General features: G+C 38.8%; 1 long non-coding RNA gene across 1 annotated transcript; it reads left to right on the top strand.

The window, feature by feature from the left end:
* Positions 1–33,975: 33,975 nt before the first annotated feature.
* On the top strand, positions 33,976–61,286 carry LOC124272764. Its single transcript, XR_006897420.1, has 4 exons — positions 33,976–34,151; positions 48,834–48,838; positions 55,145–55,151; positions 61,275–61,286. It is a non-coding gene; the product is annotated as an uncharacterized LOC124272764 (long non-coding RNA).
* The last annotated feature ends 10,803 nt before the right edge of the window (positions 61,287–72,089 follow it).

The following is a 72,089-nucleotide window of genomic DNA, read 5'->3' as shown; positions in this document are numbered from 1 at the left end:
GCGTGTGCGAGATAGTTGTATGCAGAAGTATGTGAGTGACTGGTATAAGTATGTACGCAAGCCAAGCGGTAGAACGGTATGTAATAAACTACTAATGCGTGCCTGCACTTAATTTGTTTCCTGGGTACGCCCTTGATGTGTATGGCTGTGAAAATTATGTGAGTATAAGTATGCCCCGTTCATACCGCGCTGACCTCTCCAAATTCAGCTCAGGTACTGCTCCCCTGCATTTGGAAACCGGCAGATATACAAATGTGAATGTGAATGAGAGGGTATGTTTTCAGTGTTGTGAGAGTGTATAGGATGAAAGACACGTTCCGTTGTGTTGCCCTGAGTATGATGATTTGCGTGAAAGTTTATATGAATATGTTTGTGTTAGATATCCCAGCTTCTTAGATCTCTGTGATGATGATAAAGTAGTTTACCCGCCATGTATATTTTACTGCCCAAACCTGCTTTTATTCTTACAAAATAGAAAACATATTATATATGGATAGATTTTATATTGTATATAACTATATCAGTGTAGCAGATACATAATATTGTATTTTTGACAGTCGTGTACATATTAGTTTTCAGTCATTTAACAATTTTATGAATGTTTGTATTTTAACAGTTACACTGCAGTTGCAGGGATATCATTTCATAATTGGATATTTATGGATAATTTGTATATTAACAGTCACTTGGCGTTGTAAGTATATTATTTCTAATTTATATTAATAAATGCTTTTCCATCAACAGGTCTGGTCATTTTGAAACTGACTATACTCATCTCAGCACATGTCTATTAATAGCTATATAGTCAGTGTCATTCTAATATTTACTAATTTATATATTCACTTCACTGTCACTGCTTGCACCAACAAGACGCTTATCTTATGTTGGGATCAATTCACTTTTTAACATCACCACAGGTCAGTTTAATCTTTTATATCAATCAATCACTGTGTAAACTTTAAATGCTATACTGTTAATGTTATTAGCCTATAGTGTAAATATAGGCTGTAGCTTATGTGTAAATATCAATTGTAACTTGTGTGTAAGTGTACAATTTAGATTCAGCCAGTCACTTTGCTAAATTATGACCAAATGATGTTTTGGTGTGTAATATTTAATATGAAAGTATCCAAATAAGTTATCTAGTCAATAAAAAGTGTTTCCAGTTTTCTGTGAGTGAATGGTTGCATATTTGGACGTTTGTTTGATTGATTTTATAAATGAGAGAAATGATAGTGTATATGTGAATGTAAGTATGAATGTGATATTAGTTTGAACTGGTTATATACTCAGCAGGCAAGAAAAAACGTCAGTACGAATTCAAAATTAGATAGGCACTGTAATCAAATCATTACAGAAATGGACATAATAAGGGGATCAAAAGCATTTTTGTGTACAATATTTTGACACATCAATGAACAACTCAGCACAAATCCAGGACATTACGTGAACGTTTGCAGTCCATTCAGACTCTTGACTTCAGTATCTAGTGGGACCACCACGAGCGGCAATAACTGCAGCACAGCGTCGATGCATGGAGTGCACCAATCGATTGATGGAGGCCTTTGGCACCTTGAACCACAATCTGAGAAAGGCCTGGCGCTATAAATCGGCTGTGTTCGGCCTTGGTATGACATTATTCAGTCTCCTCTGAATTTCATCCCAAAGATGTTTAAATGGGTTTAAATCAGGACTAAGGGCTGGCCACTGCATAATGTTGACACCGTTCTGCTGTAGGAAGTCCCGTGTAGCTCTGGCAGTATGGGCCCTGGCGTTATCATGCTGGAAAATGTTGTTCCTGTGACGTGCGAAATGTGGTATGACGTGGGGTCTGAGAGCTTGGTTGATGTAGCGCACCACTGTGATGCCGCCTCCTCTCCCTGGACCAAGGTTCTGGAACACCACAGGACCCACTCTCATGTTCAGGCCTATTCCACCCCATACCATGATGCTTGCACACACATACACGCACGCACACACACACGCACGCACACACACACACGCACGCACACGCGCGCGCGCACACACACACGCCAGTCTCTTTCCATAACACACTGGCCTGAGTAACGCTGGCTACGTCGTCGCCATATTCTTGTTCTGCCATCTGCACTTGATACGCAGTACCGACTCTCATCTGTGACCAGAACAGTTCTCCATTGCCTGTATCGCCAGTTTTGGTGTTGTAGGGCAAACTGTAGACGTTCACGCCGATGACGAGGGGCGAGGATAGGTCCACGGTAAGGTCTACGGCAATGGAGGTTCCCGCTGTTAAGACGTCGGCGTACTGTATCAGTACTGATTGGTCTTCCGTGTGTTCCCACTGTCTGGCGTGCTGTTTCGGATGCCTGCATGAAGGGATTCTGTACATGCTGTCGCACAACATGGCTGTCTTGTCGTCTTGGTATGCCAGTACTGGGGCGATCATTTGTGGTGCTGGTGGCCCGTAAACGTAGCTGCAGCCTGTAGATGGTCCGAACGTTGACCTGGAAGTGATTGGCAACGGCTTGTGCAGTGTGGCCAGCTTCAAGTCTTCCTAGCGCCTGGTTCCTCTCAGCTGTCGTGAGAAGGGGCATCCTGCTGACGTTGTAATGTGAATGTTTCAACCAGGTTTGGGGGTGCATTCTATAGGGCAGGTCCTTGTGATGAGCACGTGCAGCATGAGTTGCATGAAAAACATGGAGAACACCGTACCATCTCCGAGATCAGGTTGCGTTTTTGAGATCATTTCCTGGGTTCCATTCTGAGTTTGGGAAGGAATGTCTTTGCTCAGGTAAAGTTGGAGATGTTGTTAAAAATATACAATCAAAACATTAAATGAGTTTACAGTGATCCGTTTCTGCGAAGGAAAATTCCAAACTGACGTTTCTTTTGCTGCTTAGTATATTATATCCTAGGTTTTGAAATCATAGAAGATATATATCGTTTGAGTTATCGTAGCTTTAAGGTTGATTATTGTTTACACATATTCTACGTACGCTTTAATGGCTTGGCTGGCTTGACGGCGCTGTATTCTGCACCCAAGTGAAATACACCGGGTAGGCATTACTTCGTGCTTGTTATAAATGTTTATGTGGCATTGTGTCATTCACATATTCTATCTGGGCATGTTTGTAGAATTCATATGCATCTACCTTAACTATATTTATATGTAAGTAGTAAATCAAGTAGTGATCGCCCCTTGTAGTCTACTGTATGATGATACCATTTATCTTAAAGATGTAATGACGTATTTTAAATCTTATGTACAATATAATGACTTTATATTTATTGAATCATGTGTTGTTTCAGGGTGTTGTTATTATCAGGAATAAAGCTCACAACCCGTAACCAGTGTCCTGGTTCCGATTTCTCGAAACAAACTTACGTCTGAGTTTTGACTTACCAAAAAATGAGAATGCGCAGGAAAATGCATATCCCAGATTGAACTGAAATCAATATTACACTCAAACATAGTAGACAATTTGAGTTTGGTGGATAGATTACTTAAATTGTTTAAGCCTTTCTATTCTAAAAATGCAGCTGAGTTAAGATTTCAGCTGTTTCAAATAGTCAAACTCAGTTTGACATTCGAGTAAAAAGTTTGTTTCGAGAAATCGGGGCCTGGACCCATTGACATCCAAACACTATGCGGGTTACATCAGTTCTCATTTTTAGCGTTTATAATACATTATGTCATACTAAATTATAGTTTCCCATAACCCTTAAAGGGTTGTTCACTTTTATGTTATATTTTATAAGTATGTTTAAATATGTACTTTCTGTGAGGTGATATTGAAATATAAAATCTGTCTGTCTTTATTTGAGCTATTCTTCAAATTCAACTGAAACCCGGCCCGTGTTACATGCATGATACATGCGTGAGTCACTCGTTGCACACGCCTGTGACGCGGGACGCACACGCATTGCACGAGTGCCAAAGAATTGAACTTTCAGGCAGTAGTGTACGTTTTATTCCTGCAGAGCTTACCCGGGCTGTAACCAGGGGTGATGCGTCCCACACACATTGTAAATTCTTGATGGGTAGCTTGTGTTTAGGATAAAGTTGCTTTTATAGGTTAGTTAGATGGTGTAAACTCGTTCATGTTATCAGAACATGTTATGTATAACAAAACACACCTGATAAAATGGGTTGCGTTTGAGGCTGGTCCTGTAACGTCACACTGATTGAAATTCACTTTGTTGATTTCCAGAAACAGAAATGGCTATAGAACATTTGAACGACAATTACAACGAGAGTCTACGTCTAGTAAGAGGCCGCGTTATAAGAACCACTCTTTTATAATTGAGATATCACATTCAGTGTTGCATTTGATCTAATACTTTCTTCATACGAGCAACATTTTCTCTGCTGTTAAACTTGCCAGAGGTGGTAAATCAGGATTATCTTTCCCTAGGAACCAATTCAGGTGTATTTGCTAACTAAGGTCCACTATTAACCACATTCCATACCTTGTATTTTCCTTGTGTAGTCCTCCAACAAAACATCAAAATCGACCGTCTGAAGGGAAACTGGAACATAGAATCTCATGTTAGTATCCTATAGCTTCTCATCAACAGTTGCAACTTCCCCCCCCCCCTCCCCTCTCTCCGTAGTGTTCAGTCACCGTGCCTCCTGTCAATAATAGTCTTGCAACGAAAAGGTCGTATAAACACACCTTTATGTGAAAATGTCTCCTTGTTGAATGCCTCAAATTTCCATCGTTTCGTTTCAGTCTCCAGTCTCATGCATGATTCTGCTGTTTTTCTATGAACACTTTACATCGCGATAGGGAAACAAGCTTCCTTTGAAACGTGGGTGAAGATATAATGAATATTATACCTATTGTCAATTTGCTTGAAGAATATGGAACTTTGAGCATGCAACACAGGGTCAACTTTGTAGTAAATTCAACATTTGTGTAACTATTTACCGAATGATTAAATGTATTTGAGTGTGGTGAAAATATTACATAATATACTACTCACACTTTGCTAAGGATCACAAAAATTCACAAGTTTACTTGAACGTAGATTCATAATTTGAAATTGTATCCATTTAAAACTGGATAAACAATAATATGGTAACACCTCTTTAGGCAAACAGTCACTGTAATCTAACCTTATGCACTTGATACATGAGTAACCATAAAAATGGTTTTCATGGCACCAATCAACCATTTTGCAAATCATGCAACGAGTCATTTACAAGTACGCAACAACTGTCAATAGCAGGTATGGGATCCTCAAGATGAAATGACACCCTAAAACCTAAGAACCATGCTTACAATAATCTTAGATATTTAAATCTAATTTGACCCCACATCATAGTTTTCTGTTGAATCCATGATTTGATCCTTAGAAAAATGTGAATAGCATAGCCTTTATCGCTGGTGTCCATTGTAAGAACACTTAAGCACTAGGATACACAAACGCCCCAGATGACAGTTCATGGTACGTTATCTATCGGCGATGCAGACCCACTGTCAACATCAGTGTAATATGAGGGCGAGCTTTTATTGATGCGGCTCCTGTTCCGGCTGCAGCTCCTGACCAAGATTCAGCTGAATCTTTAACCTCTGTTACTGCATGAAATCATCAAGTATTAATCATATTCCATACCTTGTATTTGCCTTGTGTAGTTCTCCAACAAAACGTCAAAATCGACCTTCTGATGGGGAACTGGAACATAGAGTCTCATATAAGTCTCTTAAAGATCTTCATTAACAGTTTCAAGTGCATATGCATGAAACTGTGTGGGTGCCTGGACGTGAACCTGAGCGTGTATGTTTGTGTATGTGAAGTTACCTTTGTGAAAGCTGCATTCACCGACAGCACATCTTTCTGTAATGAATTTTATATGACAATGGCTGCAGTTATAGTGCGTGGAAGAAGAATATACTTTACCTGGTTTTATCAGGCCCACTGGCTTTTCCAGGTGGGAAAAGTCAAAAAGTCCTTTTCCAACTGGAAGGAAACAAGTATTGTTCAGTCACCGTGCCTCCTGTTAATAATAGTCTTGCAACGACACGTTCATATAAACACAGCTTTATGTGAAAATGTCTCCTTGTTGAATGCCTCAAATTTCCATCGTTACATTTCAGTCTCCAGTCTCATGCATGATTCTGCTGGATATGTTTTCTATGGACACATTACATCGCGATAGGGGTACAAAGTTTGAAATGTGAGTGAAGATATAATGAATATAATACCCATTTCCAAACTACGAAATGTGCAGACAATTTTCAGTTTGCTTGAAGAATATTGGTCAACTTTGTAGTAAGTTCATCATTTCTGTTTCAATGGCTGTGTTACTTACAGACAAGTCTGGACAAATCAGCTGGGATCTTCGCCACGGAGAATAGAACAGTAACCGCGATGGCAAACACTGAAACATTTCAAGTGGGATTTTTTATACCATGACATTATGAGATAATATTTAGGTTGCTAAACTACATTACTCTTTGAACAACAGTTGACTTGAAGCCTTTACTGCCATAACACCGAGTTCCAAGAGACTGGGGCGGTGGGGTAGCCTAGTGGTTAAAGAGTTCGCTCGTCACGCAGAAGACCTGGGTTCGATTCCCCACATGGGTTCAATGTGTGAAGCCCATTTCTGGTGTTCCCCGCCGTAATATTGCTGGAATATTGCTAAAAGTTGCGTAAAACTAAACTCACTCACTCACTCGCTCACGCCTTGTGTAACATAGATCAGATTATTTTGGTTACATTATGAAATATCAATTCCGATGTGATGAATAATGTGAACAGTGAAAACCATTAAAGAGGTCAACGTCTTACTTAAATGATTGGTGGGAGGTTCGTGTACTGTCCTTCAAATATCTGTTACTTTCAAACTCACATGTTTTCCTCAGGCTAACCTTCCAAAGACGGACATCTAAAACTCACTCACTCACTCCAAGAGACTATTGTAAAACACTATTGCTACCATATGTAATACACCATTTGAAAGGTCTGATCCTACTGTTGATACATAAGAAGTTTATTTTTACCATATTACTGAAATAATATAACTACAACTGAAGTATGTTCATTTTAATGAAAATGCAAAGTTACACATATATCATGCCCATATAAACCACGAAGCAAGCAAAAGCTGAGAGAGATTTCTTTCCATTTTTAGTCATGATATCTTCTTCCCTATCCTTTTTTATATTTTAATTTTTACGTAATCTGAAAATTATTGTAAACAGATTTCTCAAACAATATGTTTGAACGCCTATTCCCCGAAAACAGCGGCCTTCCGCTCGGTAACATGTAATAAGACAGGGAAATACCTATTTGAAGCTTTGTATGAATAACACGCGTAAGATTCATTTGATGTTGGGTATCGTTCGAGAGCTCCTAAAATCAATAATATCACCATGACGCCAGAAGTATTTTCGCAGTTGTAAGAAGTGATTTATTGGATCAAGATTGATTTCTAATTGCCCCTTTTTTGCCACAGTCTGCCTTAAGGGTCGTGATTGGTCAATTTCATGCACGTGACCTAAGGCAGCCAATCATATTATAACAATAAATACCGTCCTCGTGAACGAAACCTTTTATATTTACACGATAGTTTGGGGTAAGATCGTGCTATTCTGAACGTGTTTAGCATGAAATCGCCACGTATACGTACAGTGTGGAACTTCGTGGACGTATCGTATTAAGCTGCGACCTGTGACAAAATTGTCTCATGCATATATTTTCGCATTGAACATCGTGTACGAGCGTGAAGATCGAGGCGACGATAGCCGAGAGGTCATTTGACTTACCCGCCGTGATGTTGCTGGAATATTGCTAAAAGCGGCGTAAAACCAAACTCAGTCAGTCAGTCATTTGACTTACATTACACGATCGTGCGAAAAGATGGAAATAGTAACTTAGATGTACGTTTGACAACTTTTATCAGTACCTTAGTTGATTATATTCATTTAATTTAGTTTTATTCTATTTATGTAAGGATTTCCTCGAAACATCGTTATTTTGCTCATATGCATCTCGAAAACGACAATTCTACAAACATGGCATCTCAAAATATTGATTCTTGGACTCAATGTCTTGTGATTGAGTGAACTGCCCACACAACTTCATCCTTTTGCCATTTCAAAAGCTGTTTCGGAATCTGTTTCGAGGTTAAGAATGCCACTCCTCTACGCAACAGTTCACTCTCAGTTCAGTATTTTCGACGACAATCTCTTAATCGATCACCACATTTGCAAACGTTGAAGTTAATGTGTCCACACACAGGACAATAAACTCTTGCCGAGGTATTATTCGAGATAGGGCTCGCTGCCTGTCTGACACGACAGAAAAAGAAATTACTGCAGAGTTAGAATATCAGGCTGTCACTGCTGTCAAACGCTTCACTGATAGGAAACAGGACAACATCGTTAACACAAATACTTATCTATTGACCTATGCACGTTCTTCTATCGAACATTCCATAATAGCAGGTTATCATAACATCGAAGTGGAGGGTCCCCAAGCCACTCCGGTGCTTCTCTTGTCAACAATCTGGACATGGCTCCAAATCATGTCCCAACTCAGTAGTTTGCTATCGCTGTGGTGGCAAATATGATTGCACCAGTTGTGTACAAAATATTATATGTGCAAACTGTGGGAATGACCATGTCACTTCAGCTTCAGTCTTGTCCTTTGTGGCAAACTGAATCTAAGATCCTAAAAGTGAGATTTGAGCAAAACATTTCATACAATGATGCTAGGCAACAATTCCCTCAACTTTGAAGTACTCCGCAGCTGTTTCCCGCCTGTCTCCACTTCTTCTATACATTGTCAGGCAGATTTGTCATGGGTTATGTGTGATCAGCCTGTGGCAGCTAAGTCTGTCGCTCAGTTAGGGCCATCCGACTCTCAGCACTCTGCCACGGTAAGCCTTTGTACAGCAGAAACCCAGACCGTGTGACAGACCCAGCCCTTAAAAGTTTCACCCTATCCAAATGGAATGACAAAGGAAAACAAAATATACAAACTGCTAAAAATCCCTCTCCATCAGAGATACCACTTCACAGCTCCTTTGAGGCCCTTGACATGGAGATATCCTCCTCAACAGAGGCCAGAAAGAGTTCTTCTTCATCATGCCCACGTGAAAGACCACCAAATGAGCCACAGTGACTCAAAACATCAAAACTAATATAATGGAACTACTAATTCAAGAAGTCAAACCATTTTCAATATGTTTACAGGAAACATACTATAAGGCAGCTGACACATTTCATGTAAGAGGATATATCGCCAACAATGTTTTTCACCTCCAGGTGCTAAAGACACTGGAGGTTATTCGATCCTATTGAAACGTTGCGTCATCCACAGTCCTGTTCACCTTACTACCCTTCAAGCTGTTGCAGGAAGTAACACTTAACACATCGTTTTACATCATGCTCGCTGAATATCCCGCCACAAGGAATTCTTACTCAGTGCGATTTTTGTGAGAAGACAAAGAATTCCTTCCTACAGCCCTACAGGACAGGACATTGAGAGGCCAACTGCTTATTTTCCAGGATTTCTGACAGACACTTTCATAAAAGATTGGAAACAGACACTGGTGAATTCCCTGATATCAAGATATACATTGAAATCATAAATGTCTGGGAAGTGAACTGAAATCAATTGTGCTTGATGTCCTAAGGTCTATAGTATTGCCTGTTTGAGTCCATCAAACTGTTCAGATGAAAAATGTTTCCAAATTGCAGCAACCACAGATGTTATTGGAGGACAATGTTGTTTTCTTAAATGTCCGTGAATCCATCCAGTTCATATACACGGAAGTCCTTGCCTTCGTGACATTGATGTAAACACTGTATCCAATTGCACATGTTGTATAATAAGCATATTGCCCCTATTGCTTTGTGCTAGTTATTTCTTGATTTTATTGCCGATTGAACACACAAATTGTCTTTTTCACTTGCCTGACTGTTCTTCGTTAGATATTTACACAGATTATGTTTACTTTTTTATGGAATTTTCACAGTCACGATATGGTTGAAATACTGCCGCTATGACTTTGAATTTTAGCCCACTTACTCACTAACCACTTGCCTGACTGTTAAACAGAATGTCAGATGCAAAACAATGATAGGATATATGTCTGTTATATAAAGCTGCCTCATTTATTTATATATTTTTATCAGTTAACATTACAATAACTTTTCTTTATCAGCTTACATTTTCTGTAAGTGCGGATTAAAGAACTAAATAAAACCCCAAACAACAAAAAACAAAACATTTTATGCATATTTTGCAGATTTATATGAGTGAGTGAGTGAGTTTAGGTTTACGCCGCTTTTAACAATATTCGAGCAATATCACGGCGGGGGACACCAGAAATGGGTTTCACACATTGTACCCATGTGGGGAATCGAACCCTGGCCTTCGGCGTGACGAGCGAACGCTTAACCACTAGGCTTGCCCCACCGCCCCGCAGATTTATATGACAAGGCATGACAACACATAACCGATCCTTTACACGTCAGTTGAAATTGTAATAAACAGAGGTTCGATGCACTATACCACAGACGATGTAACGACTTCTTCGACAGCATGCACTAACACAAAAATGGGGTAGATTTTTATTGCATGTGGATTTCATGGAAAAGATTAGCACCATACTGGAATCATTATGGAAAAAATTCACCAAAAGACGCGTTCTATCGCTATTCGCGTTCTATCGACGAAGCTAAAAGTTAATAAAATCATGAACCTGGAATGTATCTTTTTTCAGTGTTTACCTTGCCATACAGGTGTGCACACCTGAATGATGACTCAACACACTGATCGAACATAGTCGTAATAATAACTGTAAATTTTTCCGTGACAGCTGAAACAATAATTCCGCATCAAATCGGTTTTCCATGAACATATGATAGGCCAATTACTTGCATACCAGTCTGCAGTAGGCCTATTCAAAACATCGTCGGGATCGGGATCGTCACTATTTCTTGTAAACTGCTGGAATCCTCGACAATATTCCTGTCGGCCTTGCCGCTAGGAATACTTTCAAATTGAACAGGTTGTACATGTACGTATGCAATACGTCTTCTCAGCGTCGAACCATATTTAACCAGTGAACTGCTACCAAATCAACGTAAAACCATAACTCTGTGCTGTAACTTCAGACTCGCAGTGGAATGTGGCCGTCATATAAACACCCCGTATAATGAAGTATCTGCCCCTTTTGTCATGATGTTGGCCTTGATGGCATCCAAGATGAACTCCAAATTTTATTAATTTGTCCAAGATATACCCCAAAGAACTTTTCCAAATCATATGATTTCCAAATCATATGACTCAACCACCGACAACTGAAACCTTCAGCCAACTGATGTCATCGGACAATATCCATATTTTAAAATCATTGAGTACATATTTTTCACAATTTCATCACATAAGGAATGAGTAAATATGACATTAATCAATACTAAACTATAGCTTTATTCAGCATGTAGATTTATCTACTTTTGCAAAATGTATGTATTATAGGCCTAAGACCTAAATTACAGAATAAATATGTCATGATGAGATTAATAACATTAGCGAAAAGGACTTGCCTGCCAGTTTCCAGCCACGAACGATGCAGGATTTCCTCATGTTGGTAAAGCAAGTTTAAGTCTTCACCAGGTGATGATTCTATCTCAACGTAACGAATATATAGAGCTTAATGAACGAGGCACTGAAATGGAGCTCGAACTACACCAACGTGTTCTTCCGATACCAGCTTGCCCTGTTTAAATCATATTCCAGTAATATGTATCCAGCTGCAATAAGCGTTCTTTCGAATGAGACCTATGTTACAGCTGGTTTCGTCACCAAGCAGTCACATGGCAACTCGCATGTCTCGGGATGGCCTAAAAGTCGGGCCAAGAACAGTCGGGCCGGGCCGGGCCACCGGGTAATACTAAAAATGGATTGCAGAATATTAAAACGAAACCTGCACATTTGGGTCGATACACTTCCCGCCTTCACAAATGCATAGTTTGATTGAAAATGTATAGTTAATGGGGAAAAGACCAACACAACAACAAAATCTACATACCGAGATTCCCGTAGAAAAGACACCGTCTTGTTATGTGTTTTCCTTGATATGTCTATGAGGGAAGGCTGCTTACTTCTCTTAGCGTGTGACATCCTGGGGTCCTGGGCAGGAAGTGACAGTGTTTTGACTGCTTTTCTTTCCTTAATTAAGATATTAGGGTTCCCTAATTAACCTTTATTGTCTCAGGCTGAATCAGCACAGGATGTTTATGTTAAAGAGACGTGGATATGGGCGAATGTCAACCGGCAAATATGACATGATTATGTATATTAAAAGAAATATTTGAAATCACAAACTTTTGTAACATGTTATAAAGGATCAAACAAAGTATGCATTCACAAACACAAAAATTCTTATGTGTTTTCATTGTAAACAATACCAGCCCAAATCCGATAGCCAGCGCGTATGCATATGCTTACATTTACTAATACACATGAAACACAAAATAGTATTATATCTACCTAAATACCACTTCATCAAGTAAAGTTAAAGTGAAGCCCCTTTCTCTCTCCATTCCCAACGATTTAGGAAAATAATGTCCTCGGAAAACAAAATCCGCAGTCAAAAGTGTTTAGTCTCTGTTCGGCCCGACTTGGCCCGTGATGTCAAAAACAACTTAAACCTCACACGTGTATCTTGAAATGTGTTTATATCCATAGATTAGTAATATATCTACCTAAATATCACTTCACAGAGTCTCAAAGCGTAGTATTTGAAGCAAAAACGTTGCTGAAAGTGAAGCTCTATTTTCTACATATTCTCAACAAACAGTATCACAAGCGTTCGGTACGCCTTGGCCCGGGCTCTCAAAAACAACTTAAACCCAACACATGTATTCTGATTTGTGTTGAAATTCTTAGATTAGTATTATATCTACCTAAATATCAATGTGTGATGTTACTACCAATATAAATATCAATGTGTGATGTTACAAAATGCCACATGTAAAGATAACTGCTCCGTTAAAGTGAAGCCCTTTTCTCTCTCTCCATTCACAATATAGTCTCAATCAAAAGTGTTGAGTCTCTGTTCAGCCCGACTTGGCCCGTGCTGTCAAAAACACCTTAAAACTCACACATGTATCTTGAAATGTGTTTATATCCTTAGATTAGTATTATATCTACCTAAATATCAATGTGTGATGTTACAAAATGCCACATGTAAAGATAACTGGTTCATTAAAGTGAAGCCCTTTCCTCTCTAATTTCACAATATAGCCTCAATCAAAAGTGTTTAGTCTCTGTTCAGCCCGACTTGGCCCGTGCTGTCAAAAACACCTTAAACCTCACACATGTATCTTGAAATGTGTTTATATCCATAGATTAGTATTATATCTACCTAAATATCAATGTGTGATGTTACAAAATGCCACATGTAAAGATAACTACTCCGTTAAAGTGAAGCCCTTGTCTCTCATTTTTCAACATAGTCTCAATCAAAAGTGTTTGGTCTCTGTTTGGCCCGACTTGGCCCGTGCTCTCAAAAACAAACTAAACCTCACAGATGTATCTTGAAATGTGTTTATATCCATAGATTAGTATTATATTTACCTAAATATCTATGTGTGATGTTACAAAATGCCACATGTAAAGATAACTGCTCCGTTAAAGTGAAGCCCTTGTCTCTCATTTTTCAACATAGTCTCAATCAAAAGTGTTTGGTCTCTGTTTGGCCCGACTTGGCCCGTGCTCTCAAAAACAACTTAAACATCACACATGTATCTTGAAATGTGTTTAAATCCATAGATTAGTATTATATCTACCTACATATCACTTCACAGAGTCTAGAAGCGTAGTATTTGAAGCAAATACCTTGCTCAAAGTGAAGCCCTATTTTCTATATATTCTCAACAAAGACACAGTATCACAAGTCTTCGGTCCGGCTTGGCCCGGGCGCTCAAACGCACCTTATACCTCACAGATGTATCCTGATTTGTGTTTAAATCCATAGATTAGTATTATATCTACCTAAATATCAATGTGTGATGTTACAAAATGCCACATGTAAAGATAACTGGTTCGTTAAAGTGAAGCCCTTTCCTCTCTCTATTGACAATATAGCCTCAATCAAAAGTGTTTAGTCTCTGTTCAGCCCGACTTGGCCCGTGCTGTCAAAAACACCTTAAACCTCACACATGTATCCTGATTTCTGTCTATATCTCTAGAATAGAGTTATATCTACCTAAGTACGTCTTTGTAGAGTCTCAAAGCGTTGTATTTGAAGCAAACACGTTGCTTAAAGTGAAGCCATATTTTTCTATACATTCTCAACAACCACACAGTATCACAGTCATGCTTTCGGTCCGGTTTGGCCCGGGTTCTCAAAAACAAATTAAACCCCACACATATGTCCTGATTTGTGTTTAATTCCATAGATTAGTATTATATCTACCTAAATATCAATATGTGATGTTACAAAATGCTACATGTAAAGATAACTAGTGAAGCCCTTTTCTCTCTCCATTCACAATATACTTGGCTAATGTTTATCATAGATATTCTACATAACTATGTCCTCAATGACTGAATGTAATCTCATTCGCAACTACCAAATTTGCAGACATATGACTTGCTGTGAAATAGCTATGGTAACAGATGTTTGCAAAAACGTGATCAAAGTCTGTCTCACCACAGGTATCTATAACAAACTAATCAAACGAATAAAATCGATAACATATGGTTCACACAAAAGCCAAAAGGGAAACCATAGTACACTGAAAATAGGCCAAATCATCCGCTACTTCTGTGGTTGTTGCAAACTATATTTGATTTGCACTGCTTAAATAGCTTTTAAATGTACCATCAAATCTCTTATAAATTTAAGTTTTCCGTAAGTTTACCAAACAAAACGTAAATAATCTTCAGGTTCCATATTCTTTCAATTAGGTTTCCGTTTTCCTGAAATTAATTTTATTTTATGTGACAATATCTTTTATTTGAATTCTGATGTACAGAAACACTGACATCACGAAACTAAACCCTATATAATACATAGGCAGTTTAACGTAGGTTAATGTAGGTTTCTGGATATATGCATATGGAGTCAAATATATTTTTCTACGATCGTTTCATTCAAGTTCTCACTAATAGAAACCATCAATGATGGTTTCCAGTTGCTTTATGCAATGGAAACTAACAATGATACATTACTGTCAGTTTCCATTTCTGGAAACTAACCTTGTTTGTTTCCGACAGTTTTCAGTCGCTGAAACTAACCGTGTTAGTTTAAGCAACAGGAAACTGCCGGAAACAAACAATCATAGTTTCCGTGAGCGGAAATTTCTGGCATTACCCAGTTTCATGTGAGCGGAAATCTACATGATTCTGGCATTACCCAGTTTCATGTAGGTTTCCGGAAATCTGGAAACCCTGTTATTTTTGCTGTGTATAGTCTCAATCAAAAGTGTTTAGTCTCTGTTCAGTCCGACTTGGCCCGTGCTGTGCAAAACAACCTAAACCTCACACATGTATCTTGAAATGTGTTTATATCTATAGATTTGTATTATATCTACCTAAAAACGTCTTTATAGAGTCTCAAATCGTTGTATTTGAAGCAAACACGTTGCTTAAAGTGAAGTCCTATTTTCTATACATTCTCAACAAAGACACAGTATCACAAGCTTTCGGTCCGGCTTGGCCCGCGCTCTCAAACGCACCTTAAACCTCACAGATGTATCTTGAAATGTGTTTAAATCCATAGATTGGTATTATATCTACCTAAATACCTCTTTATTGAAGCTCAAAGCTTTGTACATGTATTTGAATCTAACACGTTGCTTTAAGTGAAGCCCAGTGTTCAATCTGGCTCTGTGCGGGCTAATGAAATTAATACACCTGTTAATTACACCTGTATTCAGCTTGCTTAATTGCCTCTTGTCTAATTGCAATCAGCTAGGTGTTGTGATTCAATTAACATACTCCATTGTTGCCCTTAATTACCGTTCAGGGGCCTTCAGTGTTATTGATTACTCCACCGTTTCTTCATTACGTTTATCACAGATGTATATATAATATATAATAGATATATATAAAATTATTTATGCTTCCACTCGTGTTATATGATGCGTATGGGATGTTCTCCGTACATGTTTCAGAGTATAAACATTAATGAATACTAGTACCGATACAGATGGCAGGCTTTACACATATAATTAACTTAATAAATATCAGAAGATATTACACCCAATTATATGACATGAAATGCTTGAAAGAGGTGGGTTTTTTAGTGGTTCAGAATACAGGATGTTCTCCGTACAGTTTCCACAGTATAAACATCAATTCATACTAGTACAGATATAGATAGCCGGCTGAAGCTATTCATGACATGATTTGAACATATCAGTAATTTAATAAATATCAGAGGGTATCAGCTAAAATGACTTGCCGTATGAGATGTTATGGTTATATAATTTGAACATACGAAAGTATGAAAACACATCCACGGCAATGACACTGTGTTGCCCAGCTCAGGCTCGGGAGAACATTGTTTTCACTGTGAGAGCTTTGCCAAAGGTTACTCGGAGATGCCGTTTCCGGATGTTGTAAACTTCAAACGTTTCTGATAATCCTGTTTTCCTGATAATCCGGTTTTGACGAGGCTCACTTACAGCGAGTTCGGGATGAAATGGACAACGGTCACGGGGCGAGTGATCGGACGTTTGATACCAGTGACCTAGATAAACCTGTAACATTGGCGGAGGTTGAGTACGCGGTTGCCCGTGCTAAACGTGGTAAGGCTGCCGGTCCAGACTGTATACCTGCTGAAGCTCTAAAAGTAAAACATGTATTGATCTTTTATTTAGACTGTTTACATTTTGTTTTGAAAACAATAAGTGCCCGGATATTTGGCGTACTAGTTTTATAAATCCTATCAAGAAGCCCGAGGGTGACCCACGTGATCAATTGGGTTATCGCGGTATTTCACTGCTTTCAGTCCCATGTAAAATATACTCAGATATCCTTAATACTAGACTTACAAAGTGGTTAGAATTACATGATATATTGGTTGAGGAACAAAATGGCTTCCGATCCAAGCGTAGTACTCAAGAACATATTTACAGTCTATATTCAGTAATTAATAACAGAAAGCTAACTGGGAAACCTACTTTTGTGTGCTTCATCGATGCAATGAAAGCGTTTGATAACGTAGATAGAAATTGTCTATGGTTTAAACTGTTAAAACTTGGAATCAAAGGGAAATTCCTTTATGCTGTTCAATCTATGTACAATAACTCTAACGCCCGTGTACGTATAAACAACTGTTTCACTGATTTATTTAATGTAAATTCCGGTGTTAGGCAGGGTTGTGTAATGTCACCGACTTTGTTTTCTATTTACATTAATGACCTAGCAGAAGAAATCAACGCTCTCAATTGTGGTGTAAACATTGACGGAGTTATGTTGAGTACACTACTGTACGCTGATGACATTGCTTTGATAGCAGGAGACGAGTTGTCCCTACAGCGGATGTTAGATTGCGTTGATAATTGGTGTAAACGTTGGCGTTTAACTATTAATACATGTAATAAGAAAACTAAACCGACCCTGTTGTTTCAATAGATCACAAGTTGTATTCAAAATTGGTGATGTTACTATTGACTATACCAGTGCGTATAAATATCTGGGCGTTTGGTTGCAGGAAAACATTGATATGAACTTTACAGCTAAAGAAATCGCTAAATCTGCTAGTCGAGTACTTGGTGTTATCATGTGTAAATTCAGATCTTGTGGTGGTTTGGCTTATAATGTCTTTAATACTTTATACAATAACCTTGTCCAGCCGATCTTATCCTATGGGTCAGCCATATGGGGCACAAAACAATTCAATTGTATAAATGCAGTACAAAACAAGGCCTGTAGATTCTTCCTGGGCGTTGGCAGTAAGACTCCAAATCTAGCGGTCCGGGGAGAGATGGGTTGGACAACTCCATTTTCTAAACAAAAAATTGAAATTGTGCGGTTCTGGAGTAAGCTGTGTTCTACTGAGCAGCCGAGAATACCTAGTGCTGTATGCAGATGGTCTAATACTTTTCCAAAATCCTGGAATAAAATTGTTGTAAATATTCTTAACAAATTGGATCTCCCCGTGGTTGACCTATATAATATGTCTAAAATGGAATTTTATTACGCCTCACTGTGGATACGATCATTAGATTGTCAGGACTGGAATAAAGAACTTTGGAACGACCGAGGGAAACCTAACGGGAATAAACTCCGTACTTACAGAAAGTTTAAGAAACTATTAACAGCTGAACCATATGTCACTGAACTTCTGCCTAGATCTCATCGCAGTACACTTAGCAATGTACGATGTGGCACCTTACCCCTTGAAATAGAGGTCGGTAGATTTACACGCCCTAAAACACCTTTAGACGATAGAATTTGTAAATGCTGTGATGGCAATACGATTGAGGACGAAGTTCACTTTTTGGTCAGCTGCCCACTATATTCGGATTTACGATATGATTTGTGGGAAAATGTACTTAATATTAACCCTTTTTTTTCTCTCTTGCCACCTTCCGACCAGGCCAAATATATGCTAGGTAATGTTAAATTAATAAAACCCTCAGCTGCATTAGTTACTAAAATGTTTAATAGACGTAAACGCACTTTGTAGTCATGTAATTAAATATACCACACTCCACTGTTGCTTAGAGAATTGTGAGATTCTATTCTGTTTTAGGTAGAATATAGTGGCTTGTGTCTCACAGGCCAGATGTTATATTAAGAGTCTTATGGTACAACATGTTAAACACAAATTATAACACTCTTTCTTCTTGGTAACCATTTGTAAACGCAGTTTGTAGTCATGTAATTAAATATACCACACTCCACTGTTGCTTAGAGAATTGTGAGATTCTATTCTGTTTTAGGTAGAATGTAGTGGCTTGTGTCTCACAGGCCAGATGTTATATTAAGAGTCTTATGGTACAACATGTTAAACACAAATTATAACACTCTTTCTTCTTGGTAACCATTTGTAAACGCAGTTCGTAGTCATGTAATTAAATATATATACCACACTCCAATGTTGCTTACAAAGCTGTGATATTTTATTTACTACTATACTGTTTTAGATATAATATAGTGCCTTGTGTCTCATAGGCCATATGGCCGGATGTTATATTTTATTGAATGTTTTAAAGTTTATGTATGTTTTATATATAACATGTGACACAAAAATATAAATATTTTCTTCTTCTTCTTCTTCTTCTTCTTCTTCTTCTGATAATCCTGTTTTCCTGAACACGCATACAGACAATAGAAGTATTAGCGAGAGAAGTGGGAGAAGTATGTTTTCATTAAATCCACAGTGTCTCGCCTAACTGGCCGAGCTGGGCAGTAGCAGCCTATTTTCAAATCATCTGATCTTTACATGTTGCATTTGATAACATTACAAGGTGATATTTAGGTAGATATAATACCAATCTATGGATTTTAACACATTTCAAGATACATCTGTGAGGTATAAGGTGCGTTTGAGCGCCCGGGCCAAGCTGGACCGAAAGCTTACGATACTGTGTCTTTGTTGAGAATGTATAGAAAATAGGACTTCACTTTAAGCAACGTGTTTGCTTCAAATACAACGATTTGAGACTCTATAAAGACGTTTTAGGTAGGTAGATATAAAGCTTGTGATATTGTGTCTTTGTTGAGAATGTATACAAAAATAGGGCTTCACTTTGAGCAAGGCGTTTGCTTCAAATACTACGCTTTGAGACTCTGTGAAGTGAAATGTAGGTAGATATAATACTAATCTATGGATTTAAACACATTTCAAGATACATGTGTGAGGTTTAAGTTGTTTTTGACAGCACGGGCCAAGTCGGGCTGAACAGAGACTAAACACTTTTGATTGAGACTATATTGTGAATGGAGAGAGAAAAGGGCTTCACTTTAACGGAGCAGTTATCTTTACATGTGACATTTTGTAACATCACACATTGATATTTAGGTAGATATAATACTAATCTAAGGATTTAAACACAAATCAAAATACATTTGTGGGGTTTAAGTTGTTTTTGAGAGCCCGGGCCAAGGCGTACCGAACGCTTGTGATACTGTTTGTTGAGAATATGTAGAAAAGAGCTTCACTTTCAGCAACGTTTTTATTTCAAATACTACGCCTTGAGACTCTGTGAAGTGATATGTAGGTAGATATAACACTAATCTATGGATATATACACATTTCAAGATACATGTGTGAGGTTTAAGGTGTTTTGACATCACGGGCCAAGTCGGGCTGAACAGAGACTAAACACTTTTGATTGAGGCTATGTTGAGAATGGAGAGAGAAAGGGCTAACTTTAACGAACCAGTTATCTTTACATGTAGCATTTGATAACATTACAAAGTGATATTTAGGTAGATATAATACCAATCTATGGATTTAAACACATTTGAAGATACATCTGTGAGGTATAAGGTGCGTTTGAGCGCCCGGGCCAAGCCGGACCGAAAGCTTGTGATACTGTGTCTTTGTTGAGAATGTATAGAAAATAGGGCTTCACTTTGAGCAAGGTGTTTGCTTCAAATACTACGCTTCTAGACTCTGTGAAGTGAAATGTAGGTAGATATAACACTAATCTATGGATTTAAACATATTTCAAGATACATGTGCGAGGTTTAAGGTGTTTTTGACAGCACGGGCCAAGTCGGGCTGAACAGAGACTAAACACTTTTGATTGAGGCTATGTTGAGAATGGAGCGAGAAAAGGGCTAACTTTAACGAACCAGTTATCTTTACATGTAGCATTTGATAACATAACAAAGTGATATTTAGGTAGATATAATACCAATCTATGGAATTAAACACAAATCAGAATACATGTGTAGGGTATAAGGTTCGTTTGAGCGCCCGGGCCAAGCCGGACCGAAAGCTTTTGATACTGTGTCTTTGTTGAGAATGTATAGAAAATAGGGCTTCACTTTGAGCTAGGTGTTTGCTTCAAATACTACGCTTTGAGACTCTGTGAAGTGAAATGTAGGTAGATATAACACTAATCTATTGATATAAACACAAATCAGAATACATGTGTGAGGTTTAAGGTGTTTTGACAGCACGGGCCAAGTCGGGCTGAACAGAGACTAAACACTTTTGATTGAGACTATATTGTGAATGGAGAGAGAAAAGGGCTTCACTTTAACGGAGCAGTTATCTTTACATGTGGCATTTTGTAACATCACACATTGATATTTAGGTAGATATAATACTAATCTATGGATTTAAACACATTTCAAGATACATCTGTGAGGTATAAGGTGCATTTGAGCGCCCGGGCCAAGCCGGACCGAAAGCTTTGATACTGTGTCTTTGTTGAGAATGTATAGAAATAGGGCTTCACTTTGAGCAAGGTGTTTGCTTCAAATACTACGCTTTGAGACTCTGTGAAGTGAAATGTAGGTAGATATAATACTAATCTATGGATTTAAACACAAATCAGAATACATGTGTGGGGTTTAAGTTGTTTTTGAGAGCCCGGGCCAAGGCGTACCGAACGCTTGTGATACTGTTTGTTGAGAATATGTAGAAAAGAGAGCTTCACTTTCAGCAACGTTTTTATTTCAAATACTACGCTTTGAGACTCTGTGAAGTGATATGTAGGTAGATATAACACTAATCTATGGATATATACACATTTCAAGATACATGTGTGAGGTTTAAGGTGTTTTGACATCACGGGCCAAGTCAGGCTGAACAGAGACTAAACACTTTTGATTGAGGCTATGTTGAGAATGGAGAGAGAAAAGGGCTAACTTTAACGAACCAGTTATCTTTACATGTAGCATTTGATAACATTACAAAGTGATATTTAGGTAGATATAATACCAATCTATGGATTTAAACACATTTCAAGATACATCTGTGAGGTATAAGGTGCGTTTGAGCGCCCGGGCCAAGCCGGACCGAAAGCTTGTGATACTGTGTCTTTGTTGAGAATGTACAGAAAATAGGGCTTCACTTTGAGCAAGGTGTTTGCTTCAAATACTACGCTTTGAGACTCTGTGAAGTGAAATGTAGGTAGATATAACACTAATCTATGGATATAAACACATTTCAAGATACATGTGTGAGGTTTAAGTTGTTTTTGACATCACGGGCCAAGTCGGGCTGAACAGAGACTAAACACTTTTGATTGAGGCTATATTGTGAATGGAGAGAGGAAAGGGCTTCAATTTAATGAACCAGTTATCTTTACATGTGGCATTTTGTAACATCACACATTGATATTTAGGTAGATATAATACTAATCTATGGATTTAAACACATTTGAAGATACATCTGTGAGGTATAAGGTGCGTTTGAGCGCCCGGGCCAAGCCGGACCGAAAGCTTGTGATACTGTGTCTTTGTTGAGAATGTATAGAAAATAGGGCTTCACTTTGAGCAAGGTGTTTGCTTCAAATACTACGCTTCTAGACTCTGTGAAGTGAAATGTAGGTAGATATAATACTAATCTATGGATTTAAACATATTTCAAGATACATGTGCGAGGTTTAAGGTGTTTTTGACAGCACGGGCCAAGTCGGGCTGAAGAGAGACTAAACACTTTTGATTGAGGCTATGTTGAGAATGGAGCGAGAAAAGGGCTAACTTTAACGAACCAGTTATCTTTACATGTAGCATTTGATAACATAACAAAGTGATATTTAGGTAGATATAATACCAATCTATGGAATTAAACACAAATCAGAATACATGTGTAGGGTATAAGGTTCGTTTGAGCGCCCGGGCCAAGCCGGACCGAAAGCTTTTGATACTGTGTCTTTGTTGAGAATGTATAGAAAATAGGGCTTCACTTTGAGCTAGGTGTTTGCTTCAAATACTACGCTTTGAGACTCTGTGAAGTGAAATGTAGGTAGATATAACACTAATCTATGGATATAAACACAAATCAGAATACATGTGTGAGGTTTTAAGGTGTTTTTGACAGCACGGGCCAAGTCGGGCTGAACAGAGACTAAACACTTTTGATTGAGACTATATTGTGAATGGAGAGAGAAAAGGGCTTCACTTTAACGGAGCAGTTATCTTTACATGTGGCATTTTGTAACATCACACATTGATATTTAGGTAGATATAATACTAATCTATGGATTTAAACACATTTCAAGATACATCTGTGAGGTATAAGGTGCATTTGAGCGCCCGGGCCAAGCCGGACCGAAAGCTTTTGATACTGTGTCTTTGTTGAGAATGTATAGAAATAGGGCTTCACTTTGAGCAAGGTGTTTGCTTCAAATACTACGCTTTGAGACTCTGTGAAGTGAAATGTAGGTAGATATAATACTAATCTATGGATTTAAACACAAATCAGAATACATGTGTGGGGTTTAAGTTGTTTTTGAGAGCCCGGGCCAAGGCGTACCGAACGCTTGTGATACTGTTTGTTGAGAATATGTAGAAAAGAGCTTCACTTTCAGCAACGTTTTTATTTCAAATGCTACGCTTTGAGACTCTGTGAAGTGATATGTAGGTAGATATAACACTAATCTATGGATATATACACATTTCAAGATACATGTGTGAGGTTTAAGGTGTTTTGACATCACGGGCCAAGTCAGGCTGAACAGAGACTAAACACTTTTGATTGAGGCTATGTTGAGAATGGAGAGAGAAAAGGGCTAACTTTAACGAACCAGTTATCTTTACATGTAGCATTTGATAACATTACAAAGTGATATTTAGGTAGATATAATACCAATCTATGGATTTAAACACATTTGAAGATACATCTGTGAGGTATAAGGTGCGTTTGAGCGCCCGGGCCAAGCCGGACCGAAAGCTTGTGATACTGTGTCTTTGTTGAGAATGTACAGAAAATAGGGCTTCACTTTGAGCAAGGTGTTTGCTTCAAATACTACGCTTTGAGACTCTGTGAAGTGAAATGTAGGTAGATATAACACTAATCTATGGATATAAACACATTTCAAGATACATGTGTGAGGTTTAAGGTGTTTTTGACATCACGGGCCAAGTCGGGCTGAACAGAGACTAAACACTTTTGATTGAGGCTATATTGTGAATGGAGAGAGGAAAGGGCTTCAATTTAATGAACCAGTTATCTTTACATGTGGCATTATGTAACATCACACATTGATATTTAGGTAGATATAATACTAATCTATGGATTTAAACACATTTGAAGATACATCTGTGAGGTATAAGGTGCGTTTGAGCGCCCGGGCCAAGCCGGACCGAAAGCTTGTGATACTGTGTCTTTGTTGAGAATGTATAGAAAATAGGGCTTCACTTTGAGCAAGGTGTTTGCTTAAATACTACGCTTCTAGACTCTGTGAAGTGAAATGTAGGTAGATATAATACTAATCTATGGATTTAAACATATTTCAAGATACATGTGTGAGGTTTAAGGTGTTTTTGACAGCACGGGCCAAGTCGGGCTGAAGAGAGACTAAACACTTTTGATTGAGGCTATGTTGAGAATGGAGAGAGAAAAGGGCTAACTTTAACGAACCAGTTATCTTTACATGTAGCATTTGATAACATAACAAAGTGATATTTAGGTAGATATAATACCAATCTATGGAATTAAACACAAATCAGAATACATGTGTGGGGTATAAGGTTCGTTTGAGCGCCCGGGCCAAGCCGGACCGAAAGCTTGTGATAGTGTGTCTTTGTTGAGAATGTACAGAAAATAGGGCTTCACTTTGAGCAAGGTGCTTGCTTCAAATACTACGCTTCTAGACTCTGTGAAGTGATATGTAGGTAGATATAACACTAATCTATGGATATAAACACAAATCAGGATACATGTAGGGGGATTTCATTTGTGTTTGAAAGCACGGGCCAAGTCTGTCTGAACAGAGACCAAACACTTTTGATTGAGGCTATGTTGAAAAATGTGAGACAAGGGCTTCACTTTAACGGAGCAGTTTTCTTTACATGTGGCATTTTATAATATTACAAAGCGATATTTAGGTAGATATCATACCAGTCTATGGAATTAAACACATTTCAAGATACGTGTGTTACGTTTAAGATGCTTTTGACGGCTCGAGCCAAGCCGGGCGGAAAATTGTGGCCGAGATAATGTTGAGAGTGTGGGGAAGAGATCGTATCATTTAAATGTGGACATGCTTTAAATACGATGAATAGTGAATTTATGGGGTGGTATGTGATTGGATATAGATGTAAAATCATTTTCCGGCCGACGGAAATGTGTATCGGAATTGGCTGAAGTAATTATACGTATTAAATCCCGTTTCGTTTAACGATTCCACTTTTATACGTAACCTCGGTCAGCCAGTTCACAGGCTTCTCGTCTTCCTGGGTTTTAGCCGATTTACTCGTAATAAAGTTATTATGGTACGCGTTTGTGGCTTCCGATTGATCATTATTATCATGAGTGTATGTTGCATTGATTAATTGTAGGCATGGTTTTTGTTAATGGGTTTATTAGCCAATAATAGATTTGGCCCGCCTTGGCCCGGCCCGGCCCGACTTTTAGGCCATCCCCTTTCAGATTGTTCAATGCTATTCTGAATTTATAGAATGCACGTACCAAAGACTTGTCTTGGAGACAAGTAATATATGTTTCTGTGTTAAAATCAGTTTTATATCCAGAGTATAATGACAGATAACTTGAGGTAGAAATAGACAAATGCCAATCCTGGATAAAGATATCCTGTAACCTTTGTCTGGAAGTGCTGATAAATAACTTCTCGTCACCAACTTGTTGTGATAACCAAGTCCATGCGAAACCTGTTGAAAAGAGCAGAGATCTAACCTCTGACACCCAGTTATGTCTTCCATTATCGTCTAAAGATTTGAGAAGAAGATAGCTCTGCCTTGGATATCTAGAGGAGTTCATTCGTAGTAGTTTCAACCAGTATTTGATTACTCTCATTCTGGTATACACAAACACACTGCAGCGACCTGTTTCACCCAATATTGCTTTGTTTGATGCAAATTTCCCAACAGATATAAATCGTTTAAGGAAAGAGGTATGGACCTTTTCAATTGTTTCATTGTATAATGTTCCCCATATCTCGGAGCCATAAAGAAGGATTGGTAAAATCTTGCAGTCGAAGATAGTCATTGCTGTAGAGAACGTAACTGCTTGGTTACGTTTAAATAGCTGGTATACTGGCCTTAATGCTTTCGATGCCTGTGATGCGAGATTGCTACATGCAGCTGACCATTTTAGCCTAGATGAGAATAGTAGACCAAAATACTTGTAGTATGTTGTACACTTCAATTGTTCACCCGCATAGAACCACTCCTCCTTCTTGCGTTCGATATCTCGCGATGTCATTATCGCGATAATGCACCGAGGAGATCATCAAAGGAGTGGATTGCAACCATGCAACATGCAACCAAAAAATCAAACATAATTAAAACACAGTTATCACTTATTTATGACATATAATATACAATGCTGATTATGAAAAAAACATAAAAACAAAATTAAAAGCGTACAATCGCAAATCAAAAGTGCAATATTTTGTACTTGGGTTTACTTCCCTAGAAACGAAGCAGCCGGGATACCGAACCCAGTCAGAGCGGGTGGATGTGCACTCAAGTGTAACGACTGGTTCATTGTGTGTGTATATATAGAGATGTTAGGTTTTGTAAATACGGTGTCGTACCGGGAAGGCTAAAATTTATTTTTCAGATGTCCCGGGAAGGCTAAAATGTATATTTCGGATTTCCCGGGAGAGCTAATTAGGGGAGTACCGCCAAAGCTAAAGACACGGTGCCGGGAAGCATAATCCATGCCGGGAGTAGATACAATAGTAGGTTATATCACATAGTGCTATTTCGAGTTGACCAGACGTGTTATCAATAGCGTGCATAAGTTGAACGGCCTCACCGCTCGTTACACCCGGAAGCGTAATGTACATATTTATATATTATATAATAATATGTATAAAACCCGAAGTACGTTACCCAAAAAACGACAACATAAAGGCTTATGACTTCACACACATGAAAATAGTGGTTGACACGGCTGGTTCGTACTTCAAAACCCAGTTTATAGACGTGTTTAAAAATTATAGGTTTTCGGTCACTAATGTTAAAACGGTTCACGATTGGTTTCACAACCCTATGCAGTTCTGGCAGAATCAATTCAATTTTGCCGTGTGGTGTGCGACAACTGGATGTGGTTTGACATTAACCGACACTAGGCGTAATGAGCTAAGTAAATCTGTTTTCACTTTCCACGTGTATTACCAGGTAAGGCGTATCCTCAAAGAAATCAGCGCCCCAGTCCCACAGGACAAGGCATGGGATGCAGTAAACAATCCGTACGATCGACGTGCGTATGAACGGATTTGTAATGAATTCGAACTAAACCCAAAGACGGATTGGCGTTTGACGGGCCCAAACCATGGGTTGGGTATCCCTATCGTTCACAATATGCCCCTCGTGGAAGCCAGCAAAATGCTAAAAGAATGGGGTGGTAAAACATATGTGAATGCTTACGTCACGAGTAACGAGTGGAGAGATGATCTCATGTCTTTCGACGGCAGCAAGGATTACCGAGTATGGAGGTTCGAGCAGGGTCCGGATGACTGGAAAATATTTATGCTGGACACGTCGAAGGGTTTTACTCGTGCTGGTGTTATCAGATTGAACGATTCGATTCGAACGTACGTGTGGGCTGGTCTAGGGTCTCAATCACAGACTCATTCTAATATTATAGGTAAGGGAACGGCTTACGATTCTCAAAAAACAGTTCGTGGCTAATATTGAGGACGCTATCGCATCACCAGTAGATTTACCTAGTGCTATAAAACGATATCAGGATACGTTGTAATACGTCAGGTCAAAAGTCGACTACGTGTTCGGTGTTGGATTGTACATGGCTCCGAGTGATATGCGTCTGAGAATCAATAAAATAACAGGCTACAACAATGAAATAATCATCGCCACAGCCGACCAAACATTGGGTGTTAACGCCGACGTCAACGTCTCCCATGTACCACCACGCACGCATACTGGTGAAACGGGTATAGTGGCATCACCACCAGAGTCTAGGGTTAAGTCCACAACCACCACAACCCAAACCACCACACGCACAGGTGTCTAATCAGCAGCACATCGACCGTAAAACAGTGCTGGTGGTTGTTGGGATCGCGGTTGGCTTGGGTTTCATCTGGTTAAAAATTCCTTAGCGACCACGTACACCAACCCGGCAACAGCGACGATGAACGCCCACAGGTTTTGACCTAGCCACGTGACTGTTTTCGAGAGAGTGCTAAGCAACCACGAGACGATGCTACCCAGGATACCTGGCAGGGCTTTGGCGGCTTTACCGGCGAGTTTAGCCAGAGCTTCCCCTAGTGATTTCAGATGTTTTTTTATCCAGTCTCTGACGTCACCACCACTCGGTGGTTTTGGTGGTGTTGGTGTTCCTCCACCACCCGTCAGCGATACGACTAGGGTCGATATGATGAAGCCAAATGCTGTTATAACGCTTGCAATGGTGATGCCTTGCTCTCGGAACAATAATTGGATCCTTTCAGCCAACGTGGTATCCTCGTTCAGTACTCGATCGATGGTTTCCCGCACGCGGCTGATCTGAGATCGAAGCTGTTCTCGATTAGAGGAAGCGGATTCCAATCGGGTCTGTCTCTCATCTTGTAAATTACGTAGTCGTTCTATGATACAACGCTTAATATCATCGTCTTCAGTTTCGGTGAGTTTGGTTTTTTCACTTGCGATGTGCTCGTCGAGTTCGTTCAGTTTACCCATGTTGTTCACGAGTTCTCCACGTACATGTTTCAAGGCTTCATCTAAGCCATACAGTTCCCTCATTGGAAATTTAAAACCAGGTAACGGTTTGTCCCAGTACGCTCCCAACAGTTTTTCGATGCTGTCCGACGCTTCTGTAGCACGCTGTGTAATGTCACCACCACTACTGAGTTCGGACCTGGTAGCTTGCAGATCTTGAACTACCTTCGGAGGAATCTTAGGCTTTGCACCACCATAATCCTGCATGTTTAGTTTATTACGGATAAATTCGGTACCATGGCAACTGGTTAGCGTTGACAAGGCAAGTGGTTTTCTAGTGCGCGTGTTCATGATATCAACCTCCGGGTTATCCTTAAGGCGTAGAATACCCTTATCATCTATATAAAACTTCGAATAGTCTTTGTACTGAGGCTCGACGTAGTTTCTATCGTTTTTTAATCCATCGTAATAATCGTCTACTGTTGTTTTAAGTAGTTGGCTGCTCAATGATGAGTTAGTAAACGAAATGTCTTCATCGTAATCAACATCATCAGAGGCCATAGCTCCAAAATCATCCATCGGAATATCATCCATATTTTTGAAATTATATTCATATAAATATATAACAATGTCATATGGTAGAAAACTAAATCCTTTTCGAAGATTAAGAGAACCACTAGGCGTCAAAGCCGTGCGTCAGTCGGTGACTATTACAAACAACCCCAGCAAGATAGACCAGAACCAAGTAGATTCCCCAACTTGGGGGAGAACGACGTAATAGTACCAGGTACGGTACGATTGGCATTTAACATCACGTTGAAATCAGACAACGACAAACGTGAGCTAGTGAATAATGTGGGTCGTGCTATAGTCAAGAGGACCTCCATAAAAATTAGTGGTAACGAGGTGCTTAGCATAGATGACAGCGATGTATATAACTGTTACAGAGACCTATGGAAAAGTGAGGGAGAACGCGCCAACGACGTGTACCAGGGAATCAGTAAATCGACTAGGTTACGTATAGGGTATGCCTTCACACAAGAAGAGACAGCCAAACTATCGAAAAGTGAAAAAGCCATCGCCGAAGCGTATGGATACAGGTTCTGTATCCCGCTAGACTTTGAGTTGCTAACGGGGCACGCACCATTTTACCAAGCCGCATTAGGTGACAGGTTGGAATATGAACTCAAGGTTCAATGATTACAGCAAAGTCGTGTATACACCGAACGGTGAAGAGGGTAGTTATGAGATCGATAACATCTCGTTGGAGTTCGACATGGTGACTAATCCTGATCTCGCCCGGCAGATTCGAAATCAGTACTCTGGGAAAATGACCATCCTGTACGATAGGATACTGCGACATAGAATGATATTACGTGATAAGAGCGACACGGTATGGAATATCAACATGAACGTGCCGGCGCGATCGATGAAAGGTATATTAATCATACCCGTGGAGGAATACGATCCATTCGAAAGAGACAGCGATAAATTTTTCAACCCAGGGATCACCAAAGTGGAAGTGACCATAGAGGGAGTACCTAATCAGCTATTTAGCCATGGAATGAAGGCATATCAGCAGTGGGATGAAATAATGAAGCTACCGGCTATCAAACGAAACTCAATTGTCAACAACGTAGTCAATGACCTGGATCTATCCTCCGTGCATATCGGGGATTACCTAACCACCAAGTACGCATTGTGGTTGGATATGAGATCTACAGATGACGACACTCAACACGGAAGTGGTCGTCGAATCGACAACGGAAGCGAGGGTATAACCATTCAAATAATGAAGAAGGCTCAACCAACTGGTAAATTGAAATTATATTTATATGTAATTATGGACGCGCAACTTAATATAGAGAATGGGAGATTTGTGCAAGCCATCTATTAATTTACCACGAGATCCGCACTGCGCCATAGTATGTGGGCAGACTGGTTGTGGTAAGACAGTTTTCGTACTGGATTTGTTGGAGGGGTACTATAAAGACGTATTTGACAATATCATTATCTTATGTCCTACTATAAATATGAACAAGACTTACACGGACAGATCTTGGGTGATGAAGGATCCCGATGTATATAAAATCGATCCGGGAACACACCTGCAGGACTATTTGAAAGTTTATCACAACAAATTTAAAGGGAAGCCGACGCTGTTCATCCTGGATGACTGCAGCGCTAATAGAGAGATAACGAAAAAGAGAGATATGCTGTCCTACCTAGCGTTTTCAGGTCGGCACGCAGAACATAGCGTCTGGGTGTTGACACAAAAATTCAACTCTGTGTTAAAGGATTTACGTGAACAGACGCTATGGGTAGCTCTATTTCACTGCAAGGACAGGGATTCGTTCGAGGAATGCTTGAGAGAGAACGATGTGATGAGTAAACTAGACCGGGAACGGGTTAAGAAACAGCTCGCCCAAACAAAACATGCTAAGCTCGTGTTGAAAACAGACCAACCAGTGGATTACCAAGTAATAGTTTAGTAATTTTTAGTAAATTTTAGTAATGTTTTAGTAATGTTTAGTAAATTTTAGTAATGTTTTAGTAATTTTTAGTAAATTTTAGTAATGTTTTAGTCATTTTAGTAAGTTTTAGTATAAATGTCGGTTTTTGAAGTTATAGTCGTGTGTAACCTAACCTTTATCTCTCTGTATTTAGTGTGGGTTGGTTATTATTTAAAAAAAATTAAAACTAGATTACTATATTATAAAATGGATTGTGATGAATTACTAGAACAGATATTAGTTTCAGATGAACAAAAGGACGACAAGCAGCGAGACAGACTGGTAACACTAGTTGTGGGTGGTAAGGCAAAACAATATTTAGGAGATAATATAACTACTGATAAAATTCAGAAAATGTCAGATGAGGAAATAAATAAATTATACGCCAGGTATGAGTCAAAACTCGGGGCTGAGATGACAAAATTTATAGGTTCTACTATTACCCAGATTTACACAGGTATAGCGTCATTATTTTTACCCATACCACCGGAACGTAGACTCTATTTGTGGGAGGACCTAGAGAAAGACCCGTTTATTGAACACGCTTTGAGCTCTATCAGCTGCGTGTTGTACCACAAATACGGGATGTTTTTAGCCCCGGTGACGGCGGCGATTATCACAGCAAAGCATTGTCAATTTAAAGAGGAAAAAAAAAATAATAATAATATACAAGATAGATACTACCCAGGAAGAAATAACCAAGATTCCAGAGGAGGAAACACCGAAGACGGAGCCAGTGACGCATGCCACAAAGAAGAAGAACAAAAAAAGAGTTGAAGCTGGTAGAAAAAAACGCCTTAGCCAGGCACCATAAAAATAATTACACATTGTGGTTTACCGTAGGTGGTGTAGTAGTCACTGCTGTTGTTTCATTATTTATGTTATTTAAACCAAAACAAACACAACCACAGCCATCACCAACACCTCCAGAGGAGATCAACCCTCATATTATGTTATAATTAAAATTATATTTCTATTAATATATATTATGTCTGAGGGAAAAAACATTCGTTAATGATGCATACCACGCCTTAGTGGTTTCCGGATAAGCAGTAGGATACGCTCGGTTGACTAAAATGATTATAAAACAACCGACTATAAAACTCGACTTCGACCTGCAGGATATTGCTATGCTTACTATGAATATTGGTATGGCGATGGCCACCAAGGACGTTCTGATAAAACAAGGTATTATACCGGAAAATATTTTAAAGTAATATATATAATATGGCCACGATAGCAATGATGGTTGGTGGAGCTCTTGTGAATGCCCTAGCATTTTCCGGGAGTAATTATCTATTTTCTAAATTACGAGAGTCAAACGCGGCTGAGGTAGAAGCGGAGAGACTGACTGACTGACTGAGTTTGGTTTTACGCCGCTTTTAGCAATATTCCAGCAACATCACGGCGGGGGACACCAGAAATGGGCTTCACACATTGTGCCCATGTGGGGATTCGAACCCGGGACTTCGGCGGGACGAGCCAACGCTTTAACCATTAGGCTACCCCACCGCCCCAGAAGCGGAGAGAAAACGACACGATATAGCTGTAGAAAAACTGCAGACCGCACAGGCTGAATACGCTAAGAGACGCATGAAGAGATTAGATTTTATCAATAATCAACTACAACAGGAAAATCATTCTGTTAGAACTTTCAAGGACGTCCACGAAGCTATGAAAGAATACTACGTGCTAACAGGTAAACAACTAGAACCATTAGGCAATGCACCAAGGATTTCTCAGTATTACACTCCTTCCCATGGGCAAAAAGATCGTGAGTTGGTATTCGTGGGACTGGGTTTAGCATCGATAGTGTTAATTGTGAAACAATTAGACTAATCACACAAATTATTATATCAAAAAATGAGATACGCACCATATCTTTGTCAATGGGTTCTTATGGGGAAAACTGAAATTTGTGGTAATAAAAGCCACATTGAGGGTTATTGTTGTTTTCACCGTAAAGGAGTTAAAGTTCATTACCGATTATGTAAAGACCACGGCGCGGATAAATTACGATTTAAACTTATTTATGATAAGAAAAAAGACTACATCTTCGAAGTTAAACGTTTGTTAAAGATAATGGTATAAGTATATATTTTTTTATCCCTGTGGTATGATTTGTAATTCCTCACGTACGAATCCTCTACGTGGTCCATCTTTCAAGAAGTATAAGTTAGGTTCCCCGTCTTTGATATCCACTCGACTGATATTGTACGTTTTCATAGACCATATAGGATCTGTAGCACGTTTACGGGTGTCTCCCTCGTATTCACCTGGTTGATATAAATATCTAACAAGCGCGCAATCTGGAATTTTTTTTCCCTTTTTACGACCGGGTGCTGCTGCCTCTGATACAACGGATTTCATACGGATTGCTTCGACTGGTCTCTTATCAAGTAGTCTTGTTATTTCATGATTCACGAAGTCAACCACCCATGGAAGTCGTTCTACCCATTCAGTGTTTCTGTTATTAGGATCCGCTAAATCACGTGAATATTGGTGTGAAAACAAACGTTCAGCTATGGAGCGATTGAATCTCTCTACTATAGCTTGACTTCGATGGGCACCCACCTCACCGCGTCTAACTTCTACGTTATGCTTGGTTAGCAGTTTCGACACTGATCCCATGAATTCCCGGCCTGGATCGACTTGCAATAAATCAGGCCATGTAATCCGACTACGCTTGTATATTCTCTTAAATGCTTGTGCTACTTGATCCGAGTCTTTCGTGGTTAATGGTTCAGCTTCCTTGTAGCGGCTGGCTACGTCTACAACTGCCAGGGCGTACTTATAGGTTTTACCTCTAACCCTGTCGTGTGGAAGAAACAACAGGTCGGCCTGGTGAACTTGATTTGGTGTATGTATACCGAATTTTCTCCTCGGTATATATTTTGGTGCTGGTAAGTATATTTGCCATATAGCTTGTTTTTGTAACCAGGCTTTGGCTTTTTCTTCCGAAACACGTGCGGCTTTAGATAATTTTGTAATAGCGTCTACCCCCTTTCCAATATCCTCGCGGGCTGTAGTAAATTTTCTCCATTATATATATAAATTTAAATTTTTTTATGACCGTAAGCAAAGGTTTTGACACCATCTGAAGCTATCCATCGTTTTGTATCCATTGGTGATAGAGATGTTTTATTTATAGTCATCCCGTATATCTTGTGCCAGTCACTACGAAGTATGTTCATCTGGTGTTTGAACGTTTTCTTCTCGAACAGGGTCTGTTTGTAGAGAGTATGTTTAATATGTCGTTTCACCACGTTCTTTTTCACACCTTTAGCCTTTCTTATTTCAGCATCATCTGCTTTTTTAATAGAATACATCTTAGGTCTCAATCCAACGTATTCGGTGATTGGTGTGCCAGCACATTCATCCTTCATCTTACCTAACACCTTTTTTGTTGACTTGGCTATGCATAGGGTGGTCTTTTGGGTAATCGCTGGTATCGTATAGGTGTATATTGTTTTTAATATCCTCGTACACGTCCTCGGTTTGAATTTCCATGAGTAATGAATCCATATCCGTGTACAACACCTCACACCCTTCACTGTATTGTTTCTTGAGCTCGTTATAGTAGAAGTCATACATGAGATGTTTTGATAGGTCTAGAATGCTCATACCAACATAAACCGGTCGATTAAGTATAATGTGGCTCTTTTTCATATGTATCGCTGCCAAGTCATCATCGAATATAATACTTCTATTGTACGCCGGGCTGGATATCAATTTCCTGAGTTTGTTTTCCTCACTCGACCGGACTAGCTTCACGTTAACGCGTTTTCGTAAATTCTCCATCGTTTTACCAAATACAGAGTTGTTCATGAGTTTGTACAGGTTTTTCTCGAAGTCGCTTGTGGCTATCTTACGTAAATCCGTGTTCATTCTGATGTACGGTTCCATGCACTTACTTTGATTGAATTTTAGTACCCTATGTATTTTAGTCAGCTTCATACCCAGCGACAGATATAGTTGTAAATTGCGATAGTGAATGATGTACTTGGTTTTTCAACGTTTACCACCCGTCCTGTAGGACCCAGCAAATTTCGTTGGTAGTCAGACATCCATTCCATATTCACCTTCAAACGCTCTGGAGCCAGGGGATAACTGTTGTGTGAGGTGTGTAAATCCTCCGGATATTCTAAATCCACTTCGAGTATATAACCCTTGTTAGAATCCGATGCGATGCTCATAACATCATCGATCTCAGATGTCCACTCGAAACCACAGGTAGGTAGATACTGGCTCATGGCCCAGCCGTACAGGTTGTTGGCATCGAGGTATAGTAGATAGTTTAGGGTTGTAGCCTTTCACATACTCGTTGTTAGCTTTGGCATAACGTTTTGATACCATAGAAATACCACCGCGTAACCCTTTCTCTATAAACAGATGCATATCGTAATCGGCGAATAATCCTAATTTAACACCGGTTTTCTTCAGTAGGGCATCCCACGAGAGCCCAGGACTTGAATAATACCATGCCGGGTCCAACCCGTATTGCTTCGAACACGTTTTTCTCAATATCTCGAAAACATCAGCCAGCAATAACACATCTGTTTTCAAATACAAATCGTGATAATCACCTAGATTATGACAACCCAGTTTTCCCATACTTTTTTCGCGTGTTCGTAATCGTCTTGTGTGATAGACGCGTCAGACAGCTTGCTATAGAAGCGGTCAATAGGAGGTAACTGTGTCTCATTAAACTTAGACCAGTCATCCATGTATTCATATGGGTAGATACCCTTACGTAACAGCAAAGCTCGAGTTTCCTCTTCTGTGTAACGATTAGTTACAGCTAAGTCATTCGGGTTATTAGCCTTGACCAAGCTGTCTAGAGACGACAACAGAAACTGAACACTATCTATGAATCTCAACCCATTTAGCGAAAAGGATATATATCTTTCCATATTGTTTGGGATACAGGATATGTTGCCTTTTACCTTTGCAATAGCTTGCATAATCAAGTGTGAATCATACCCGCGAAGATTGTGAAACACCACTGGTATATGAATAAGTTTAGGATTTATTCTTAGCTTCAAGTTACATTCATTGTGAGCCGCACCTCTGTATTTACCAGTAATGTGACAGTGATCTCTAACTGAATCACCATTCAGAGGTTTACAGCACACATGACAATGTGTGCTTTTGTTGTGGGCTTCCCGGTCTGCTTGGGTCATACGCATTGGTGTTTTGTTACATAGTTTTTTAATAATCATTTTCTCTTCGTGTTGTAAACGCTTTAGAAATTCTTCAGCCGCGTCTGGTCCTCTATAAATAACTGGAGGGTTAGTTTGACCATCACAACGAACGACCACATACCCGAACCCACACGCTTCATGCTCTTGTACTTTTTGTGTGAAACTTTGATTAGTGGATTGAGCTACTGTATCTATTGGTTTAATGATAGCTTCGAAGTCGGCGTAGATAATATATGGTACTGGCATTTGATTTTTGTGGTTGATAAATTTCAAGATGTTGGTTTTTTCTCTCGGCATATCTATTCATACGGCTGTCTCCCCCACACCTAGGCAATCAACCCTGTGTGAATCAAGCAGATCAGCCCTAGAAAACCCGTGAAGGCACCTTTCACAAAAGTGTTTCTTTTCCCTGTGTTTCGATTGATTGTACAACAGTCGGTTGAAATTCTTTATCCATGTGTAGTGATATTTTTCACCTTGTTGGATCATAAATATATTGATCATTTTACGACAATCCTTATACAATAAAGGACTTATCCTGTGTACTATTACGTTTTTACCTTCGTGTCCGAAAACGTTCTATGGCTAAGTCTTGATTCTGTTGTTCTATTTTTTGGATCTGAGAGATGGGGGTGGGTTCGTCTATACCTTCCCAATTGATTCCGTCATCTTCTGGATAACTGGAAAGTCTATCGGAATGTTTTTCAACTGGAAATTTAGCAGATCTTATCGCTATCCTCATACAATTGTTGTCTCGGTTTTTTACGTTAACCATAGCTTGTTTTTTCTTGAAATACTCAGAAAGGGGTAAGTACGATCCACCTTTCAACGGTATATAGTTTGCTATATCCAGGTAGACCATATTAATCTTGTCAACAACCCAACCAGAACCCATATTAGTGTAACGTTCTAGTGTTTCTCGCATTTTTTTCTAATGATCTGTCTATAGAAGAGTTGATAGTGTCTGGTTGCGTTGTAACTTCTTGATTACCTCTGAAGTAAACATTGGTGTATTCAGTTGTTTCATTCGACTGTTGTTTCTCTAGTGTCATGTTTAACGTGAGTTGAAATTTAATACCTCTTAAATCTTTAAGTTCTTCGTTTACTTTGTCAAATACCAATGGTTTTATGTCTTCAACATCTATGTTTCTTTGAACTTCCATCATCCAACCTCTCAAATATTTACCTACAGCATGCTCAGTAGGTGTGAATTGTAATTCTATAGGTTTTTGTTCTTTCAGTAATTCAGTTAGCTCAGATTTCCTCATACGAGAATAACCTTGCATTCCACCTTAACGAGCTTGCTTTGTTAGTTCTTTCACAGTAGGTGTTTTTTGATATTTAAAACCTAATAAATCTAGTAATTCATGTTTTCTCATACGAGAATAACCTCGAAGTCCACGGTCTCGTGCTTGCTTTTTCAATTCATGTACTGTAAACATATCATAAAGTTACAAACACAGCAGTGTTGATATTATATGTGAAAACAATTCTCTAAATAGACAAACATCCTTCATGTTAAACATAAGATGATGTAATAGATATAGGATTGTGTAATCTTACCCGTAACATACACCTTTCATACATCGAGGGACTTGATACGATTTGACTTCATTAAATGTGACACTCTAATGGTGATAGAAAAAATTTAATAGATACTTATTGATTGCTTGCCTTATATAGGATGACCCCATACTCCATAGTCTTACTCTTTCGAGTAAGACTATGGTTACTTTTTATCTCCCCTGTAAAAGTATCCATAGTCTTACTCTTTCGAGTAAGACTATGGTTACTTTTTACAGGTCAGATAAAAAGTATTTTTGTATGGGTTTATGGTCCTGTACCACATAGTCTTTCGAGTAAGACTATGACTACTTTTTTACATGGGAGATGAAAAGTAGTTGTGTTATGGTTTTTAAAAATTAATATGAGTTAGGAATAGATACTTATTGATTCCTTGCCTTATATAGGCTGGTCCCGTACCCCCATTGTTTATACTACTCATCACAAGATGAAACATATCATGTGAAATATATCTCAACTATCATTTGGAGGGCCTTTTCAACGATCTTCTTAAATCTGCCATGCCAACACCCCAAGTAATAATAAGATACATAATTTTCAAATCATGTATGACCTATTTCAACTTATTACTGACCCTACGAAGGTCACCCAAAACTCTAGCACTTTGTTAGATATTAGTAGATTAGTAGATTAATCAATAACTTTGGCGAGACGTAGAACGTATCATCCCCGTAGACGTTGAGTGAACACATGAATCAGTATCATTATAATCTCAGTGAGCTAAACTCAGTAAATTAACTCAGTAAATTCGATCATATTTCAAAACAAGTTCAGAATTTTATAGCACCCAGTGTCTTAATCCCGTATAACAACACCGACGCAACATGAACGAGATTATACTGTAATAACAAAATCCTACTTCACGGGAATCCATTACGCAATGGCACGGGTTCACTTTTATGGCATGTAATACACTCAGTCAATCAGTATGTCTGGTACACTGTTATATAGTCCATATAGCGTAGGTGTATGGAATTTGTATTCATACGAACATTGAGAAAGGTAAAAAAATAAATATATTTGCGCTTTTGTGGATAACAACTAAAACATACACTTGAAACTGACTTTTGAAAATGCTCGCAATACTAGCGGTAAATAGAACAGTCAATATAAATTTTTGACACATAGAACAAGAAGAATGCAGATGAGTGAAGTTAAACTAATATATAGAATTGGTTCCTAGTTGGTCGCATAGGACGGCGAATAGTAAACACTTACTCTAAACATAATCCCAACTTTAAAAAAAGTATCACTTCACGCGTGCATTGATATCACGCACAAAGGGATAATATGAAAATATGGCTTATTCCTGCAGTTTTCATGAATAAATATGTCACATGCAAGATACATTATGTATGGTGTCCTATAATTGCCATCGCGTGGCGCGTAAAAAAAGAACTACGTCGTGGGCGACGTCGCCCACGACGTCGCATAAAAAAGACGACATCTTGCGCGACGTCGCTTTGTAAAATATATTTTGGCTACAAAAATAACGGGCGACGTCGTGAGCGACGTCGTGGGCGACGTCGTGAACGACGTCATGGTCGACGTCGTAAGCGACGTCGTGAGCGACGTCGTGGGCGACGTCGCGGGCGACGTCTGACTATATCGAGTGGTTATCGGCCTCTGAACATGGCTGACCAAGGTTACGTCTAAAAGAAGAATCGTTAAACGAAACAGGATTTAAAACGCAAAAATGCTTCAGTCACTCCCAGTAAACATTTCTGTCGACCCGAAAATGTTTTTACACCTTTATCCAATCAAATACCACCCTACAAGATCACTGTTCATTGTATGTAAGGCATGCCCATCTGCAAATGAAACGATCTCTTCCCCACACTCTAAACATAATCACCGCCACTATTGTTCGGTCCGGCATACCTCGGGCCGTCAAAAGCAGCTTAAACCTCACACATGTATCTTGAATTGCGTTTTAATTCACAGATTAGTATTATATCTACCTATATATCACTTTTCCAGTCCTTTTCTCTCTCCATTTTCACCCGTGAAGGTCCAGATTAGAAAGTGCCTTCAGTAACCCATGCTTGTCGTAAGAGGCGACTAACGGGAGCGGGTGGTCAGGCTCGCTGACTTGGTTGACATATGTCATCCGTTCCGAAATGCGCAGATCGATGTTCATGCTGTTGATCACTGGATTGTCTGGTTCAGACTCGATTATTTACAGACCGCCGCCATATAGCTGGAATATTGCTGAGTGCGGCGTAAAACTAAACTCACTTACTCTCCTTTTTCAACATAGCCTCAATCAAAAGTGTTAAGTCTCTGTTGGCCCCACTTGGCCCGGGCTGTCAAAAGCAACTTAAACCTCACACATGTATCTTGAAGTCTCACAGATGAATCCTAGATTCTGTTTACATCCAATGAATTGTAGTTATATCTATCTAAATACCGCTTTATATACCCAGTTTTCTTTGTAACATCACAATGTGGCATTTAGGTAGATATAATACTGATCTATGGATTTAAACACATTTCAAGATACATGTGTGAGGTTTAAGTTGCTTTTGACAGCCCGGGCCAAGTCAGGCCGAACACACTGAACACTTTTGATTGCGGCTATTTTGAGGGTGGGCAGACAAGGGCTTCACTTTAACGGACCAGTTACCTTTACATTTGGCATTTTGTAACATTTCAATGTGATATGTAGGTAGATATAATACTAATCTATGGATTTAAGCACAATTAAAGATACACCTTTGAGGTTAGGTGCTTTTCACGACACGAGCCAAGCCGGACCGAACGCTTGTGACACAGTGTGTTTGTTGAGAATATATAGAAAAGAAGGCTTCACTTCGAGCAACGTGTTTGCTTAAAATTCTACGCTTTGCGACTCTATAAAGAAGTATTTAGGTAGATATAATACCATTTTGCCTTTCATGTGTACTAACAAATTTAGGCATATGCATACGCACTGGCTATCGGATTTGGGCTGGTGTTGTTTACTGTTTAGAATACAATGAAACACATAAAAAAATTGTGTGTGTAAATGTATACTTTCTTTGATCCTTTATAACATATTTCAAAATGTTGTGATTTAATATATTTCTTTTAACATATCTAATCATGTCATAATTTCCCATATAATATGGGGAGCAAATTATTTCGAAGCCATTGAAAATGTCCATGCATCCTATTTTAAAAGATTTCTTACAGTAGGTACATTTGCTTCCAATAAAGCCATACTTGGCGAAACAGGACGCTATAACATGTATATTGAGAGTCAAATGAGAGTTATTAGATACTGCATTAAACTTATAAGAATGCCTGATTATCGCTACCCCCATCAAAGCTATCAAATATTGTTATCACTGGATAAATGTGGAAAGTATTCATGGGCTTCAGATGTGAGAAATATGTTATTTTCAAGCGAGTTTTCTTATGTTTGGTTTAAGCAAGATGTTGGTGATATAAAAATGTTTTGTCAACATTTAAACAACGAAAAAAAGATTATATATATATATATATTCAGAATTGGTACACATCAGTCAATTCATCCAGTTTTCACAATGTAAATCGATGTTCGGACCTGCAAAATATATCAGTGTTCTTAGTCCCTTTTAAGAATCTTTTTTGTAAATTTACAATCTTTCAACATGCCTTAAAAATACAACGTTTTAGAAAAGATAATAATACATTGGAAGATTTATCATGTTCTTATTGTTCTTCTGGTAAAACTGAAGACGAACGTCACTTATTATTAGTCTGTAAGACTTTCTCTGCTTGCCGAAAGAAGTATTTAAAATGCACTAATGATGCCCCACAAACGATATTCAATGTATTTAATTCTAATAATGCTGATGTTATTAAATCTGTTGCCATTTTCATAAAACATTTGATGTCCATCCGTAAATCACATGTAAAACCATAATTTCATGTCACGTGACCAATAGTTGTAATTGAGCAACTTCAATTGTACTCTGGGCCACTGGGCCTTAACTACTGAATAAAACCTGTCTGTCTGTCTGTCTGTGTCTGTGTGTGTGTCTGTCTGTATGTCTGTGTGTGTGTCTGTGTGTGTGTGTGTCTGTCTGTCATTGTCCAGGCACTCCATCAATGTCAGGTGGTTATTTGCAAGTCTGAACTTCAAGGTATCTAGTCGTTCCTCCAAATCTCTGTACTTCTTTTTGGGGACAGTCTTTAGCCGGCATTGTACTGAAGCATCTTTGCCTCGTTCAGTCCTTGTTCATCTTCCAAGAACTTGGCCATCTCGAATAGGTTGGGATGTTGTTTTATCACAACCTTCTTGAGACGGCCATGCCAATTGCAACCCCGGAGGTTGTTGTTTGTGCGGGGACCGTCAGTATTTTTGGTACAGTCGAAAAGATTCACTTTGACTTCGCTGTGTACAGGTCCGTGGTTGTGGTCTCCAGGTATTTGGGAAGTTATGTCGTTCACTGTTAAGACTGATATGCAGTCGTTCTGAAAGCATCTCCACGAGATCCATTTTCCCCTTTTCTTCTTGTTCACAATAAACATATAACCATTTACATATATGTATGTTCCACCACGAGTGTTGCGACCAGAACTGGGATACGACCAGAACTGGGATAACTAATATGGAGAATTATACGTCTTACTGTCAACTATGTATTTAATCGACAAACAATTATTAAGATCAAAATCAGCTGCACAACTCGTGTCCCTTATTTTAACTACTGATTGCCAAAAATGCCAATGGCAGCGCTCCATAGTCGATGTCCGCCATAATAGCTAAATATAGCAGTGCAAAAAATGTAGAAACGTGAAACTGAAACGAAATAGAATTCATTTTCATGCGCTTTACTGTAAATACTCTACTAGCTTAAAATAAGTGAGCGACCAATTAATATTCCTGGTTGTGGATGCTGAATTTAGGTGTCAGGTGTTTTTCATTCATTTTTTATTCATAATGATTTATTCATTCCCAGAAATGGTTACTGCTCAACTTGAAATATGACTTTCTTGCAATATCTAAATAAATGATATTTTAAAATAAAGCTGATTATTCCTTTTAACAATATATGTGTATGCCCACAAATAGAACCAGAAAATATATGGTGTGAATGGTATTGGATTTTGATTTTATAGTTTAATAATTATGCTAATATGTGTTAAAAATATAGTAAGTTGTATCTAAATATGGGCAAGCATGGCCATTTTTGCACAGTGATTTATGTAATAATACAGTAAATAGTTTCTTTTAAAGTAAGAACGGGGAATAAAAGAAAATTAAATTATGTCATAATTATTTTTTTAATGATGTTACATCCATTCTTGATGGGTATGTATGTATAACAATTCAAGTTTGTTTTGGGGATTTAATACTTCTAAGTTCTTTGTGTTATGCCATTTGTGAGAGTATATAAGAGATTGGTATGTTGCTTGGTCATACTTTTCAGAGAATAGTTCTTATGAAATACTCGAAAAATATACAGGTTCATGTACACATTCATGACACTGTAAAAAGAGTGGTGATCTATTATCTATAATGGTAGGGTGTATTCAGTAACACACCATCACACATAATACTATGCTGATAATGCTGAGTGAAAGGTCCAGTTAAAGTTCTCATCCCCAAAGGTTCACATGGCCCCCTAAGCAGTTAGTGGCTCCCTATTTTTATAACAAATCCAAGTAATGTTGTGTTAATATTACTGCTATTAGCATATAAGATTTGCCAGGAATGATCATTTATAGCTTTCATCATTATTGTGTACATGGAAGCTGTTTGTAACAGACACCAGACATACAAGGCATAATAACTTCAGAATGAAAAAAGTTGGAGAGTTGGTGCCCCATCTCAGAAGGCTATAGTTATAACTTTGAAGAAAGATGATGGTGTAGAAATTATCCAAAAACATTTCTTTAATGTTCCTTTGAAAATGCCCTTCCTGGTCAGCTTGATATAAATGGGAAATTCACTGAGCCCTTCATAGCAGCTTGAACTTGTTATTCCATGCATTGTCATCAATAACATTATATTTGCTGAACTAATTAGCGGTTAGAGTTGTCCCCCCTTCACAATTTGCTTGAAAGGGTCATCTGCTCATTGTGTTAGAAGGCCAAGCAGCTGAAGCTTCTTTGATGACATATTGTTACTGAGATGAAACTGTCAAGGTAAATGATGCCTTCATATTTACTTTTTTGTGTGTAATTTTCCCCAGAAACCAATGCTACCTGATGTGGATATGGTTGTCAGGCTCAATGACCTAGTCATTGTTCAGAATCAAGTCTCAATGATTGCAGGTGTGGCTGCTTATGATCTCAATAACTGGATTGTCTGGTACAACTCAGTTATTTACAAATATCATGTAGCTAGAATATTGTGTAGCAACAAACAACAAACAAGCAAAAACAATTTATGCCAGCTTTGGATTAGGGAATTTGTGTGATAAATGTAGTCAAGGAAATTAAAACATGCAATATTGCCCCAATGCTTTTAGATTTTGCCCATAAGTATGAAGTATAAGAACCCAAAAGAAAATAATAAATTCCATTAAAATATAGATTTTAAACTTGTTCCACTTCAAACACATTTGGTTGAGGGAATATAAGTAATACTATTGAACAAATCTCTTAAAATTAGTACTGTAGATCAGCCCAGTGTGCTCTTACATATGAAGTGTGATTTGCTATGAGCAGCCAAAATGAAATCAGAAGATTCCATTGATTGTAATCTGGTTGAATCTGTATGTATTATACTAATATTGTACAGATTCTCTGAAAATAAGAGATATTGTCCTGTTCAAGATTCAGCCCACAATTTTTAAATGTAAGATTATTCTGTTAGTATTAGACTTAGGAGACATTATCCCTCTCCTGGTCAAAGGCATACAGGATTAAATCAAGTTAACTCTCTTAAAGTTGTACTAATTAATGGCCTATTTGCTTTCATAGTCTGCTTTCTACATGTCTGAAATATGATCTACTATCATCAGATTTTAAAGTTGTTTTCCTTTATCTAATTAAGGGCATATGAATAGTATAAAATAGTTTTAAAATCTCTAAACATTGGCAATATTGACCTGTTGCATGTAGACTCTGTTTCACAAGTTTCACATATGACTAAATACTATCAACAGCCAAGAGGAATCTTTAGATTCGATAACTGTAATTCAAGCAGATATTGTCACAACAAGGAATAAGAATGCCATAATAACTTTACCAGATAGATATAACATGAACCTAACAGTTTACACACTCACACCCATTCAGCTTGAGTCAAATAACTATCACCCTTCAAGGGCATCACGCACAGCACACAGTTTAGACACAAATCAAACATTGCACAATCACTGTTTCCCTCAAAATACTAAAGGTTACTACATGCAAATCACTAATACATTAATAGTGTGCTAACAATCAACCCTTCTCATACAATACATCCAACTGTAGATTTTTAAGGCATATTCCCACTCTTGGTTAAGGACATGTGAGTATCATTATTACTATTTCATTATTAATGCTATACTATTATTTCATTCAGAATTTGCTGACAAGTTGGAATTGTTATTTACCACCATAAGCTCAGAGGAAATCTTGAAATTCCATAAACTGTAAGTTTTAAAGGCTTTATCCCACTTTGAGCAAAGGGCATGTCATTCATGATAACAGTTAAAAGTCTCTGAAAATGAGAACTATTGACCCAGTAAATTCATAATTTGCTCACAGGTTTGAAATGTTATTCAATATCATCAGCCAAGATACCATTTTGAAATTGTATAAACTGTAAGTTTTAAAGACATTATCCTACTTATGCTCACAGGCACGTGATTAATAATAATAGTTAAAAATCTCTGAAAATTTGAACTATTGACCCAGTATCATCAGCCAAGAAAACTTCTTGAAATGCCATAAACTGTAGGTTTTAAAGGCATTATCCCACTTCTGGTCAAAGGCACTTGATTAATAATAATAGTTAAAAATCTCTGTAAAATAAAATGATAGACCCAGTACATTAATAATTTGCTCCGAGGTTTGAAATGCTAATCTATATCATCAGCCCAGACAACTTCTTGAAATTCCATAAACTGTAGGTTTGAAAGGCATTATCCCACTTCTGGTCAAATGCATATGATAACTAATAATAGTTAAATATTTCTGAAAATTTGAATTATTGACCCAGTGCATTAATACTTTACTTGTAGGTTTGAAATGCTATTTCCTATCATCAGCCAAGAAAACTTCTTGAAATGCCATAAACTGTAGGTTTTAAAGGCATTATCCCACTTCTGGTCAAATGTATGTAATTAATAATAATAGTTAAAAATCTCTGTAAAATAGAATGATAGACCCAGTACATTCATAATTTGCTCCAAGGTTTGAAATACCATTCAATATCATCAGCCCAGACACCTTCTTGAAATTCCATAAACTGTAGGTTTTAAAGGCATTATCCCACTTCTGGTCAAAGGCACGTGATTCATAATAATAGTTTAAAATCTCTGAAAATTTGTATTATTGACCCAGTACATTAATAATTTACTTGTAGGTTTGAAATGCTATTTCCTATCATCAGCCAAGAAAACTTCGTGAAATGCCATATACTGTAGGTTTTAAAGGCATTATCCCACTTCTGGTCAAATGTATGTAATTAATAATAATAGTTAAAAATCTCTGTAAAATAGAATGATAGACCCAGTACATTCATAATTTGCTCAGAGGTTTGAAATGCTAATCTATATCATCAGCCAAGAAAACTTCTTGAAATACCATAAACTGTAGGTTTTAAAGGCATTATCCCACTTCTGGTCAAAGGCACGTGATTCATAATAATAGTTAAAAATCTCTGAAAATTTGAATTATTGATCCAGTACATTAATAATTTACTTGTAGGTTTGAAATGCTATTTCCTATCATCAGCCAAGAAAACTTCTTGAAATGCCATAAACTGTAGGTTTTAAAGGCATTATCCCACTTCTGGTCAAATGTATGTAATTAATAATAATAGTTAAAAATCTCTGTAAAATAGAATGATAGACCCAGTACATTCATAATTTGCTCAGAGGTTTGAAATGCTAATCTATATCATCAGCCCCGACAGCTTCTTGAAATTCCATAAACTGTAGGTTTTAAAGGCATTATCCCACTTCTGGTCAAATGTATGTAATTAATAATAATAGTTAAAAATCTCTGTAAAATAGAATGATAGACCCAGTACATTCATAATTTGCTCAGAGGCTTGAAATGCTAATCTATATCATCAGCCCCGACAGCTTCTTGAAATTCCATAAACTGTAGGTTTTAAAGCATTATCCCACTTCTGGTCAAAGGCACGTGATTAATAATAATAGTTTAAAATCTCTGTAAAATAGAATGATAGACCCAGTACATTCATAATTTGCTCAGAGGTTTGAAATGCTAATCTATATCATCAGCCCAGACAGCTTCTTGAAATTCCATAAACTGTAGGTTTTAAAGGCATTATCCCACTTCTGGTCAAAGGCACGTGATTAATAATAATAGTTAAAAATCTCTGTAAAATAGAATTATTGACCCAGTAAATTCATAATTTTCTCAGAGGTTTGAAATGCTAATCTATATCATCAGCCCCGACAGCTTCTTGAAATTCCATAAACTGTAGGTTTTAAAGGCATTATCCCATTTCTGGTCAAATGCATGTGATTAATAATAATAGTTAAAAATCTCTGAAAATTTGAATTATTGACCCAGTACATTAATAATTTACTTGTAGGTTTGAAATGCTATTTCCTATCATCAGCCCAGACAACTTCTGGAAATTCCATAAACTGTAGGTTTTAAAGGCATTATCCCACTTCTGGTCAAATGCATATGATAACTAATAATAGTTAAACATCTCTGAAAATTTGAATTTTTGACCCAGTACATTAATAATTTACTTGTAGGTTTGAAATGCTATTTCCTGTCATCAGCCAAGAAAACCTCTTGAAATTCCATAAACTGTAGGTTTTAAAGGCATTATCCCACTTCTGGTCAAAGGCACGTGATTAATAATAATAGTTAAAAATCTCTGAACATTTGTATTATACACCCAGTACGTTAATAGTTTACTTGTAGGTTTGAAATGCTATTTCCTATCATCAGCCAAGAAAACGTCTTGAAATTCCATAAACTGTAGGTTTTAAAGGCATTATCCCATTTCTGGTCAAATGCATGTGATTAATAATAATAGTTAAAAATTTAGAATTTCAGCTTAGTGTATTTCCATTTCTTTCATGTAAATCTGCACATGGTAACTTTGAAATATAATGAAGATATGGCATCTGCAAAGCTTTAAAAGTCATATTTCAGTCATTCCTCCATTTACAGTTTCCAGTTACAGAGTTAGATATTAACATAAGCCTTCTTGCCCTTCTGCCCCTCTGTATCAAAACTCAATAGAGTCACAAACACTTGGGATGGACTCCATTTCTGAACTTTCATTGTTGAGATGCTTGTAATTCAAGTTCTTGAATTTCTCAATCAGAAAATGACATGCTTCTTTCACTGCTTCGTACAAAGTGTGGTGTGGTGTTGTACTGTGAAGAAAACAGAAAGACATAATCAATGTACCATGTTTGCATTAACTAACTACATCAAAAACATTCAAGAAAATGGCCACCAACATACTTAAAAACCATGGAAAGTACTTTGAATAACTTGGAATGGCAGTTGCCAAGTGAGTGGATTGAACAAGAGTGGAGTGGAGAGGAGTGGGTGGTGCAAGTGAAATGAGAGAGTGCGTGGATGGGTTGGGGAATGAGTGAGTGAGTGAGTGAGTGAGAGAAGTTGAGTGGAGTTGACTTGAGAGGAGTGGGTGGTGTGAGGGAAGAGGGTCTAGTGAGAGTAGCATAGTTGGGGAGTGACTGGAGCGGAGTGAGTCGAGTGAGGGAAGAGGGTGTAGTGAGAGTAGCGTAGTGGGTGGAGTGAGTCGAGTGAGGGAAGAGCGTGTACTGAGAGTAGCGTAGTGGGTGGAGTGACTGGAGCGGAGTGAGTGGAGCGAGGGAAGTAGTGGAGTGACTGGTGCGGAGTGAGTGGAGCGAGGGAAGTAGTGGAGTGACTGGTGCGGAGTGAGTGGAGCGAGGGAGAGCGTGTACTGAGAGTAGCGTAGTGGGTGGAGTGACTGGTGCAGAGTGAGTCGAGCGAGGGAAGAGCGTGTACTGAGAGTAGTGTAGTGGGTGTATCCGGTGAGGAGTGAGTCGAGCGACGGAAGAGGGTGTAGTGAGAGTAGTGTAGTGGGTGGAGTGGGTGGAGCGGAGTGAGTCGAGCGAGGGAAGAGGGTGTAGTGAGAGTAGTGTAGTGGGTGTATCCGGTGAGGAGTGAGTCGAGCGACGGAAGAGGGTGTAGTGAGAGTAGTGTAGTGGGTGGAGTGGGTGGAGCGGAGTGAGTCGAGCGAGGGAAGAGGGTGTAGTGAGAGTAGTGTAGTGGGTGGAGTGACTGGAGCGGAGATAGTCGAGCGAGGGAGGAGCGTGTACTGAGAGTAGCGTAGTGAGTGGAGTGACTGGAGCGGAGTGAGTCGAGCGAGGGAAGTAGTGGAGTGACTGGTGCGGAGTGTGTCGAGCGAGGGAAGAGGGTGTACTGAGAGTAGTGTAGTGGGTGGAGTGACTGGAGCAGAGTGAGTCGAGCGAGGGAAGAGCGTGTACTGAGAGTAGCGTAGTGGGTGGAGTGACTGGAGCAGAGTGAGTCAAGCGAGGGAAGAGGGTGTAGTGAGAGTAGCGTAGTGGATGGAGTGACTGGAGCGGAGTGAGTGGAGCGAGGGAAATGGGTGTAGTTAGAGTAGCGTAGTGGGTGGAGCGGAGTGAGTCGAGCGACGGAAGAGGGTGTAGTGAGAGTAGTGTAGTGGGTGGAGTGACTGGGCGGAGTGAGTTGGCGAGGAGGGAAGAGGGTGGAGTGAGAGTAAAGTAGTGAGTGGAGTGACTGGAGCGGAGTGAGTCGAGCGAGGAAAGAGGGTGTAGTGAGAGTAGTGTAGTGGGTGGAGTGGGTGGAGCCGGAGTGAGTCAAGCGACGGAAGAGGGTGTAGTGAGAGTAGCATAGTAGGCGGAGTTACTGGAGCGGAGTGAGTCGAGCGACGGAAGAGGGGTGTAGTGAGAGTAGTGTAGTGGGTGGAGTGGGTGGAGCAGAGTGAGTCGAGCGAGGGAAGAGGGTGTAGTGAGAGTAGTGGAGTGGGTGGAGTGGAGTGAGTCGAGCGAGGGAAGAGGGTGTAGTGAGAGTAGTGTAGTGGGTGGAGTGGGTGGAGCGGAGTGAGTCGAGCGAGGGAAGAGGGTGTAGTGAGAGTAGTGTAGTGGGTGGAGTGGGTGGAGCAGAGTGAGTCGAGCGACGGAAGAGGGTGTAGTGAGAGTAGTGGAGTTGGTGGAGCGGAGTAAGTCGAGCGAGGGAAGGTGTAGTGAGAGTAGTGGAGTAGGTGGAGTGGGTGGAGCGGAGTGAGTCGAGCGACAGAAGAGGGTGTAGTGAGAGTAGTGTAATAGGTGGAGGGAATGACTGGATTTAAGTGGACTGACTTACTGACTGAGTTTGGTTTGACGCCGCTTTTAGCAATATTCCAGCAACATCACGGCGGGGGACATCAGAAATGGGCTTCACACATTGTGCCCATGTGGGGATTCGAACCTGGGTCTTCGGCGTGACGAGCCAACGCTTTAACCATTAGGCTACCCCACCGCCCCTGGTTTAAGTGGAGTGGGGAGGAGGGGAGAGTGGAGTGGAGCGGAGTGAGTTGATGGGAGCGGAGCAGAGTGATTGGAGAGGAGTGAGAATTTTTAGTTATATGAAACATTTATTTTACCAAACTGGTATTTGGGACACTTAAAAAGTGTAACATTAAACTTAACATCTTCACTCATGCACTGTATCTTATCATTAACTATTCAGTTACCTTTACAGGTATGTAACAGGATGCAAATCCTGCCTTTACTTCCTGATACAGATATCTCTGGAGAAACATTGTGTGACTCTCTCCGCACCCATTCCCGTCGCCACTGTAAGGAGAGAACACTTTTTGCTAGACATACATAGGCGAGGTTGAAGAAACATTGACTTACTAATTACCTCATTTCTTATAAACCATGAAAATTTTTAAGAATAAATAGGAATGGCAGTTTCATTTAGTTATGTTAACGTAAGCTATACCAAAGGTCGATTATATGAATGTGCATTTAACTTTTAGGCTGTTGAGAACTTCTTGGGTTTAGTCTGTTACATAACTACACATCAATGCAGAAATCACATGGAACAAGGATATGGGAACAGGCTAGACATGTTACATTTTCTTACCAGAAGTTTCCCTGTATTAGGTTCTGTCGATACATGACAAGATTCACCTCATAGAGAAAGAACAGTGAACACTGTGTAGAAACAACTCCTGTAAACTTGTGACATTATGACACTTTATAATGCTAAAACAGTAAACAATATCTATATTGTTATTCATCTTGCGTACTTACCTTGTTCTCAAAGAATGCTCTTGGAACTCGCATAGTTTCTGAAGTCGAACGCTGCTATTTTCTGTACTTGAATCAAAATTTTCTTTTTAGTAGATTCAATTTCACCATATACATAGAATATTTTTCATGTCAAGGAGGATAACATTATTCAGTCTACAGTACACAGAAAATAGCTCCTTAAATGTTATGCTAGATGAGTGATATATCTGTTTCTGGCACCCTTTAACTTTCGTTACTGTACTTGCAGTTTGTGCTAAAATCTCTCAAGTTTGCTGGACTGAAAATGTAAATTGGCATTATTTTCAGCATTTTTTGTCTCACTTTATGGACTGGAAGTGTGTGTGCTCTTACTTGACAAGAACAAATTTTGCCAGACTTGGCTATTAGACTGGTGGGTAAAGTCGAGGACTGTACTTCAGTTTCTTAGGATATGTTCATAGAATTTATGAATCGTTGGATATTGTTCTCACCCCAGGAACCTTATTAGTTTTCATCAGGATTGTTTCTAAATATTGTGTAGTGTATCATTCCTAATTGAGTTTCTTTTGATGTGAGTTGTTCTTGGATATTTTTTTCTCATTCTACTATTGCATTCTCTGTCATATCAGTTTTCTGTGTATCTCATCTTCTGTGTTGTTTCTCCAAGATATAGTATATATTTTTAAAGACTTGATAACATGCCTTCATTGACACTTCTAAAGTTTTCTCTAATACTGTTTTGAAATTCTGTAATGATTATTTCTTGCTCAATGAGAGTTTTTTTTAAATCGCTCAATAAATCATCAATGTATCTGAAAGGTCATTTTCCATATCACTCATATCAGGTTTGGGAACACATAATTCGTTGATAAATTTATATGTGTTTTTCTTTATATTTCAAGTGTAACATTTCATGTTTCAATTCACTTCAAGCACAGTTTAGGTCATAAGATTCCAATTCATTTAGCTTCTGGAATATCTATACAGTGTGGTAATTTCCTAAATCAGTTGAGGGGGTCAAAAACTAAATTTCAAGCCCCATGTTACTACTATTATCAAATTCTTGAAAACACATGGGGTCATCCTTTTGAAAATATGTATACATTTGTAAGAGATAATCTCAAACCTTCAATAGATCTTCATTTCCCACCTTTGTCCTTTTCAACTGGATAATGCCAAGGATAAATAGACTTGACAGAATTTCTCATACAAATATCATTGAAATTCCATCCATATATATAATTACAAATAACAACAATGATACATAGAATTAAAATAATAAGTATACCAATAATACGTCCTTCACAAGGAATGTATAACAGTGGGGAACAATCCATCACAAAAATTAATTGGAAAAATTGCAAGAAATGGTAAATTACAGTATTTTTATCATTGCAGGCTGATATTACAGAACAGTTCAGTCAGTGGTCATAAATCTGGTAGAATTTAAATGAAATATTAACTTACCAATTTGTGTTAGCATTCAGGTGAAGATGGCCATTCTTCTTTTTCTTCTTCTTAGAAGTTATTTCTATGTCAGTGCCTGTACTCTGACAACTGTTCATGAAGGAAACATTGTACTATCTGATAAAGGTATTCTGAAACCTTTGGTTATAAACCCAGAGGTCAAATGTTCTTACACTCTTAATTAATTCCATCAACCCTCAACTAGTTACCAGTTAGACACTGACACTGACACTGGGGATGGGTAGAGGAGGGAGGGGGGTCTTGGCATCTGAGGGAGGAAGTGGTGCAAACAGTTCACAGCCTAATTTGGTGGCATTTTACAGCAGCTGTGATTGGGTAATTGGGAATACACATTCATTTTTGACATGACAGTAACTGCAAGAATTAAGAGCAAACACAAATGTTGTTCCCATTGGGTGATCAGTTTGGTTTAGGTGTCTCATGTATATATAGGAGTTTAATTAGCTAAAGTCGTGTGTGTGTGTGGAATTCTTTTACATCACTTTAATACTTTGTTAATATAATCTTGAAATAGAAATATTTAAGAGTGTTTTGCTACATAACATCAGAGACCATATAATATATTATATGGTCTCTGATAACATCAAGGTGAGATGAATATATTACATGTTACCTACTAGTGTGTTAATACCGCCAACCATGCACAGTACATTTTTGGTGTATAACAAAGCATATCTGTTACACCAAACACATGCACACCTTTTACATGTTACCTCCCCCAATAAAGAAGATGCTTTCCTTACACTTGAATGCTATGTTATGTAGATGTACCATAAAAAACAGTCACATTTCATTGTTTTTTAAATGAGTCCAGGTATACAATTATACAGTGTCATATCTGGGTTGTATTTCTCACTTGTGCTGCAAACATTGTAATATGTATTGCAGAAAACAAACTGCAGTATTTGACAGATGATATTATGTACTATACTAGTATATCAAAGGTTGATTATAATCAATGAATTGCCATCATCTTTGGATATGAGTGTTTGTCTGTGTCTAGACTTGCTTGAACTGAATTGGTGAAAGTGGAATTGGTTAAAACCGTCTGTTAATGGCTGAATCAACTGAAGAGAGACCAGCTTGAGTTAGCACTGACTGTGCAGACTTGCCATAAACATGTCACCAGATGCTTCCCTAATTGCTACTGAGTAGCTGTCTGTTCAGATCTGCTGCTGCTCACCAGATTGTTGAAACAAGAATTCCAAGGAGGAACTGACTCTATGAAAGGTGTGAGAACCTACTGTTTATTTGAGCAAGGTGGTTATCTCATATAGGACATTTTGTGGGAGAAATAATAATATTTGTGAAATAATTTGTAAATCTGTGAATGAATTTGGATGGGAATGTATATGGTTAGGTAATTTCTTAATTTTTGCAATGCATGTAAACAGATAATGTTGTCTTGATTTTAACCCATGTATACAATATGTTGAAAAGTTAAAGTGTGACCCATTAAGGTATTAAATATGAATTTGGATTAATATGTATACTATTGGACAAGTAAATTTAAGAAGGACTGTGGAGTAAGCTCTTACCTTGAAAAGTTTTGTTTGATAGACTGACATGTTAAGCAATCCAGTGATTTTGGTTGTTAAATTTGATAAAATGAATTAAAATATATTATATATGTGGGGTTTTATCACTTGTTTGTCAAGAACAAAGCATTGAAGAAAAAACATGAATAATATACATGTAGTTATAAGTGTGCAGTTATAACTGAAGATGGGAAAGGTAATTATGAAAAGTAATGCTTGCCATTTCCTAACCTATCTAACAATCTTAAAAGGTTATAGGAATATGCTTGAAGTATTGAGCTCTTAGATTGCAGCACAGGTCCGAAGTTTCTTATATTCCATGACTATCATGACCATTTACTTCCTCGTGGCTAATGGTATGACATACCTATGATGCAGCTTCCAAAACAAAAACACTTTTGAGTAGTATTTCATTGTTAAAATGAACAACAATGTCATGTACTGTGTGCTCAATCACAACAATTCAGCAAAATTCTGGATGTTTTCTGTGGAAATAACATTCATTTCATTCTATACAATACAATATTTTAAATGCATACCATTCTAAAGCTGATTTCTTCAAAACTTATGTATTAAAGAACAATAAAAATAGAACAAGAACAAGAAATGTATTCAGTATCAGAGGTCACATGGCCAAGAGTACAAAGCATTGGATCACCCATGTGCACAGGGACAGGTGGGACAAATGTTATTCCATCTTAATGCAGTGAAAATGTATAGCTTTTAAGATATGGCATGTTTTGGTATATAACGCACATAATAATTAATGAAACATTAGCAGACCAGCATTTGTGTATTTATTGCTTACTATATTTAAGATTCTTTTTTTTGTCAGATACCCTACAAGGCTAAATATATTTGGGTATGACATGAAGCAGCATAGTGGCACATATGTTACTGATATTGAATATCTTAAGATATTTGGTAAAAGTGTAGGTCCTGGATGTGATTTTAATTGTTTCTCTTGCAATATAGAAATCTATAAATTGTGAAAGAATAGTGATAATGAGTAGTTTGGACTGCTTGGTATTCTTCAATAAAATATTTGTTATGCAGATCAGGAGCAGGTATGTGGAAATATATGAGATAACCAACTTATATCCAGTGCAAATCATCAACCATAGGAATGTTCAGTAATAGACGGTAGAAAAACGCCTATAAATGGGTTCGGTCATAGAAATACCAGCACGTATATATGTCTAAAGTGAAATGGTGTGTGAGCATGCCCTTATGATTAAGGCACTTAAGAAGAAGAGCGAGTGAGTGAGTGAGTATGGTTTTATGTTACTTTTAGCAATATTCCAGCAATATCACAGCGAACCAGGGTCTTGGGTCTTCGGAGCCTTAACCACTAGGATACCCCACCTCGCCAGAAGAAGAAGAAATTATTTTCTCAAAGTGTCACATGCTGTGGTACAAATTGTATAGACATAGTATGATACATTAAAAAGAGCACCCAGCCAGTTGGCCTACGAGACACTAATTACTTAATGGTACAAATAAAATATAAAAGTGAATAAGATAGTTATAACCACACACGCATGCACGCACGCACGCACGCACGCACGCACACACACACAGTAGGTAGGTTGTGTCAAACACCGATAAATGTTTTAAGCAGCTATGAAGATATATGTGACCTGCATCTGCATACATAATGCTGCATATCCAATACAACAAAGAAACCATTCTCTTCCCCGCCCCCACCCATCCCACACCCAATTCACGGGGTCATTTTGTAAATATTTCACTCTCTCTGACTTGTTAAGTTATAATAAACCCACGCCATGCCGATATTATCTTATTCTCATCTATTTTTGCAATCTTTTGCTCAGATTCTACATTCAAATTTCGGGCTAGTGAATTATTTTGTGGGCTAGTAACTTTCAGGCATAGGTAGCCCGACTGGGTAACAAAATTTGGAAACCAGTTCGCACACTGACTTGTAATATACTCATGCCAATAATGGTTGTCCCCCCCCTTCAATTTTTTAATTGGAGAGAGGTGTGGGGTGTTGGTGTGATGTGTGTGTGGGGGTTGGGGTGGGGAGGGAGGGGTGACAACCATTATTGGCATGCTATGCACACCCTCCCTCACCTTCAGTCTGAATGAATAGAACATAGCCGGTGTACAACCTCTCCCGTCTTTCATTCTGTGGGGGTTAGTTTTATCTCCGATATACCCTTCCCGTCTTTCATTCTGTGTGGTGTAAGTTATATATCCGATATACCCTTCCCGTCTTTCATTCTGTGTGGCTTAGTTTTTTTATCCGATATACCGTTCCCGTCTTTCATTCTGTGGGGGTTAGTTTTATATCCGATAGACCCTTCCCGTCTTTCATTCTGTGTGGTGTAAGTTATATATCCGATATACCCTTCCCGCCTTCAATTCTGTATGGTGTAAGTTATATATCCGATAGACCCTTCCCGTCTTTCATTCTGTGAGGTGTAAGTTATATATCCGATATACCCTTCCCGTCTTTTATTCTGTGAGGTGTAAGTTATATATCCGATAGACCGTTCCCGTCTTTCATTCTGTGTGGTGTAAAGTATATATCCGACTGACCCTTCCCGCTTTTCATCCTGTGAGGTGTAAGTTATATATCCGATATACCCTTCCCGCCTTTTATTCTGTGAGGTGTAAGTTATATATCCGATAGACCCTTCCCGCTTTTCATCCTGTGAGGTGTAAGTTATATATCCGATATACCCTTCCCGCCTTTCGTTCTTCGAGGTGTAAGTTATATATCCGATATACCCTTCCCACCTTTTATTCTGTGAGGTGTAAGTTATATATCCGATATACCCTTCCCGCCTTTTATTCTGTGAGGTGTAAGTTATATATCCGATATACCCTTCCCGCCTTTTATTCTGTGAGGTGTAAGTTATATATCCGATAGACCCTTCCCGTCTTTTATTCTGTGAGGTGTAAGTTATATATCCGATATACCCTTCCCGCCTTTATTCTGTGAGGTGTAAGTTATATATCCGATATACCCTTCCCGCCTTTTATTCTGTGAAGTGTAAGTTATATATCCGATAGACCCTTCCCGCTTTTCATTCTGTGGTGTAAGGTATATATCCGATAGACCCTTCCCGCTTTTCATCCTGTGAGGTGTAAGTTATATATCCGATATACCCTTCCCGCCTTTATTCTGTGAGGTGTAAGTTATATATCCGATATACCGTTCCCGCCTTTTATTCTGTGTGGTGTAAGTTATATATCCGATATACCCTTCCCGCCTTTTATTCTGTGAGGTGTAAGTTATATATCCGATATACCCTTCCCGTCTCTCATTCTGTGTGGGTTAGTTTTATATCCGATTTACCCTTCCCGCCTTTCATTCCATGTTGTGTAAATTATATATCCGATATATACCCTTCCCGCCTTTATTCTGTGAGGTGTAAGTTATATATCCGATATATACCCTTCCCGACTTTCATTCTGTGAGGTGTAAGTTATATATCCGATTTACCCTTCCCGCCTTTTATTCTGTGAGGTGTAAGTTATATATCCGATATACCCTTCCCGACATTCATTCTGTGTGGTGTAAGTTATATATCCGATATATACCCTTCCCGACTTTCATTCTTTGAGATGTCGTATGATGACAATCAATGACTGTTTACCAACAACATCGCACACCTGTAATACTGCTGAAACAAATACATGCTCATGATATAGTCAGAATTGTATATTCGACTCTGCTTTTAGTAGAAATTACTTATCGACGTGGAAAAAGTTTGGCCTCTTCTATTGATATATCCGATATACGCCCTTCCCTCCTTTCATTCTCTGTGATGGAAGTTATATATCCGACACATAACCCCCCTTGCCTTTCAGGTTGAATGATAATTACAATATTTTGTTTTCAACACTTTTATCTAAGGGATAGTTCATAATTGATGGGTTGTGAAGCTGGTCTTTATGGAGAAGCATGTGCAACGTGAATGACCCACTCCTCTTACAATTTATTTACAAAGTAAGTGACATCCCCCATGCAGCATGTAAAGTACAAAATCAATGACCGCTAACCCCGGCCCCCACTATTCCCATAATGTTTAAGCATCGTTTTTAAAATTTGTCACTTACAGAATTTCTCTTTCTTTCTGTCTCTCTCTCTGTCTCTCTCTATCTGTCTCTCTCTCTCTCTCTCTCTCTCTCTCTCTCTCTCTCTCTCTCTCTCTCTCTCTCTCTCTCTCTCTCACACACACACCACCCCTAGTATTTGTGTACAAAATTGATGTCCCTTCTACCTCCCCAGAACAAAGTGGGTGACCCCCCTAAAATCATCATCACCCCCAGCCATAAATTATGAACGGTCCCAAATGTGATTTGTTTGGCTTCAGCTTTGAGCCGTACCCAATACAGCTGAACTATGCAACCAATTTAAAGTAAAGGATTATGTATAAATGCAGCAAATTCGGTCACAAACACCTGAATACGGACATTTTTTCACAGTTACATAGCAAATTACGACAAAAATCAGAATTATTTCAGAACACAAAGGGGTGTTTGAACTATTTCCATTAACGTGGCCGATTATATGATATTTATTACGTGATGTAAATTGATGCTTGCATTACAAAACAACACAGTTAATGAAAATGAAACGTCGTACACCATGAGAGGTTTGCTTGAGTGGGAATTGCCACACGATATAAACGATTGAATAACTGACGAGTACAAAAATAATTAGAAACTCTTAAGGTGCTTCCAACCTATATTGGAAAATTAAATGTTAGCTACATATTTGCAGAGGAATATGGAAATATGTAACTGATAATTTTCAGTGTCTCCTCACAAAAACATTAACTAAATCATATTCCGCGCATAGATCGCCTTAAGTTTTAGAGTTAACCGGGAGCAGTACTGCAGTAAATAGGGTTTTACGAAATTGTGGACTGTTTATCCCAGTTCTGGTCGTATCCCAGTTCTGGTCGCTACACACGAGAAGTATGAAGAAACCAATTGTGCATTTTCCATAACTGAATTTGTGGAAATGATGATGAAAACTGTCAATTCCAACATTCTTATAGCTTGCAAGTTTATGTAAGAAATTGAATAACTCACTACTAATGAACTGAGTGAACTAAACTCACTCACTAAACCTGCTGGTTCACATGTCAACCCGCTGGTACAAAAGTCATATTTCGTTTCCTGAGTGGAGACATTTTACATTTTGTAGAAAACCAGTGTATTGATCCCTTAAAACAACACCGTTTTACCAACATCAAACATCAACTAAATTTGACAGAATTGTTTACTTAAGGTGTTCTGGCACTAACCCCTCGATTAGTTTACTTAAATAAGTAGTAATGTTGAACATGAAATCAGTGATTAGAGATCAATAGCAGTACAACTGCATCACAAAAGGTTATTCCCCGATTTTCCAATATAACCATTTCTAAACACGACGTCGCCCGCGACGTCGTAGGCGACGTCGCCATCGACGTCGTGGACGACGTCGATTTTGTATTTTTGTCGTAGATCATTCTTGTGTATTTCTGCACGACGTCGTGGACGACGTCGTACACGACGTCGTGGTCGACGTAGTCTTTTTTATGCGACGTCGTGGGCGACGTCGCCCACGACGTAGTTTTTTTTACGCGCCACGCGATGGCAATTATAGGACACCATAATTATGTATATCAACAATAAGAACTCTAACAGATCAAAAGATTCGTGAAATAGTTCAGTCTATACACTCATGGGCTGGGGATCCTTGGGAAAAAAGAGAAATTGAAAGAAGTAGTGGTAAAATCCTTCCTAAATTTCCAAAAATTTCCAAGCCTTGGAAACATCATCTTTCCAATTTTGGAAATTTTTGGAAATCACCATTTTTTTTCTTGTGAATGTTACAAGGCTCGGATTATGTGTAACTCGTGATGTCACTCTGCACTCTCTTGCAAAAACAAATGTTGATACATATGAGTGTTGTTTGACTGACGTGATTGTGTATCATTTCAAAGAGATAACACAGAAGGTAATCTGATCCATTGCATGATTATGGCAATTGAAAACTGATGCAACGGGTTATGGTGAAAACGGACCCCAGCAAAAACGGCCAAAAAATAATTCGAGAAAACGGCCATCGGCCTCGAGATAACGGCCACCGCTGCTAGAGAAAGCGGCGTTTTCTCTGTATCTCAATGTAACATCTGATAGTGATAGATATTGTTTTTGTCACTTACATGTTGAATTATTTGATATTTATGACATATCTATGCAACTATTTTAAATCTATAAAGGTTATTTTTCTTTTGTTTTTTGACACATTTTGTCTTTACTTACAAGTAGTATTGTCAATACAAACGAACTATCTTTGATAGTGGATTCGTTTAACTGTCGAAAGTCGACACACATTCTGAGTTTTCCATTCTATTTCTTCAAAGACCTGTATTGGAAGCCAAGGACTATAAGATTTACGTATAACTCCACAGGCCAGCCATTGTTTAAGATGATCTTTCACCTCCTGAAACATCGAGGGAGGAATACGTCGATGCCTCTATTTGAAATGAGTTTCATCCACTAACTCAGTACGATGCTGTACAGCAGTTGATTCCTCAAGATCTAATTCTCCACTTGACAAGACATCAATATACTCTGAAATGAGCTTAACACCTATATCCAACTCCCCTGTGGTAAGTCTTTTGTCATTGATATCAATAAGGTTTAAAATAGACTGGGTACTGGATGACTGATTAAGCTCTGTCTCGATAGATACTCTTTGAAGTTCACAAAGAACAGGCCTTGATGAAACAACAACAGTACGAGTGGTAACATTTGACAAGTGTGCCTGGAAAGGATCCTGCTTCTATATTTGTACAACATGAGTGTTGGGGAAACATTGATGCCTGATGGAATATTTGCACCATAGTGTGGCAAGAGCTTGTGGATAATTGATTTACTTGTCAACATAACCCTGGACAATAACTTGTGAGTTTGTTGGAATAGCTATGTTCCTGTTTTTGGCACTCTTGACAAGTCCTTATCTCCAATCATTCTTTGCTAGTTCCTCCTCACCAATGACCATATTTCTAAATGTCAAATACCATGGGGTGTGAACTGATGTTTTCTGTAGAAACCTAGGACCCATTGTTGACTTACATCTTTTGCATCAAGGTTGACAATACATTGGTACCCAACAGTATTGGAACTGACAAGTTATATATGCTGTCTGCTACAATTAGTAATAAGCAAGGTAAAGTGTCCTTTGAATCAAGACCTGGGACTAACAGCTCACTCTCAACATATCCTAAGTATGGCAATGTTCCACCATCTGCACACTCGATATCCAAAATACGTTCGGGTTGATGCAATGGAAGATGAGAAAAGTGATTCCTGTAGAAAGATCCATTGACAATAAATACTGTGGAACCTGTATCAAGTAAAGCTGTGCATACTGTATCACCTTCTGTGACACTGGCTTCATTTGCTGTCCCAATAAATCTTTCTGGAGGTGTGTTGGAAATGGTTCCTAGCGTGCTTGTGGATTTGCCCATGAGTCGCCGATCCAGTAATGGTCCATAATATGCCCGCATCCGAGAAAAACTGGCCTATCTTTCCACACTGCCAACAAAAAATGCCTTGAGAAACAGCTTCCTGGTAAGGTAAGTATAGAGGACCGAGATGACAAGTAATCAGGTGTGCCATGACTAGAAAATGAGCCTCGATTAGGTCTGCCTTTTCCTATAAATGCAGAAGGAGATGGACTCTGAGTTAGAGTAGGAATGTTAGCTAGTGGCTTTTTAATGGCATCAAACTCCGATGTTAATTGTTGTACGATGCCTTTCAATTCCTGGCAATCTTTGTCAGAAGATTTAGCAGCCATTTTAGAGGGGATCGGCTTCCTAGAACATGATTTGGGCTTCCTCTGATTCAACTCAATCTCAACCCTTCTAATTATCCCCCGCAACGCGTTTTGCGGGGGGTATTAAAATTGACTCCGTCCGTGCGTGCGTGCGTCCGTCCGTCCGTCCGTGCACATTTGTCTTTTCCGGAGCAGAACTCTAAAACCGTTCACTATTTCTTCACCCAACTTGGCACATAGATAGATCTGGTGGTGTACTGGTGCCTTTTGGTAGTTTTGGAATTCTGATTAAAATATTTTTGGCGTTTCCATGGCAACAAGTTCGACTTTGACTGAAATTAGTGGTAGTGCTCTTTTCCGGAGCAGAACTCTAAAACCGTTCACTATTTCTTCACCAAACTTGGCACGTAGATAGATCTGGTGGTGTACTGGTGCCTTTTGGTAGTTTTGGAATTCTGAATAAAACATTTTTGGCGTTTCCATGGCAACAAGTTCGACTTAGCCTGAAATTAGTGGTTGTGCTCTTTTCCGGAGCAGAACTCTAAAACCGTTCACTATTTCTTCACCAAACTTGGCACATAGATAGATCTGGTGGTGTACTGGTGCCTTTTGGTAGTTTTTAAATTCTGAATAAAACATTTTTGGCATTTCCATGGCAACAAGTTCGACTTAGCCTGAAATTAGTGGTAGTGCTCTTTTCCGGAGCAGAACTCTAAAACCGTTCACTATTTCTTCACCAAACTTGGCACATAGATTGGTGTGGTGGTGTACTGGTGCCTTTTGGTAGTTTTGAAATTCTGAATAAAATATTTTTGGCGTTTCCATTGCAACAAGTTTGACTAAAACAGAAATTAGTGGTAGTGCACTTTTCCGGAGCAGAAATCTAAAACCGTTCACTATTTCTTCACCAAACTTGGCACATACATAGATGTGGTGGTGTACTGGTGCCTTTTGGTAGTTTTGGATTTCTGAATAAAATATTTTTGGCATTTCCATGGCAACAAGTTTGACATAGACTGAAATTGGTGATAGTGCTCCTTTTTGGAGCAGAACTTTCAAAACCTTTCAATACTCTCCTTCCACTTTTCTATATACACACCTAAATATTTGACATAATCATAACTCGTAGACATAATCATGAAGAGTATTTTGCCATTGCGGGGGATATTGATGACTTTGTCTTCTTGTTGCTACACGTAACTCATCAAACACTTCAACTCTTTATCATACTTGTGACCAGACACATCCTTCAAATTCGGTTTAAGACCATGCCTTGCCTTGGTAAGTCTCACAAGGTGATGATTTGCTAGCCTTAGCATACGGGTCTTCAAGACTGCAACCCCAAGAGGAAACGTCCTATTCTGCCATCTGTTTAGCACTATAGAATCTTGCCATCAGGGATTCACTTTCGTTACAACTACCATAACACTTGCAAGTTTAACTAACAATGAATCAGCGGTAGACTGTGGACCTAAGAGTGAAGCTATTTTACCAGCCTTTCCATTTGTAGTAAGTCGAAGCATAGAAAACTAAATACCACCCGCCTGTCTGTCAGCCTGCCTTTCTGTCTATGTAATATAATATGTGAGCTAGAAGCGTTCAATAACCCATGTACTTGGGACGTATAACAGTAATGTCACTTGTCTGCACTGTCTATATTTCCGACGTATCCTATTTATGGGTTGCCATTCGCCGAGCAGAATAGCACACAGGATATTACATTATATATTGCAGTTGTCCTCCTGAGAGGGTACGTAAGTCCCAACATTTTCAAAGTCAATTTAAACTTACCAGGGTTTTTAAACGTAGTATTCTTGTTATTTTAAATTGGCTAACATTTCTTACAGTCGCCAGCAGCTGAAGGGACGGTGTAAATCCAACTAGGGCCCATGCAGGTAGCAAAGATACTGTAAGTCCCCATGGTCCCTAGTATGGTGATCTACCTTCAGTTGTTGGCGATCTATAGCCTGTTTCTATATTGTATTGTCCTAATAGTGCTCTTAGTTATAACTTTCCACGCTAGTTTTAATTCTATTTGTGATATTCTAGTTGTTTTACTGTCCTTCGTCGACAGGTTTTATAATATACATAGATTCCATTTCAATGTCAAATATGTTTTCGTCACGATATGGCTGAAATATTGCCGATGTGACGCTAAATATTAACTCACTCACTCACTATTGCAGTTGTCAACCCTGGTGACAAGCTTGTCACCTTCCTGTAATTCTAACTCTAGACAAAGCCAACCTAAAGATTCGGGAGGTTCTTAAGATTAATTTGAAAAACTCTAGACAAGCCATGTGGCAGAACCCCAACCTACAGATTCAAGAAGTTCAGGGCGTTATCTCAAAATTAATTAGAAAGACTCAAGACAAATCATGTGGCAAAACCCCAGCCTACAGATTCAAGAGGTTCGGGAAGTTATCTCAAGATTAATTAGAAAGACTCAAGACAAATCATGTGGCAGAACCCCAGCCTACAGATTCACGAGGTTCGTGACGTCGTCTCACGCACCACATGTCAAGCTCTAGACAAGTCAAATGCCAGAACCCCAACCTACAAATTCACGTAATTGATGGAATAGATAAGCATAATACAATGGCTGCTTGAATGGTTTCCAGTTCCAGTAATAGACCACACACAATCCACACTAAAACACCAAAATTTCGAACACACAGGCCTTGATGTTGAAGGACTTCATCATAATATATATTTGAATATAATTATACCATGCGTCGGTTATCTCGACTGAAATCGGTCTGTTTGTGTTGAGCAATGAAGACCACATAAACTTCACAAAAACGTTTCGCTATATCATTCCATGACTACGTGAAATACTCGAATTTGACAATCAATAAAGTTAGACACAATCAATAGATATAGTCTGTTCGGGTCAAAATGATGCGATTAATCACAATCTCCAAATCTTTTCATGATCACACATTCATTTCAACGCAGAATGTAATGAAAACATCAGACCAACTCTGGAAAAAAAGTTTCATAACGTTTGTCTCAAAAACAAAAAGTTACTTAACAAACTATCATCATTTTGATTTGTTTTTTCCGTGTGAAGTTTCACGAGGGTGAAGTAACAGTAGTACTGTTGTAGGAACAGCTGCAACCTCCAGGGCCCTACATAGATAGTCAGCTGTTATGTTGAAAGTCCTCTTAAACAAGACATGCAGCAAAAACTTAAAACTGTCAGGTTTGGGGGATTTATTGAGATATATCATGTTATCTTACAACCTTGGACTACATCGACATACGAGCAGAATAGTCCTACGCCCGTGTTTTGCATGAGTGAGTCTCGGCGTGACGAGCGAACGCTTTAGGTACGAGGCTACCCTACCACCCCTTGCTGTGTATGACTGCGCCCACAGTGTCGGTATTGAAACATTTACTCCCAATGACAGTGTTGTTTTTGACGCGTGATTACAACCTGTACATTTGTAACTGTTTACAACCTTCGGGAATAAATTATGAATGTTTTCATGATAACCTCAACCCCTGACCAAAACGCAAAGCGTACTATATTGACGTGGAGAGTGTCTTTTCTCACGACATGTCCACTACGCCACTTTCGTCTTACAAGCGCTACATAAAGACGTCTTGATTCACTTGAAATGGAAATTACCCTGTGTAATGCTGGAACTGGAATAAAACCCAGACCCGATGCTTCATTTGGATTAATATGAACGGTGTGTGAACTGTTGGTACGTGCTAGAGTGAGTGAGTGACTTTAGTTTTACGCCGCACACAGCAATATTCCAGCTATATGGCGGCGGTCTGTAAATAATCGAGTCTGGACTAGACAATCCAGTTATCAACAGCATGAGCATCGATCTGCACAAATGGGAACCCATGACATGTGTCAACCAAGCCTACGAGCGTGACCTCTTACAACAAGCATGGGTTACTGAAGGTCAATTCTAACCCGGATCCTCACGGGTAGGTGCGTGTTAGAGTCATGCGAGGGCTACATGAGCTGCTGAAGGCGGGGTTACCGAGAGACGGCGTCGTTGCATTTCCCAGAGTGAATTCCTTTTGTAAGATTAAGATCCGTACCCACATATATAAACGCATCGTTTTGGTCACCCTTCATGCACACACCGTGTTACTTAAAGCACGAATGTCAAAACGTCCCAATGGGACGGTATTTTTTAACTCCCCAATGGAGTTCTCTGTAATTCTCTGTGACATTGACAGTTTAATAACGCCCCGGGACAACAGGTTGTGTTCAACTGGGCGATAACAGCTGCTACTGTCAATATTACCCAAGTATTGGATGACTAAAGTCGTCGGCATTAATTGAATGATACTGGTGATATATTCGTACACTGGTGCAGTGCACAAACGCAACAGAAAACCGTTTAAAACTTTTGGAGCTATATTCAACTATTATTTTAAGATTGCATGAAAATATCATGGATGCGACACTGTGGCAATGACCATAAAACATCAAACATTTTGGCATACGTTTGTCGACTTATTGGTACGTTCTTTGAGAGGCATTTTAGAAGTCGTGAAGATGAAGGAAAACTAAGTTCTATGGACAGTCAACTTCTTTATTGCAATGAGTGCGACGTTTCGGTGTAGGTACTAACATCAAGAAAGTGATAGTAGTGATGACATGCGGAGTGAGTGAGCGAGTATGGTTTTACGCCGCTTTTAACAATATTCCAGCAATATCACGACGGGGGAAACCGGAGATGGGCTTCACACATTGTAGTCATGTGGGTAATCGAACCCTGGTCTTTGGCGTGACGAGCGGACGCTTTTACTAAGTTTAACATGCGGAGACGGAGCGCTGAAAGTCACAACATCGATCTCATCATAGAACGTCTTGTAGCTTGGGAGTCTACGTCTACATTTCTACGTTCATCTGAGCACCATATTGTCACAGAATCACAATATATGAAGTAAAAGTATTCAAAACATAATGCCAACTTTGTCAATCATAAGTGTCACCTATTTTCGTTATATCACGATCTATCTGCAAATGTCCATCCATATTTTTAACATTAAAGTCAATAAATAATAAGATAACAACATCATAGACAGTTACCTGGTTCTGAAGTTCACCTATTTGTGTCATCTTTATGGGGGCATATTCACTGTTGATAGCTATGTCACGCCGAAGACCCGGGCTCGATTCCCCACATGGGCGCAATGTGTTAAGCCCATTTCTGGTGTCCCCCGCCGTGATATTGCTGGAATATTGCTAAAAGCGGCGAAAACTAAACTCAGTCAGTGATAGCTATGTTTTATCAAGCACTGAACGTTCGCGGCGGACATGACAAGTGTCAGACACCACCGTGTGTCACTACGCTATTTACATCCATGAAGGATCTTACTACTGATGTCATTCTGTACTATTATTGTACAAACATGTATTTCATGTCTCCAAATGATATATTTATTCACTGTCTGGAATCATTACGTATTTTGAGTGATAACAACGATGTTTGTCCGAGACTATGTCTTGTGTCACTCCGCCTTCGTGGCTATTTATAGAACGTAAGTCTGAATTTTGACCCAGATAAACAATGACCAACTACACTAGTTATTCACGATTTTCTGATAACTTTCTTGCTCAGAAATGTTTTAAAGTATATTCCAAGATGGGTACTAATGACAATTACACTGAATAACGAATTTGATCTGTTTGACATTTCTCAGGTTACGGTGACCTGTCAACAACATTTACGTTAGGCTGAGTGACTGTTTATAAACTGGATGTCCGTTTTTATATTAAAGTCACATATTCATTATCTAGTTTTGTCCTGCATTCTGTGATGGAAATGCATTGTTTTAAGACATGGGGGACAATATATATTCTCCTGTAATGCCTACATTTGTACGTGCAATATGACAGTGGTTCCGTGTTTTGACATTTGTTGGCGATAACCATTCAAGGCACTATTTTACAATCCGCTGTCCGTTTCTCTGTTTATATTTGCCATATATTTGAGTAAATCTTGTTAGTGTCCTAATTCTTAAAGGACACATAGGACAACATCAATTCCTGGAAACAGGGCATATTCATGCAACACTGGCCCCAAGTTGTCAATTGTCTTAGCATATATTTGATGTCTGTCAGAATGTCGTCCCAGTCGCTTGGTCTGAATATATGCACCACACGAAGGATCAGTATTACCCAAATTTACTTACCGGCGGCCATATGAACTTACAATGTAATGTTGTTTACGATAAATTATAACATGTCAACAGAACGTTTTCGCGATGGCGAACGCAGGAGCCCCGTTGGGGACTGGTCAAATAATTCCATCCGTATAATATATCCGACCACAACTGTCAGCTGTATCAAAGTGCCACGCACCAGATTGTTATAAATATATTCATTAAACGTTGCTACTAAAATAACACAATATTGAAATATATTCACTGATTAAATGGTAGTTAACTTTCAATATATACTCCTTCCTATCATAGCATAAAAATTGTTTGAAGTTATTTTACTAGGTATGTTTTAACGAATCACCGGGAGATTTGGAGAAAGTTGGATGCACAGCTGACTGCTATTTCCGGCTTAGTTTACGACAAAATACAAAATATCTTAATCTCTGCATATAAAAACAACGCCCAGCAGACCAGGAGATCGCTATATTGAGTAAAGTTTATCTCAAAGTTCTCAAAAATATATATCATGATAATACTGGGGTAAATACGATTTATCTTTTTATCAGGCCCCAGGTGTTGAATTGTATTGCACCAGGTGGGAATAATATGTCACATTAGGGTCCTTGATGTTGTTTTCAGAGCCCCATGTCACATTTCAATGAGCGTATGGCGCAAGTGCGCGGTTCAAAATGATCCATGCACTGTTATTGGGTGAGACTGTTAAATGTACCTTCATACAGAATTTCCGGGAAATAGAAAATGGAAATTTCGAACTAAATGAAAAGTTAAATTGGCAAAGGTTGCAAACAATTATTATACTACCATGACTGCGTGAAATGCTGCTCGAATTTGATTGGTCAATCAATAAAATCAGACGGTATCAATTTTGGATTGAAAATGCATCTGATTTCACGGTGCTTCACTGCGCACATATACAACACTGCCGCACTACTTCAGCTTGACCACCAACATGGCTAATATCAACACAACAGACGTGATGTAAATGCTTAGAAAACATTTATTTAAACTCGAAAAATACAATTATATGATTTTTCCTCCACAATTATTTGGGAAATTCACTATCATATTACCTTCTATTATACAATTATCCAACTCAATTACAATACACAGCCCCAAACATAAACAAACAATATCTCACTTATAAATCAGAAAGCCTTGTAAAAATACATCCCTATCTATACAAAAGTTGCAGCAAAACGTTAGTAAACATTTGCCTACCTGGTAAATGGTATATTTGTTTCCGTTTAGAATGGGAAATTCACAAGATAACGGCCGGGCGAAACACCAAATTTATGCCACTCATACTCCATCATGTCCTGTTGCATCGTTCAAAAATCGATGTCAAAACTTGAACCACCAGAAATCTGCTCTCTGATAGCTTCCGCGCAAGGCTGTCATTGTTGGAGATCTATGTTCGTACACTTTGAAAAAAGCTTGGCCATAATCCATTCCCAAGTGATGAAAACAATGTTCCAAGGAATCCCAAGTTAGTGGCATATACACAAAACAGCACCGTCACGCTTTCGTCGCATCCGGGATGGAGGCACGTACGTGAAATCATGATCGACACTCGCCGGTCATAAAAATCAACAGTCTTTGATGAGTTACAGGTCGTAGGTCGATCAGAAAAGGATCTATTCTTCGATTCTGCAGGGTTCAGATTCGACAGTCAGTCAAGTATTTTCCACTGTCAACACTGGCTCGTCCGCCATTTCAAACTGTTGCGCTGTGAACAACTACTTCCAACAAAATAAGTAGGTCAGACGATTCCATTCCATTATATGTGGGGTAGAGTAACACGGCACACAAAACAATAGGCTCGTTTCGGTATTGTGAAGTTGGGATTATATCAGTCTAAGTAAACTTAGGCTCAGTATTATTCGTTACACTGCTATACTGAGTCTAACAAAACCTTGTGGAAGGTCGCGTCAGCTGACCTTTTAAATGGACCAATCAGAACACAGCTTACCAAAGCGCGAAAGTTGACATTCGCACATACCTTTTGAACTTTTACCTCGAAAAGGTTTTTGTACCCGAAAGATTCCGAATGCTATTTTCCGTACGATCGCTTCCGAGTGATGCACATGGAGCAGGGCACAACAGTGAGTAAACAGTCGCTGAGTATAGCGTTTTGTCAGTATTCAAGGATGTCAGCTTGCGGAAATATTAGCTAATGATAACCATGTCAACATAAACCCAAAAGCGTATATTCTGCAGGTCATATATCTGTGTTTTAGGCGGGTTTTCATTTGTTATGAGATCAGTGTTGGCGACCGGGGAAGAGAATATCCTTTTTGTAAGTCCCGCCAAACCCTAAATAGTAGCCGTTGTCTGATTGGTTAAATCCGTTCGTCCGTCTCGCGTTTGATTGGACGGTCATAGGTCGCTCAAAGGATACCCGACGCGACCTTCCACAAGGTTTTGTTTGACTCAGTATAACAGTGTAACGAATAATACTGAGCCTGAGTTTACTTAGACTGGGATTATATAAACCAAGCTCTTAGGTATGACATTATTGCATTGAATAAACAGTAGTTTGTTTTCTTTGGACAGAATATTTTTAAGTGGCAGTGTTAAACAAAACACGAACGGCACCTACCACTCCCTTCACAGACGAGTTCAAATCGCCTCTTGTCCCTTGCCGGATTACGTAGTGTCTTCCGCAGAACGAAGAAGCTCGATTCGATATTAAATCGGTTATGGTAGCGTTCGGCTTCAAATGAAATTTAGAGACTATCAATTCGGTCTAACATTCATCTAATTTCCAAACACAGCACGTTCATCTCCTAATTTAAGGATGGATATGCCTGTTTTCAATGATCAGTGTGCAGATCATGTCACTAATTAAAGGATATGTCTTGACAGAACTGATCCTCGATAATCTCCAGGGTATACGTTCCGATAAATCTCCACTATACCCTGGATGCATCTACGGCTCGAGCCGATGATTTTATTACCTCCCTTAGTTGGCTTTTTATCCAATCTACGTGTTAATCTAGGTGTCTACGCTGGGAAGTTGAGCGTAGCAACCACAACTCACTTTCGCTTTTTAAATTATCTAACCAAATAAACTTGGCAACACAATGATATATTGTTGCAGATGTATTCTGAAAGAGGTAGAAGGAGTTCTTGCATATATTTTTTGAAGATTTCAGACCTGTCAGTTTGTCTGTATGTTCCCCCCCCCCAATATCTGAGTCGCACTGCGACCAAACTTTCGCGGCTGCGAACGCTATCTTTGTTAACACTGGCAAGCTCGGTTGTAACGGCGGCTTATCTGATTGGCTGCTGTGAGAATGCGGAGCCAGCAAAAGGAGCCGTAGATGCATCCGGGGTATAGTGGAGATTTATCGGAACGTATATCCTGGAGATTATCGAAGATGTACAGAACTAATGTATGATAAATGTACCAGTGCATATTTCTTTAACAGTATCAAGGGTAAAAAGGTAAAAGGGTTCGCCAACACAACAGCAGCCTTTACTGATGTGTTTCTGTTTATTTGAGTTCACAAGATGGCGTCAAAGTCAGACTTGTATGGCCACCATTGGAAGCACATTACTGCTCGGCACTATCTCGGCACAGACTGGATAAATCGACGAAGTCGCTCTTGCGGAATTCTTCACCACTCTTCCTGCAATGCGATGGCCAGTCGTGGAAGTGACTGGGGCGTGTTTTG

This window comes from Haliotis rubra, unplaced genomic scaffold, assembly GCF_003918875.1.
Source record: "Haliotis rubra isolate DU_JTF1 unplaced genomic scaffold, ASM391887v1 Scf1726, whole genome shotgun sequence".
NCBI lineage: Eukaryota > Metazoa > Mollusca > Gastropoda > Lepetellida > Haliotidae > Haliotis > Haliotis rubra.
The sequence above is the reverse complement of the archived record's forward strand: the minus strand, read 5'-3'. Positions and strand labels throughout refer to the sequence as shown.